The following is a 72089-nucleotide window of genomic DNA, read 5'->3' as shown; positions in this document are numbered from 1 at the left end:
CGCGCTCGGCTCCAACCAGCTAGCATGTACTTTGTCTTGGTCGCATTCACCACCAGTCCAACTTTTGCTGCTCGCGGGTGTACAAGTCTGCCACCTTTTCAAATGTTCGGCCGACAATGTTCATATCATCCGCGAAGCAAACAAGTTGACAGGATCTTGTAAAAATCGTAACCCCGGCTGTTGAGCCCGGCTCTCCGCATAACACCTTCCAGCGCAATATTGAACAACAGGCACGAAAAGTCCATCACCTTGTCGTAGTCCCCGGCGGGATCCAAACGAACTGGAGTGTTCGCCTGAAACCTTCACACAATTTTGCACACCTTCCATCGTCGCTCTTATAAGTCTCGTGAGCTTCCCGGGAAAGCTGTTCTCGTCCATGATTTTCCATAGCTATACGCGGTCAATACTATCGTATGCCGCCTTGAAATCGATGAAAAGGTGATGCGTAGGGACCTGGTATCCACGGTACTTTTGGAGGATTTGCCGCACAGTAAAAATCTGGTCCATTGCCGATCGGCGTCAATGAAGCCGGCTTGATAACTTCCCCACGAACTCGCTTACTACAGGTGACAGACGACGGAAGATGATCGGGGGATAATACTTTGTAGGCCGCATTTAGAATGGTGAACGCTCGAAAGTTCTCACGATCTTGCTTAGGCGGCATCCACAAATTACGTAACGCTCGAAGGGGGGGAGGGGGTAGGCTCAAGCGTTACGACTCATACAAATTTTAAAAATTTCCATACAAAAAGCGTTACGGAGGGGGGGGAGGGGGGTCGAAAATTTTAAATTTTAGCGTTACGTAATAAATGGATGCCGCCTTATCGCCTTTTTTGTAGATGGAACATATTACCCCTTCTTTCCACTCCTCCGAGCTGTTCTGTTTCCCAGATTGTGCCTATCAGCCGGTGCAGACAAATGGCCAGCCTTCCCGGGCCCATCCTTAACCAGCAGCTTTATTGTTCTTGAGCTTGTGAATGGCATCCTTAACCTCCCTCAAAGTGGGGGGTTTCCATCCTCCGCAGCACCGACGATGGCATTTCCTCCGTTGCCCCGTCCTTCATTGTCTGTGCTCTCAGTGCCATTCAGGTGCTCGTCGAAGTGCTGCTTTCACCTTTCGATCACCTCACGCTCGTCCGTCAAAATGCTCCCATCCTTATCCTGGCACATCTCGGCTCGCGGCACTAAGCCGTTGCGGGATGCGTTGAGCTTCTGATAGAACTTACGCGTTTCTTGAGACCGGCACAGCTGTTCCATTCTCCTCCACGCGGCATTTTTTCTCCCGAAAGAGGCGAGACTGCTGTTGCCGTTTCCCGTCCATAGCGTTCCACGTTCTGCCGGGTCTCTTGCTGCAGCATTCTCCTCCAAAACCTCCTGGCACTCCTATCTCCTCCTGACAGTAACGTTAAGCCTTGATTACACTACGCGCGTAATGCACGAACGTTCGCTCAAAAATGTTCGTTTAATATTCGCGCGAACTGTTCGTGGTTCTGTAAGTACGAACTGTTCGCTTATATATTACACAGTTCGAACAAACATTATTATTAACAAATGTGTTCCCTCAATTAATCCTTCTTTATTTTTAGGTATGAATTCAAATTCTCCGATGAATGCCTTCAAATGCACTTCCAAAAAGAAATGCAAGAATTTTCAGAATTGCCTTAATGAATGACGCAATAATAATGTCGAGGAAGTCCTTTGGAAATTTCGTTCAGAACTCGGAAATTGCATGGTTTTTATAAATTCCTCCAGGATATCGTCTATTGAACTTGCAGCGATTCCTTCCAAAACCCAGATACAGACTTCGTGCTAAATTTCTCCTGCGTTTTCGTCAAGATTGTTTCCAAAAGGTTTTGCTGTGATTTTACATATTTTATATAAATCAATCCAACAAATCCTCTAGAAATTCGCTCTGTAAATCTTCAAGACATAAACAAAAGTATTTTCCGGTGTTTCAACATTCTTTGTCAGTAACGTCTAGAAGATACCTCACGAATCCATCCTTATATTTTAAGGCCATCGTCTTAAATTGAACGATTGTAGAGATGTATACGGGAATATTTATGTAAATTTCGGAAGTATCCTGTGCATTTCTCAGATACATAAAAGTTTGTAATCTGAAGAAAAGTTACACAAATATATGTTCTAGGTATGCTACATCGCATTCCTTCAGAATTATCTTGGTAGATCTACAAATATTTCAAGAGCTTCCTCCAGTGCTCTTATATTTCTCAAAATATCCTAGAGCACACTACCCGGCTTTTAACCAAAAATATCCACTTTTTTAGAATATGACTTTTTTGAGGACTCGGTTTGGAATGGAATTGAATTTCCAAAATTGAATTCAATATGAGTTAATTTCTTCTTTAATGTATTTAAAAACTAATGGAGCATTGCTGATCCAGATTATTTGAGGAATTAAAAAAAATTCAGACAGGATCAGACAGGATCCGGCATTAATTTTAAGATTTACAAAAGCAGATATTTTTTTCTCATTTGAAATCGATTACATTTTCATTAAAAAGTGTTCACTATATATTATTCTCTTCAATTGGGAGCAGAAAAACTTCTTCTGAACAATCTGAAGTTTCGATCATTACGGTGACGGATTCTTCAACGTTAAAATATTACGAAGTTAATCAAGAAAACTTTCTTAGAGAACTTTCGCGAAAATTTGGCAACAAATATTTCCACGGAAAAATCTTCAAGTGTTTCCTGAAAGCCAATATAAGTTCTTCATTTCATAAATATTTACTGCAATTCCTTAATCATTGTTTCTTTTCATTCCTTAAAGGTTTTTAATATCTTCCCGAGATTCCTCAAATATTTCCTTGGACCCATAAGCGATGAATTTTCATGAGATTCCATCAAGAATTTCTTCATGAATTATTTAAATTTATAGTTTTAGTGAATTTATAATTAATTGCTCTATAAAATTTCCACCTTGTGTTTTTTTTTCAAAAATGTTATGACATGTATTTCAGAGAATTTTACAGGCCAGGTGTTCTCACACCAGGATTAGCTCTAGAATAAAGGTTTGCTGATAAATTTTATTAATTTAAGCTATGAAGCAGGATTTTTCTCACCTCGTACGTAGCTTCCAAACGAAATCGAGGTTGGAGGGGTTATGCTCTGGAAGAATTCTAGAAAGGACCCATAACGAGTTTCTACAGTTATACTTGTAGCCATTTATTGAAAAAACAGGGAAAAATTCTGGTAGAACTCCTGAAATCACTCTTGGATGAATAACTAAAATAATTGATGAAAAATCCCTGGTGTGATTCATTCTGAGATTCCTGAAGCATTGAGAACCTTCAAATTATCTACCATATTATGTTTTTTTTTTTTATTATTTTGAGTTAATTACTGGTAGAAACCAAGAGAGAATTTCTAAATGGTTTTCTGAAGGAATGCTTGAACTAATCCTAGAGGAATTCTTGAAAGAAAATTGGGAAAGATTCCTTTCAAATCTTCGAACTGATTTAAGAAGGAAAGTATTTTTAAAACATCCTGCGATAAGTTCTTTGGAAAATTCATGTTTTAATTTTCATAATGAAGTCATCCTATATTCACAAAGATACTTTCTAAAACTTTACTGTTTTATGGATTCTTCAGATGCTCATCAAATTTTACATCGCCCTTTAATTCCTGCAGGGATTTTTTTTTTTCAAAAACTCTCTTAGATCCCTTCAAATGTTTTTCGAGAAATTTATTAGGGACATTCGCAAAACAAAAATTCCCGAGATTTCATTTCCAAGTAGATACCCGGCTAACGTTATACTGCCACCCAGTAGGTCGTTTCATTATTCAAAATTTTCTTCAAATCTTTAAAATATCTATTATTCCTGGGATTCCTCTAAATAATTTTTCAATGAATTTTTCCAAACAATAATGTAGGAATTTCTTTAGGAAGAACATTCAATCACAACCGTTTATTCTAAACCAATAGAGCTCCATTCCATTACTCCAAGAATTTCTCTAAATAGTTCTTCCAGAGACTTCTCCGGTGATTCCTCCAGCTGTTGTTGTTGTTTGATGAGGGGGACTTTAACCCGAATGTCATTCGTCCCTTGGTTCCTCCAATAATATTTCCAGAGATGTTTCCTGGTATTTCTCCATAAATTTGGCAATTCGTCCATCGAATGTGATTTCCCCGAATTTAAAATTAGCTTGTCATGACTATATTGATGACATTTCCCCATATATTGGAATTCGGAGTAATGTCATTCTCGGGATTTTCGAGTTCGGGGTAATGGCGTTCGGGTCAATGACATTCGGGGTAATGGGATTCGGAATAATGGGGGTAGAATCGACTGAGCATACTCCAGGGATTTCTCTAAAGATGATTCCGAGGATTAAATTTCTCGAAAAACATTTGAAGGGATCTAGGAGAGTTTTTGAAAAAAAAAAATCCCTGCAGGAATTAAAGGGCGATGTTAAATTTGATGAGCATCTGAAGAATCCATAAAACAGTAAAGTTTTAGAAAGTATCTTTGTGAATATAGGATGACTTTATTATTATTTCCACGTGAAAATTAAAACATGAATTTTTCAAAGAACTTTTCGCAGGATGTTTTAAAAATACTTTCCTTCTTAAATCAGTTCGAAGATTTTAAAGGAATCTTTCCCAATTTTCTTTTAAGAATTCCTCTAGGATTAGTTCAGGCATTCCTTCAGGAAACCATTTAGAAATTCTCTCTTGGATTCTACCAGTAATTAACTCAAAATTAAAAAAAAAAAACAAAATATGGTAGATAACTTGAAGGTTCTCAATGCTTCAGGAATCTCAATTTACTCGGGTAATCCTTCTTAGCAATTTCTTAGGGAATTCCCCCAGAGAAAGGGATTCCTCCATAAAGTCCTACAGATAAACTTCTAGGGAATGTGTAAAAATCCTTTGAGTAATTCCTGTAGCGATTTTGCTGTGACTATCTTAAGAAGGATTGCTGGTGAAAATTCTCAATAATTTTTAAATTTTTATGGGTCGGAATCATTGGTCAGACCTCCCCCCCCCCTCAAATGTCAACGTGGTTAATGGACGACCCCTATAGAGATTTATACAAGTAAATCTTCAAGGAGACCTTCAGTAATTTTACAAGAAATTTTTCGGAGATTTTACTAGAAATTTCCTCATGGATTCTTTTGCCAAATCATACATTAATTCCTCCTACAATATAAAAAAAAAACAAATTTATTATTACACCATTTATTTAAAAGTATTCCATTGAACAGTACGCTGATTTATTATCCTACTAGAATTGTTTTCTTATTACCCAAAAATATCTCCGAAATGATTCCTAGAGGAACTTCAAGAGTACTACCTGGGGAAAACCCTGCAAATAACCTTGGGGAGATTTCTGGAGTAATGTCTATAGTAATACTAGAAGAAGTTGCTCTGGCGTAATCCTTGTAGGATTTCCTGAAGAAACCCAGAAAGATTTTTCTGGAGGAATATTTGGAGCAATCTCCGCAAGATGCCTGGAGAAATCTCTGAGGGATCATCATGAGAAAGCGCTTGAAAAATTCCCGGAAGAATCCATGGAGGAATCCTTGTACTGGAGAAATTCTTGGAAAAAAAACTTATGGAAGAATCTCATTAAAAATATTATAATCTATGGAGGCATTTCTGCAGGAACTCCTTAAGAATCTCCTTGTGTAATCTCTAGCGGAATCCCTGAAAATATATTTCTGGAGGGATCTTTTGAATAATCCCTGGTGAAATCCGTGATAAAGCTTCTGGTATAATTCAAAGAGGAATTGCTAAAGGTACTCCTGGAGCTCTATCTGAGCAGGTCTGAAAAAAATGAAGGTTATTAAATGTTCTTTCTAGAAGAATCTCTGGCAAAATTCCTAGTAGAATCCCTGGGAAATCGCTGTAGGAATCACTGTAGATATGATCTTGGGGGAATTTCTGTAACATCCCTGGAGAAATCTTCGAAAGAAATCCAGTAGAAATCTCTCGAAGAAACTCTGCAGAACTTTTTTTCATTATCAATTTGAGTAAAGGCTCCCCTACGGCGACAGCGTCAAACAATCGTCGCGATTTCGCTGATGTTTCGCTGCATTCACTGTTTGATGAGCGCGTCTAAGCCACAGCGACTCGATTTCACAGCGATACGCGTCGTGTCAGTTAAGATGGTTCCATAGAAGAGTGCTTGCAGCGACACAACAACGAAATCGCGACGATTTTTTGTCGCTGTCGCCGTAAAAAGTCGCGTAGGTTTGGGGGAGCCTTAATTTGTTTTCCTTTTGTATCAAACAATATTCTATGGTTGCTATGTAACCAGGGGACTGACACAGCTGTCATCTTGCATACATTTCGGCTCTTCCTCACATCGTTTTGGTACTTCGCGTTTTGGTACCGTAAACTGGGGGGAAGTTGATCATTTTTGAGTGATTCTGTGCTATAATTCCTAGCGGGATGCATGTATTATCAGTTAAATATTTTTAAAACCTGTACTGGTTGAATGTTTAACGAATTATACAAAAGAAATTTTGACGAATTATTATCATAATAACGAAAACATTTTTTAGATATCAAAAAGTGGTGTTTTTGATTCCGGGGTGAAGTTGATCAATTACTGCGATAGGTTTCCTAAAATACTGAATCTGAATCAAGACTCAAAAATCTTACAATTTATTGATAAATCGGTTAATTTTTTAATTGAAAGTTGTGGATGACAGATTACACCACATTAAACGCCTAAAGGTAGGCAATTTTCTTTGAAATCAGCAACCCTCTTGCAAAAAGATCATTTTTTCTCTAAAAAAAGAATTTGTATCCTCAATACAAATTCGAAACTGGGTACACAAAACATATCTGGAATGTATGAAACAGTTTATTAAAACTGTAGCTTTGTATAGCCGTGGAAATAGTCGATTGTTTGGAGAAGAACCCTTCAACAGTTCATCGAACATTTCTTAAAAAATCTGTTTTTCCATGAAATAATTACCCTGAATGCCAAACCGAATTTATGAAAATCAAGAGTAGCTATCAGGTAATGCCACAACTCAAAAATTTTGATAATTGAAATCGGGTCATGGCTCTTATAACAGTCTATACATGTGGGTACAGGAATGATCAACTTCTCCCCGCTGATCAACTACACCCCGAATTACGGTACCCACTTTCTGGTCGGTTTGCCCTAACCTTGCTCCTTATTTTCGAGTATACGGCTCATACGCTGCTAGTGCTAGATTATGGCAATTAAACATTTCGCATTGAATCGTCGTGTTTTATGACGCTTTTTATTTGTTCATCATTTTGTTTAATGTTTTACGCATCAGCGAGGTATCATTGATGTATCCTACCCATAAAAACATATGTTTCGTCCCTCCCAAAATAATCAAAACAAGGGCACTGGACGCCATGTTGAATTGATGTTGGGTTGGTGTATATTGGCTCATGCCACCCCCTTGTATGTAACGCAAGTTCGACGAACCAACATGTTAAGCTTTGATTACACAGTGCGTGCAGTGCACGAACATTTGTGCAAGTTGCACGAATGTTTGCTCGAACTGTGTAATATGTGCACAAACTACCAGCAAACATTTTATAGGATCATATTCGTGCATTCAAATATGTAGGTAGCAACCGTTGAATGTTGTGTAGAACAACAGTTCTACAGTTCAACAGTTCTGTGGTCAGATTGATAATGTAAACATTGGTGTCGGAAAATAATCTCCAGAGTCTCGTCGAGAGATCTCCAGGGTTTTTTTTTTCGAAGTTCTCCCCAGGAATGTTACAGAAATTACTCCAAGATTATTTCTATAGTGATCCATTCGATTTTACAGGGAGTCCACTAGGAATTTCGCCACAGATTCCTCTAAGAAGAACTTAGAAAACTTAGAAAACTTAACTTAAACTTAGAAATCACAACCAGATGTTTCCAGACCGGCTCAGATAGGGCTCCAGGAGTACCTTTAGCCATTCCTGCCAGAAGTTCCTTTACGGATTTCGCTAAAGATTATTCCAAAGATTCCTCCAGAGAAATCTCTACATGATTACACAAGGAGTAATTTAAGCAGTTCCTGCATAAATGCCTCCAGTGATTCCTTCAAGGATTAATCCGGTAATATTTCTAATGAGATTCATCCAGAAGTTTTTTCAAGAATTCCTCCAGCAGCTGGTAAAGGGATTCCTTCATGCTTCCAAGGATTTTTCAAGCGATATCACATGATGTTTCCTCGGAGATTTCCTCAGGAATTCTTCCGTAGACTGCTCCAATGATTCTTCTGAAAAATCTCTACAGGGATTATTGCAGAATTGATTTTTTTCAGAAATTCCTTGTAGGACTAGGACTAGAACAACTGTTCTAGAATTATTAAAGAGATTACTCCAGAAATCTCTCCACAAATTCCTCCAAGGATATTTGCAGGGTTTTCCCCAGGTAGTACTCTTGAAATTCCTCCAGAAATCATTCCTGAGTTATTTTTTCATATGGATTCCTCCAGAGATTATACAAGTAGTTACTTCACGAATTCCTCAAGAGTTTATTCTATGAATTTTCCCAAAGGAATCTCAACTAAATCGCTACATCAATTGTTTTTTTTTTTTCGGGGGTTCCTCCAAGAATTCCTTTAGACAAATCTTCCCATAAATTCATCCAGTAATTACTCCAGAAACATCTCAAGAATTCTACCAAGGATTCCTCCAAGATTTTTTCTAGACACTCCTTTCCTAAAGATTATATTGGAGAGATATCTTGATGAATTCCTGGAGGAATACCTGAATGGACTCCTAGGGTAATCCCTAGAGTAACCTTTATAAAAAAAAATGTAAAATTCCTGTAGGATTTCTTGGAGCAGTCCCTACAAAAATCCCTAGAGGACAATTCCTGGAGAAATATCTGGTTAAATATCTGAAAGAAGCACTGTATAAATTCTTACCGGAGTCTTAGAAGAATATCCGGAGAAATCTCTAGAAGAATTCCTGAAAAAAACTTTGGAACTATTTATGGAAGAACCCGTGAAAAGAGTATTTTGTAATCTACTAAGAATTTTCTGAAGAAAATGCTGGATAAATATCAGAAGGAATCCTTGTAGAGATTTTCTCAGAGGAGCCTCTAAAAAAATTCTGTAGGAATTTCGGAAGGATTACATAGATAACATGTTGAGGGAATCCATATTCCGAGAAAACCCTGGGAAATGTCTTCATTAAAGTGACTGTACTAGAGGATTCCCTAGAGAAATTGATGGAATAATCTTTGAAGAAATGGACAAATTTCTAGAGAAACACCTGTAAAGATCGCTTAAAGAAGCCTTGTCTCAGGAAGAATTTGGAGAGAAATCGTTAATGAAATTGCTGTAGGTGTATCTACTGAAATTTCTGGAGTAGTGGAATGGAGTTCTATCGGAACTGATTTTAAAAATTAAAAAAAAAAATACGGTTATGATCGATAGTGCTAGGGGTCCATTTTGTGATTTAGCTGACTTCAGTCGAGTCATTTCAATCGACGCGACCAATTAATTTATATATTCATGTGTGCTGTATGCATTCGTATATTGCCGCTGTAGACAAAAATTCCTACAGATATAACTTGAGAAATCCCTGAGAAATTTAAAAATAAATCCTTAGTAAAATTCTTGAGAGAATCCCTGGAGTAATTTATGAAACTTGGATTTTTTTTAAGTTTTCCTACTATTTTGTACAATAATATGCGGGGCATTATTAGTTATTACTTGAGGAAGAAAAAATAACTCGCAATAACTTATGCATACCATATTTTGGCATTTTGGTAATTGGTAAAAATGCTTAAAACAATTAAAAATACTCCTTTTGGTATTCGATAGCTATTGAGGACTGCTGGAGTTATTGAACTACTATTGAAAAATTTCAATTTTATATGAAAATCCATCACGTATTATTTAGGTATTACAATACCTGATCTAATTATCAGCTTGGTATTTGTAGAACATGCAGAAGGTAATATTTGAGGTATTTTACTTCTTATGCAGGGCTCATTCATACCTCATTCAGGTTGCAAGTATTGGAAATTATCTGGTATGGAATACCTGAGTTGAATACCAAACTCAGGTAGTTATTTTCTTCTGCTCGGGTAGTTATAGAAACATCATGTAGAGTATTACTCTTGAAAATTAACACCATTTCATGTTTCTAGGCCACGATTACCTTTATATTTTTGATCTGTAAAAATTACTTGAATTGTAAGACCGATTTATGGCAAATTTTCTTTTGATAATTGTGTTTTATTGTGAATTATGATAATAAATTAGAATGTGTTGCAAGCCACTCCACCGTTGCAAGTCATTCCGTTCCGTCATTCTTATTCAGGATTTTTTTTAGTAATTCATCCAAGTTTTTTTTCGGAAGTTCAACCAGAATATCTTCGGTTTTTCTCAACGAATTTGTATTAGAATAACTCAAATAAGTCATTATGATTCCTTCAGTGAATGTTTCCACCCCAATTACGTTTGCAAATTGTTTAAGGAATTTACAAAAGTATGTTTTTTATTGATTCATACTAGTTTTTATCAGCACACTCCCAGCAAGAGTAGAGCCCGTTTCTCTGCTTAATCTCGTGTAACAAATCATCAAACATTTCTCCTAGAACAATTTGCCTCGCCTGTAAAATTCTGTTAAAAAATAAATGTAAGGTAAAATTCTTGAAATTTTTTCTTATAATAATTATTCATATGAGCCAGAAAATCTTTGAGAATTTTGAGATAAAAAATTGTTGAGGAATGTATAGAACAATTGATAGGTGTTCAGATGACTGGACTAGATGATATTTTGGCGTCTTAAAAATACGTTAAGGACTCCATGAATTCTAATTTTTCTGATCCTATTTCTATATAGATGTATCATCAAAGAGATAAGCCCAATAAGTGAATATTTTGATATTTTGAATACCTGGTGATCATTTTCCTGAAACCATCAAAATCATTTGGACCAGTCTGTCTGAATAACGACCAAATGGTTAGGGAATTGCTGGAAACATTTATTCAATGAGGAATTCCTATAGGCTTCCAGGAAACAATAGTGGATTTATCTGTGGAAATACATGTTGAGAATTTAATGTAGTATTTTTGGAATCAGAAGAAATACTTTTAGGGATACATGAAGAAGTATTTTGAAGATGTTGTCTTCGTTCTTTATCGTAATTTCAAGCTTCAAAAGCAGTTGCCTTGCTCAAAACTGATTTATTTTTGGCTGAAAATGTGTTCAATGTGTTTCAGTTAAAGGGAACAGAAAACAGTGAACACACTTTCAAGTAAATGCTGTCGATTTCACACGAAAAAAAACTGCTTTTGAAACTTCTGAAATTAACTACGTATCCTGCCTCTTGCCTCATACCTGAGTTGTAAAGTTTAATTCTGAGGCATTCCTTAGCCGAGTGGTTAGAGCGCGGCTACTGAGCAAAACCATGCTGTAGGTTTCTGGGTTCGATTCCCGATCGGTCCAAGACCTTTTCATAATGGAAATTTCCTTGACTTCCCAGGGCGTAGAGTATCAACGTACTTGTCACACGATATACGAATAACAACTTTAGCAAAAAAAGCTTTCAGTTAATAACTTTGGAAGTGCTCTTTGACTAAGCTGAGGAGTAGGCTCTGTCCCAGTGAGGACGTAGTGCCAAGAAAAAGAAGACGAATGTTTAATTCTCTATTCCGAATACTTTAAAAAAAAATATAACTCAAAACATTTTGAATTGACTTTTGGAAGTGAGTAATTAGTTCCTGAAAGAATTCTTAGGGAAGTCACATTCTAAGAAAAATATTTCTAGATGTTTTTGATTAATAGCCTGGTAGTGGTAATCGTAGAATTAAATCCTAAAGTAGGTTTTCTGTTGAAAACTGTATGATAATTATGAGAAATGTTCTGACAAATTCATGAAAAAAGAAATAAAAGAAATTTCAAAAGGAACGATCTAAGCAATAACGGAAAGCATTGGAGAATACTCTTGAAAACTTTGCAATTCCCTCAAAATAATTTTATAGGAATGTGATGTAGCAATACCTTAAAGATTTACTAGTGAAACTTTTCCATGGATTATTATATTTCTGAAGATGAAAAACGAAACAAGGTCCTGTCGTAAATTTGCAGAAATATTTTATTTCAATCCTCAAATGAAATGTTATATGCTTTTCAAGGTTATTGTCTTATCAACATCAGGATGAATCCGTGAGGTCACTTCTGCAAGTGACGGCCATAGATTGTAGAACCCGTTGAAGATATTTTTGGATTGAGTCTTAAGGATTTATCTATGAAATTTCTGACGGCATTGTTGGGTAGATTCATGTAAAATTATATAAAATCTCAGCTATACTTTTTGAAAGCAAACTTGAAGGAAACGCTGAAGATATTTCGAATGGAGTCAGTAGATGGGTATCGGGAGGTTTCGCTGCAACATTGGTTGGAAGATATCCTAAAGGTATTTCTAAAATATATCTTGATTTTTCAACGAATTTTCTGAAGGATTTCTTCGACATTTTTATTATGTCATTATTGAAGACAATTCTGAACATGCTTGCAAAGATGGGGCTCCAAGAATGTCTCCTAGAATGCCTAAAGGTAAAGAAAAATTAGTTGAAAGAAATAGTTTGTAAATAAAATACTCTCTATACAGCAACAGCATTCAATTGAAGTGACATTTTGATTAACAATAAATACACCACACATTGGTTGCTACGACCAGTAGAAGCATTAGCCGTAGAAGGCCAATGTCGCGACAATAGAAATATTAGTAGTAGAACGCTAATGGCGGTGTTCTCACAAAACTGAATTAGTTTATTATCACTTTAAAATGTATCTTTTCATTGTTTGGTCGATGCCATGTTGTAGTGGATGATTATAAAATTTTTTTGACACTTTGAGGACCGGTACTCAAGCTGTCAGCGCGTGGCAAACTAGATGTTGGTAACACGAACAGCAGCGACATTAGCATTCTTAGGTTAATGCTTCTACTGTCGCGACTGTTCGTGTGACCAACATCTAGTTTGCCACGCTCTGGCAGTCTGAGTACCGGGTCTATAAGTGTCAAATCAAATTTTTCAACCATAATAAAACATTCTCTACAACATGCCACTAAACAAACGATCAAAAACTTCAATAGTAAGTATTAATACAAATAATTCTATTTTGTGATAACAGCGCCACTAGCGTTTTACTACTTATATTTCTATTCTACGACCATAAGAACCAAGTACGTCTTTGCTCGAACCGTGTAATATATGGACCACACTGTTGTTTACACGTGGGAGTAGCCTACCTTGTTGTGTCTACTGTGATATGGACGAACATTTCGTTCTTATAGAACCTCGAACAGTTCGCGCGAATATTGAACGAATGTTTATGAGCGAACGTTCGTGCATTGCACGCACTGTGTAGTTTTAGTCGTGAAATACGGAGGCGCATCATCAGTGGAAATCGCGCCTACTATGGGCTCCAGAAGAAGATGCGGTCGAGAAAGATTCACCTCCGCACCAAATGTATCATGTACAAAACGCTTATAAGGCAGGTTGTCCTCTACGGGCATGAAACGTGGACGTCTGGACGATGCTCGAGGAGGACTTGATGCAATTTGTATTGTATGCTATTTCTATTGAAATCTTATATGTTCTGTAAGAAAACTTTGCATTTTCTGTATTTACGGTATTATACAATTTTCACAAAATGTACTGCCCATATGCGCATAACACTCCCATGTATATAGGAAATTCCATAGAACATGAGACTGTTATGCGAATATGGGCAGTGTAGTGTTGACACAAAAAATAGTTTACAAATCGGAATTTCAACATAGCTAGGGTTGGTGTCACTGTTACGGCTAACCAACTGATTGGTTGTTAGAAAAACTTTATGTTAATATATAGTCACGACATGAACCAGCCACCACAGGTGCAACGTCACATGCACCGTCATCACCTTTGGATCGGACCACTGCCACGTGCTATGCAACGTCAACACCTTTATGCCCAACAGCCGGAATTGCTAGGTCAGCAGTTCAATTCTACAAAACCACCGGACTGACCGTGACCGGTGTTCAGTTTATTTTTATCCGTGTTTCATTGCGTTTCGGCTTAAGTAATAAAGTGATTTAGTGAGGAAAATCAGTTAAGTGTTTTTTAAAAAGCCCGAACCGCCAGCAAACCCAGGATTGGCGCAGCCGTGCAGTGCTCGAAAAACAATTTCGCGAAAAACAGTGTAGTGACTCTGGTCTACCAGCCAGAATCGAAGTGAACCCGCGAAAGCATTCGCTAACATCGAGGGTGCAGCGGAGTTGAGGTTCCACCGCGTGAAGTTGGACGTCGAGAGAACCCACGCACAACGATTGCAAGGTGAGTGTTTTTTTTCTTTATCCTCTATTCCACACCGAAATACGAGTGAAAGTGAAAACATCGCCTAGGTTGGCGTTTTATTTTTCCGTGAGTTTGAAGCCCGTTCTAAGAGAAAGGCTCGAACTCATTAAGAAATTAAAATTTGCTAAACCCCTGGAGTGAGAAGAGTTCTAAGAGAGCTTCCCCTCCAACCGAAATTGTGAAGTTCTAAGAGAATTACATTTCGGGAGTCATACGAGTTCCGAGAGATCGTACGGCTCAAAACAAATAAAACTATAGCTTGCTTTTCTCTTCTAAGTGCATGTCATGCCAAAGGAGCATAAAGTAAGAAACAGTCTGAAGCAAACTCACCACTTGTTATCTAAAATTAGAAACAGCGCGTGCGTGTCTTCAGATTCAGACAGCTCAGAGTCTACCGATTCGGGAGACTTAGCGCATATTCCAATAAAGAACATCCCTTCACTAGAAATCCTTTCTCTAAACGACAACAACAATATGGAAGAAGTCAATGCCAAACTGCAAACGATGATGCAGATGATGGAGGCACTGGCAAAACAACAAACAGAACATGCCACGTATTTCAGTCAAATTCAAACGCAAACAAATCAAACTCAAGAAAACGTTATCGCACATCAACCTATAAGTAACATCGACCAGCTATTCAAAATTCCAGACCCGATCAAAATGATCCCCATATTTGACGGCAATAGAAAACAATTAAGTTCGTGGCTGGAAACAGCAGAAGAAACCCTTAATGTATTAAAACCACATGTATCAGCTCAGCAGTTTAGAATGTACTTTACTGCGGTATCTAATAAAGTCCAAGGCAAAGCAAAAGACATTCTTTGCTTAGCCGGAAATCCGGACAAATTTGAAGATTTAAAGGAAATATTGACGAATGCGTTGGGAGATAGACACGAATTGTCAACATACAAGAGCCAATTATGGCATTGTAAAATGACCGAAGATATGTCTATCCATATTTACTACAAAAAATCCAAAGAAATAATTCAAAATATTAAGACTTTAGCAAAACAAAAAGATACATACAAAAATCATTGGGACGCCATTAACGAGTTCATTGAAGAGGATGCGCTAGCAGCCTTTATATCTGGACTCTCAGAACCGTACTTTGGTTATGCACAAGCTGCACGACCAAAGGATATTGAGGATGCATACGCATTCTTATGCAAATTCAAATCTAAACAAGTTGTAGCTCGAAACCTGAATCAAGACCAAAAATTCAACAAAAACAAAATATTTGAAAATAAATCCCAAGGATCATCAAATTTCAATCAAAATAAGAAACCTTTTATAAAAACCGAACATAAAGATACAACTGAACCAATGGACACAAAAACTACTCGGAGTCGGTTAACCATAAATAATCATGTAACGGAAGAAGAGGAAACTCAATCACATTTAAATTCAGAAACTGAATCTGATGAAGAAGTAGATCTAGATCTAAATTTTCACTTGGTCAACCCTACACAAAAAACAACCTAAATTACCTCCCAAATTTAAAACTGAATCATCCTAAAACAAAAAAGCAGTTAAAAATATTAATCGATACTGGGGCAAACAAAAATATTATTTCACCAAACATAATAGAATCCGTTAAAACCGTACCGAATACACAAATCAGTAATGTTTGCGGAGTCAACAACGTCACTTCGAAAGGAGAACTCGATCTTTTCGGAAATACGTTTAAACCTTTGCAATTTTACGTAATGAAATTTCATTATTTTTTTGATGGAATTTTGGGGTCAGAATCCCTTGCAAAACTTAAAGCACAAATCAACTATGAGAATGAAACCATTACGTTAAGGGATAAACAATTTTCATACTCAAAATTCTACCCTGCAAAAAAACTTTACAATCATTTCATAACTATTGATACAATGAACAACGGAGACTGGTTGGTACCCACATACCAAAAACTTCATAAAAAAGTTTTCATTCAACCAGGACTATATAAAGCACATAATAATAAATCGACCATCCATGTTATTTCTGCAACCAAAAACATAGAAAATCTTCCAAAACTTCAACTGACAGTAAACAATTTTGAAACAATTCTCCCAGAAAAGATTGACTCTCAACATATTTCCAAAAATGATATAGAGTCTATAATTAGAACAAATCATCTTTCGAAACTAGAGAAACAAGAACTGCTTTGCACTCTCTTCAAACACCAAGAAGTGATCCAAAAGAAAGGAGAAAAACTTTCATGTACGTCAGCTACAAAACATAAAATTATAACAACAAACGATTCTCCCATTTATACAAAAAACTATCGCTACCCACACCACTTTAAAGGCGATATCCAACAGCAAATTGAAGAAATGCTAGACAATGGCATCATTAGGCCTTCGAAAAGCCCATACTCTTCACCGATATGGGTAGTACCGAAAAAACTTGACGCGTCAGGCAAAAGAAAGGTACGCGTCGTAATAGATTATAGGAAGCTGAACGAGCTCACTATTGACGACAGATACCCTATGCCTCAAATAGAGGATATTCTGGATAGCCTCGGAAAGTCATCGTACTTCACAACGATCGACTTAAAGTCTGGTTTCCATCAAATCCCGATGGATCCTGCCCACATAGAAAAAACAGCTTTTTCAACGGACAAAGGACATTTTGAATTCACGAGAATGCCCTTTGGCCTAAAGAATGCTCCTGCTACATTCCAGAGAGCAATGAACAATATCCTAGGAGATTATATCGGCACCAAATGTTATGTCTATCTTGATGACATAATTATTATCGGATATAATCTAAAAGACCATTTAGAAAATCTTAGCCTTATCCTGAAACGCTTATCGGATTTCAACTTAAAAATCCAACTCGATAAGTGTGAATTTCTCAAGCGAGAGACCGAATTTCTAGGGCATATAATTTCAAATGAAGGTGTCAAACCTAACCCCGAAAAAATAGATAAAATTCTGAAGTGGCCTCTACCAAAAACGCAGAAAGAGATTAAACAGTTTCTGGGTTTAGTAGGTTATTACAGAAGATTTATTAAGGATTTTTCAAAAATAACTAGACCTATGACCAAATATCTCAAGAAAGATTCATCAATCAATATAAATGATTCATCGTATCACACAGCATTTGATACGCTCAAAGGGATAATTGCCACAGATCAAGTTTTAGTCTATCCCCAGTTTGATAAGCCTTTCATCGTAACAACAGATGCTTCAGGATATGCATTAGGTGCAGTTCTATCTCAGATACAAGACAATATAGAACGCCCAATCGCCTTTGCATCCAGAACACTAAACGATGCAGAAACCAGATACGCTACCAACGAAAAGGAAGCGCTGGCAATCATATGGGCCGTGAATAAATTCAGACCATATCTTTACGGGACTAAATTTACTTTAGTAACTGACCATAAACCTCTGACTTTTATTAAAAGTTCAGAGAAAAATCAAAAAATTTTGCGATGGCGCCTAGATCTGGAAGATTATGACTACGAAGTCAAGTACAGAGAAGGCAAATCAAATGTAGTAGCAGATGCACTAAGCAGAATGCCTGTTGAAGTAAATATTAATGAAACCAATAATGATGAAATTCCTTATTTTTCAGGTTCCGAAGATCTTGAAGATGATGCAGATTCCATTGCCAATAACTCCCCTGAATCCCATGATTCCCTTGATTCCCAAACTGTTCACTCAGCTGATGATTCAGCTAATAACTATATTCATTTCACGGAACGCCCTTTAAATTATTTCAAAAATCAGATAATATTCCGTATTTCCCGTATAGATACTATTATCCAAGAAACCCTTTTCCAGAACTACCATAGAACAATAGTATCTCAGAAAACCTACACAAAAAAAAATATCACACATCTTTTGAAAACCTTCCACAATGGTAGACAAACAGCCCTTATGGCACCAGAAAATCTTATCCAGACGGTACAGGAGTCCTTTAAAGAAAACTTCAATCAAAAAGGTCATTTCGTTTTTACTAACAATATGGTCGAAGACGTGCAAAATGAAGAAAGACAGAATCAAATAATAATAAATGAACACAATAGAGCTCACCGAGGTATAACTGAAGTCGAAGCCAAAATTAAAAGATCATATTTTTTCCCAAATATTTACTCAAAATCAGAACCTTTATAAACTCATGTGAAATATGCAATACTCACAAATATGAACGCAGACCATTTAACATAAAAATTTCACCCAGGCCAATAACAGAAAAACCATTAGATAGAGTCCACATGGACATATTCATCATGGATAAATGCAACTTCTTATCTCTAATAGATTCATTCTCTAAACATTTACAGTTAATAGTTTTGAAATCGAAAAATCTTGTACATGTGCAGAAAGCACTAGGAAAATATTTCAGCTCCTTTGGAGTACCCAGAGAAATTGTCACCGACCATGAAACCACTTTTCAATCAATTCAACTAAGAAATTTCCTTAGCCAGCTAGGGGCACAAATTCATTACGCCGCTTCGTCAGAATCGAATGGACAAATAGAGCGTACACATTCTACTATAATAGAAATTTTTAATACCAACAAGCACAAATTCAGAGGAATGGGTACAAAATCAATTGTAAAATTATCCGTTGCATTATATAACAACTCTGTACACTCTTCAACTAAATATACTCCAAATGAAATATTGTTCAACCAGAATAATATTGTTAACCCGGAAGAAATTATAAGAGACGCCCAAGAGCTATTCCTTAAAGCAAAATTGAACATGGGTAAAGCACAAAAACAAATGATTTCTCAAAATTCTAATAAGGAAGACCCTCCAATTATAAATGATGGGCAAGAAGTTTATGTTATTCCAAATATTCGCACAAAGACTCAACCCAGAGCCAATAAAACAAATGCAAATGAAGTCACAGACAGAACATTCAAAAACAACCGTCACATTAAAAGACATAAAAACAAAATCAAAAGACCGAAAAAAATGTAACACCATTTACTTTTATAACTTTTTGCTTCCAGATGCTTCACTACTTTATCACATTCACCCTCATTCTCACAAACATCTCATGTCAAGACCTAACTATCAGGAATCTTCATAATGATTTGATAATGATGCAAAAAAACAGCCTATGTAGAATTCAGACAGGAAATATCCGAGTTGTACACCCGATCAACCTAACAGACATAGAAATTACTATCAATCAACTCACAAATTTGGTGTATCGTAAACAAAATAATAACGCTTTATTTGAAATTAGTAAATACAAGATACGAGAATTGTACTCTAATTTTATGCAAATCAAACCAATATCGCACAAACGGTCCAAAAGATGGGACATCATCGGCACAGCGTGGAAGTGGATAGCGGGCAGCCCAGATGCTCAAGACCTACGGATAATCGACAGAAGCCTCAATGAACTTGTCAACGAAAATAATCATCAAGTAAAAATTAATCACCAAATCGGCAAAAGAATTTCGGAACTTACAACCACCATCAACGAACTAATCGAAAAACAACAAATCAATCAAATCATTCTCGATGAACTTGACGTCATCACCACCATACTGAACATAGATACACTCAACAAAATTCTAACAAGCGTTCAAGAAGCGATACTCTTTTCTAAAATGCACGTCACAAACAGCAGAATGTTATCTGGCAAAGAAATTCATCTGATCAAGGATATACTCAGAAATCAAGGAGTCCAGCTAGACATCCCGGAAGAAGCACTCAATTTTGTTACACCAAAAATGGCAACTAGCGAAAATACTTTACTCTACATATTACATGTTCCAGAATTGGAGACAGAAGAATCGACAATCATGCGAATCCACCCATTGAGTCAAAATGATTCGATTATTAAGACTTACCCTCAATTCCTTATCAAACAAGCAAAACAACTCTTCACCACTGCAAAACCAGACGACTACGTCCATAGACACAGTTTTATCAAAGAATTCAAGGATCTGTGTATTTATCCACTCATCATGGGAACAGAGCCACAATGTCTCATGGAAATCAACGCAGAAACTACAACCAAACTAATAACCAATAACAAAATTCTTATCTCAAATGCAAAAAACCAAGAATTACGCTCAAATTGCGGTCCTAGCGACAGATACTTATCTGGAAATTTTATAGTATCGTTCTCAAATTGTACAATCGAATTTATGGACCAAAATTTCACATCTACCGAAAAAATAAGTGAAAGCGAGTCTATTCAAGGAGCATTACACAATCTGCAGATAAACAGCGTGATTTTGCAAAATCATGACGTTGCAAAAATAGAAAAAGCCACCCTTCTGAACAGACGCAAACTGGAAAAAGTATCTCTTCAACACGAAACCGACCAGATTTGGAAATGGAGTCTATTAGGAGGAACCACTCTGATGTCGACTCTACTATTCTTCACCCTTTACCTTATCTTCATTCATTTAAGGTTTACCCACAAAAGGACATCGAGGAAAACCCACCAAAGGAAGCCTGAAACCAAATCACCAGGACATGGTAACCAGGAGCTGAGTATCGAGGACGACACTTCTTCACCCCCCGGAGGAGTCACGACATGAACCAGCCACCACAGGTGCAACGTCACATGCACCGTCATCACCTTTGGATCGGACCACTGCCACGTGCTATGCAACGTCAACACCTTTATGCCCAACAGCCGGAATTGCTAGGTCAGCAGTTCAATTCTACAAAACCACCGGACTGACCGTGACCGGTGTTCAGTTTATTTTTATCCGTGTTTCATTGCGTTTCGGCTTAAGTAATAAAGTGATTTAGTGAGGAAAATCAGTTAAGTGTTTTTTAAAAAGCCCGAACCGCCAGCAAACCCAGGATTATATACAAATATCAATTTGGACAAAACTTTAGATGCAAAATTATAAAAAATAATGGAATTGATCTGGTGGGCTTCGATCCCACGACTCCTCAGGGCGCATTAACGAACTACGCTACGGAACGGGTAACGATTCTGCAGCGCTGTGAGCGAAATCAAAGTCTTTCACGACCCCACATTCTCTTTCATAACTTTGCATCTCTTTCGGCATGCTTAGATGCCCTATTCAACACTCCTATTGTTTGAGAGATTGTTATTTTTAGCGTCGATACTGTACTATACGGCACTCTACGATTTTGTGACGAGCCATGTATTAGGTATGGGAAAATAGCTTACGATGAGGAACAGGGGTGTCCAAAACTGGACAAAACATGCTGCTTCATTTATGGACACTACCTAAGCTGTACTTGAGATGCTGTAGCGATTCTAAACCGTAATCGCCAAATCGTAAGAGTCTTATACAAAATCTCATCTGAAATGCAATGCAATGCCTTTCCCATAAACTTTAGCTTCTTAAATTCTTCCAACATACACTTTATTAGATAAAAGAACTTTTCGGCACACTGCTTTCGCACCTTGTTCCGACCGCATTTTTCCACTGCTTCCAAATTGCTTCACCGGAAAACCAAACGGCGCAAACAAAGGAAACCCATTAGTGGCGTGTAAAAAGTGTTTCACCAAGAAAGCAAAAAAACAAAATGGAAAACGAGTGAACCTGCGGGATAATTTTGCACCAGGAATGTGGTCCACCGCTTGTAAAGGGGGCGCTGAGGTGGCGGCAAAACTAGAGGAGATAAATCTTCATAGTTTCGCAAAACTTTGCGCCCTTTTATGTTGGCTTCACTCCACACCCAAAAAGTGACCACCGCACACAGTGGTCCAGATTTGGAAAATCGTGGCAAAAAGTACATATTCTTACTATTTTTCAAGTTTCAATCATGTCAAGTGTTGAGGAGCATGTTTTAGAGTTGCAGACCCTATGATGAGTATAGTCACAATTTTCGTTCTTTGTTGTCTCGTCGCTGAAAACGTTTCCGTTTTTCGTATATCAAGTGTAGGGAGATAGGTCGCAATGCTGAATACATCAACAGAAGTGCATAATTGAGATGCTAAAATTACGAAATTTCCCACTGTGCATCGCCGCCGTCAAACTACACACTAACTTGGCCAAGGAAAAAACCAGAGCAGGACCAGTTTGGAAAACGGTGCAAAATACCGTATAACGTTTCAACTTGAGAAAACAATTTACGGCTTCTAGTTTTGTTATTCGAACTGAGGTTTGTTCTTTCTTTCAGTTTTCCTCTCTCTCTGCAAAAGCCATCGTCAGCGGAAGATAAAGTGTCGAAACGTGAGCAAACAAAGTCGAAGGAAAACAGCTGAATAACGTCGCATTTGTCATGATGATAATACCATAAACGGCGACGCGCCGTAACACACACCATAATGGCCATTTCCCGGAGTGGATTTATGACCCGCGCCCCCCTTTCCATTGCCCATTTGACGACGCTCCTGACAAATTTCCCATCCATTTGTGGGTTCGATTTGCGGTTGAAAAATGTCAACCGTTAACCCGATTAATCGATTCGTCAACGCGTTTGCCGACTGATTGACAGGGGAGGGAAATATCACAACCTGGATCAATTGGATGAATTAGGGTGAGGCAGCAGCCCAAACGAATCGAAACCTGTATTTACTGGCGAGGAATGGCTTAAAGCGATTTTCTGGCAATTGGTCACGTTTTCTACTTAAGTGTTGCTCGAAACGGTTTCTCAGACGGTTGGCTAGACGGGAGATTGGACTTCGGCAAAGAAAAAAAAACACCAACAAACTTCATCAATAAACTAGTTTTGCTTCTAGCTCTAATTTCATAAGAATCGCTCACTCACCAATAGGAATAACGGATTGCTGAGGTCAGGCTGAAGATTTTTCCTATTAATTCAGGACTCCCATTCCTTTAAGGTGAAGATGAATCGAAGCCAAACCTCAAATTTTCAAGAGCACAAATCTGGAGAACCGAACACCCGTTTGAGCTGAAAACTTAATCGATTGGTCACCACCAGCGAGTGACCAATCGATTACGATTTCAGCTCAAACGGATGCTTGGTTCTCCAGATCCGTGCTCTTGAAAATTTGAGGTTTGGCTTCGATTTATCTTCACCTTAAGACAATTCGAATTCATAAGCTATGAATCAACTGAATCTTCATATAAACCAATCTGAAATGTGAGAACAAATACTGCCACCTGATCCAACAATTCCTATCGCATCACATTTTCGCCATATCTACCAGGCAATCAGTCCCCACCATCAAAGGAATCATCATCGTAAATTTCCCACAATTCATGCCATTTTCCACTCACCAAAGCCCTCCCTAGGTGGCCATTAGAGAGCACCGTATCTTCGCTGTGGCAACATCATCAATCCGTGGGAATCATGACCTGCCGGGGAAGATGAGGTTCTGTGGAAACTCGGCCCCTCGCTCAATCAAGCCAATCGACACAGGTGAGATGAAACACGAGAATAAGTCATAATCATGGTGAACAGAATGGTTCGGTGCTTGAGTCTACTACATCTCCCCTCTGGCGTTGCGTCCCAACTGGGACAGAGTCTGCTTCTCAGCTTATTGTTCTTATGAGCACTTCTACAGTTATAAGCTGTAAGCTTTCTATCGAACTGACAATTTTTGTATTCGTGTATCGTGTGACAGGTACGAAGATAAGGCGAGATTCGGCGGGATTCGAATCCACGACCCTCAGCTTGGTCTTGCTGAATAACTGCGCGTTTATCACTATGGCCAACTAGATGAAACGATATCATCATATCATCTCGGAAGGTGTCATCGCCATCAGCCAGAAGTAAAATCAATAACCGAACGACAGTTTCGTTGGCGGAAGAAGGGAGGCTGATGGTCCACCTGTAGGCAGCTCTCCAGTCAAGAACCCTTATCTTGTGGCTCAATAAACTGCCTCACTTCATCGGAGAGCTTGGTTTGTTATCCACTTTTGGTGATACGTTTTATCGACTTACCACCGATGCTGATTTATCACCGCTGATAGAGAAATGGATGAAGGTGTGAAAAAGCGCTGACAACGTAAAGCCCGATTGATTAACAGCCGTGCCGAAGCCAATACGTTTTCGTCGTTCGGTTTCATTTGCTGATTTTTATTCCAATCGGAGAATAACTTATTTATTTACAACAACATCTTCGACATTATGCCGCACATGCTGAACTTAGGTTTACTTAATTCTATTCTTAAACACAAGTTTACTAATATTAAAATCAATAACATCACAAACATCATTAAACAATCTACAACATGGATCGAGCGGATTATTATACCCATAGAGCGAGCGATGGGAAGGTATCCAGAGTAATTGTCGATTCCGGAGCTGACGAGCTGGCGCGTGAAACTGCACATTTGCCAGCAGACTGCCGCAATCAATGTTGCCGGTGATAACGTCGAAGAAAAATAATCTCTGCAGCAGAGTTCGACGGTTAGCCAAAGACTGCACACTAGAGTGATGCAAATTTTGAAATGTTTGCTCCCCTATGCTCAAACGATTTTTATTATAGTAAATAGCATCCTCCCAAAGTTTGAGGTGATTCGGAAGAAATTTGGCTGTGCACACGCCATTTGAAGTTTGTATGGAGATTACTATGGAAAACGCCAATCTTTTGTTATCAGCTCTCTATCTCTTCGTCATTATATTTTATGGAAAAGTGAACAAATTCTTCTGATGTGAAATCCTCCTAGCTACAACTTTGCCGAAGACCACTTTTTGATTGGACGTCAGGATAAATTGTTATTCATCATCATAAAGTTGGTTTGCATGTACCATGCTTCACCAACTGTTCGGCAGGCAACAGTGGTGCTCCTGGCGGGAAGAATAGATCAAAGTAATCCAGGCTACTATGTTCTTCAGCAAAAAAGCAGTGTTGCTCTGAATGTTATTGAATGATCATCTCAGCATGATTTAGACTTTGTTATCAATAATAACAAATTATCCTTACGTCCCATCGAAATGTGGTCTTCAGCAAAGTTGTAGCTGGGAAGTTTCCACATAAGATGAGTGTGTTCACTTTTCCATAGATTATTATGACGAGCAGTTAGAGGACTGAACTAAAAAGGTTTGCCTTTCTCATAGTAATTTCCATATAAACTTCAAATAGCGTGTGCACAACCAAATTTCTTTTGAATCACTTCAAATTTTGGGAGGATCATTTTTACCATAATAAACATCGTTTAAGCATAGGGGAGCAAAAACTTCAAATTTTGCATCAGTCTACTGCACACCTATCAGCGCGCAGCGAGCAGGTGAGCAGGATCATTCCATGGCAGACCTCGAAGAGCGACATGAACAGCATGATACGGAGCCCAAATCTGCAATCCGTATTCAAGACATCAGCTTGTAGCGCGCAACAGTCCAGCAATGTTTTGATCGTACGAAATAGCTTCAAATCATCTGCAAACAGTAATTCGCCACAGTTCAGCTGATCACACAAATCGTTTATGAAGAGCACGAAAATAAGTGGACCTAGGTGACTTCCTTGTGGAACTCCGGAGGATATACCAAATATATCAGATCTCGCGCCTTGTACTTTCACAAAAGCTTTACGGGAGGATAAATAAGATTTCAGCCACTGGATGGTCCAACAAGGCAGTCCAAGGCGCTTCAGTTTTGCGAGGGCTAAATTGTGAGGTACCTTGTCGGAAGCTTTTGAGAAATCCACATATATGGCATCAACTTGGCTACGTTTCTCGAGTTTGTCGAACACAGCATGAGTAAACGTCATCAGATTCGACGTCGTTGATCGCTTTTTGACGAAACCGTGCTGAGACTCAGATATAGCGGGCTGCACAACTGGATACAAAGCATCGTGTAGCAAAGTTTCGAAGACCTTCGCCAAACAGCAGAGAATAGATATTGGTCGGTAGTTTTCCACGTCATGTACACTCCCCGATTTATGTATAGGAGTGATAGACGCGAGCTTGCACGCTTCGGGAAAGACTCCCTCGATCAACGAACGGTTGAAAATCGATGCAATCGGCGCCGCAAGCGATTGAGCGCATTGTTTGATGAAGTTTGGCGGAATAAGGTCGGGTCCGGAACCTTTTGAAGCACTTTGCTGAGTGCTGCACGAATACTATCGCCGTCAAACGAGACTCGATGGAGCTGTATGTTGTACGATGGAAGGCTGTTTACGTAGTCCTGAGATATTGGTGGAGGTGGATTTTCAACATATACTGAACGAAAGAACTCTGCAAAGAGATTTGCGTTTTCTTCGGGTGAGCCGGCACTACGCGTGCGATAAGAAACGTCGGCAGGGATTATGGCTGAACTTTTTCGCTTATTTATGTACGTCCAAAAGGATGATGGATCTTGCTTAAAATTCGATTGGAGGCTGTTGACATATTCCCGGAAACGATTATGTTGTAGGCGCAAATAATCATCCTCCGCTGCCTTAAGATTACTGATCGTTGTGGGATTTTTGTTACGATCAGTGCCGTAGCGTGCCGTTGGCCAGGTTGGCACCCGCCAAGGGCGCCAGCTCTCAGGGGGCGCCAAAATGCGTGACGCACTTGGCAAACTTTTGGAACAGACATACTCTATAAATTTCATTTTCAAGGTGGAAAATTTAAGACAGTTTTTATAATTGTTGAAAGTATCTCAGTAGATTTCAATATTCATTACTTGAAGATTCCTGACAAGAGTTTTTAAAATTATTAAGTGCATAAATTTATTTTGAAATTTGCTAGTTGTTATTTGAAATTTATTTCTAACTAGTGGTCCCGGCAAACTTCGTTTTGCCATCAAGTAGGCTGTTGGAAAACGTCAAAAAATCCCCCATACAAATTACACCTTAGTCTTCTCCCGTTTTCCCGATAAATCCGGCGGCTTTCCTGAACTTTTTCTTCACACGAACACGTCGCATCCCTTGAGGAGTGCAACAGTGACAATCTTGCGGCAATCCGTTGGACCGTCCTCAAGCCATTTCGTGACATACAAACACCACTCCATTTTTATTTATATAAGATAGATTTTCTATTTTTTAAAACTAGTATACGAGTATGTTTAGCAGCCAGATTCAAAGTACTTTATAAATTAGGAAAAATATAAGCATCACAAGATGCGCTTTATCTCCCATGCTTTTTAAGTTGTTTGAAAGCAAAACTGTATTTCTAATAAACCTGTAGAAAAACTGTTGCTCTTCAGCGAAGTTCATCAAACACAACTAATAAAATCCAGGAAGAACACTCTGAGAAAATATTTCTTTGTGAATAGGGTACCGTTGTTATACAATCTTAAATAGCGGATTCCACAGAACAGGACACAGACAGGATTCACACATAATTGGGGTCTTAGAAGAACCAGTGTATTTTCTGAAGTTTTTACTATTTGTAATGAAATGTTTTTGGTTGAACACTAGCCAGTATATATTTGATTGCATTCTGAGTATAATTCTATGAAATTCATCACTGCAATGATCATATTGTCTTGGGTACAATTTTTAAAGAATTACCTGACAGTATCGTAGATAAAACCTTTATAGGGACCTGACAAGTTTATCTTCAGAATCCTTGTTTACACCAATTTTCATTTAAAAAAATATGGAATAAAAATGACTTATTCGGACGAACTTATCAAACACTATTCAAAAAATTAAACTTCATGGTATTGTCTGTTTTCTATCATGTTGACAAACTAAATGCAGGAAAAAAAAAGTATGGCGGTGAGTTTTCTGAAAAATTCAATTTCAGTGTTAAAAATCTTCTCTAAAATAAAAAATCGAAGGACCCCTTTTTCGGGTGAAATTGATCACTTGTCAAAGCGATTATTGTTAGTTTTTTGAAACAACTTTGCAGAATAAATATGAGTTCTCTGAATCCAAATCTGCTTTCACAATAGGGCCCTAAAGCCCTGTCCCAATTTTAGTGCCAAACGCTTAAGTTTAGGCCAAAAACAAATGTTTACTCAATTTTTTAATGTTTTTCATTTGTTTTAGTACAAAAAAAAAAAAAAATTTTGTGTTTTTATAGATTTTGTCACACCCCTTGGTATAAACTCAAATTTTGGGTGTATTTTGTTTTCTGTGTCCCTTCCGAAATGTCAGATAGGAACAACCCCAGTGTTAAAACTAAAAGCCCTGTAGTATTTTTGTCGACTAAGCGAACGTCAAACATGATCTCAAGTGTCAAGGTTCATTTATGGATCCAATTTTTAAATTAATGTTTTAATATGATATATCCGTTATTTGAGCGGGAAAAATTGCTAAAGTAGTTGCAGTAACATGCTCTTTTGTGTTATGAAATGAAAATAAGATTTCATTAAACATTTTAGGACCCTATTCTTAACAATACAATATTTATGGAAATATAGAATAGTTAACTTTCAACAACTACGCGGAAAACTCCTAAATGTAGGCATTCACCAAAGGAATTCACTTATGTCTACAAGAAGTTCAATTATTTCAATTTGTACAATTTTGGATGACAAAATATGGTTTGAGGATATATTTTGAGTCTCACAAACTTTCAGGTTGATACCATGTTCAAATCCTTGTATATAACTCAGGCTATTGACATGATGGAGACACCATCTTCTATGATGACAGAGGGCTCGATTGGCTTGTCAGATGGATCGAGCCCGGGACATCCTGTCTACTGCGAATCGCTGCAGTTGATATAGGGCATGTCCATAGCCTGATATAACTAGAAGTTTATGGATGTTCGTCAAAACTACACCGTATATGATTCTGAAATTTTACATTATTTTCATAGAAATTACCATTTTTTAACGCAAAAATCTTCAAAACACACAATTGGACAATAAGTACGACAAACAAAGTTCATTCAATGCAGGTTACAATGATATTAGTGCTCCATTAGGAAGAAATTAAATCGTATACGGTTATCAATTTCACCGTACTGATCAATTTCACCCGAATTTACGGTATGCTTAAATATTAAAAGCTTATTATTTTTCTGCCGATTTCTTACATGCCAATTGTAACGTTTTACGTTTTTTCTTAAAAAAATATAGTGAAAAGTTTGTGAACTTTTGACGGTTTTATCTTTTTAAGCAAAATCACTTGAATTTGAATTTGATTGAGCTCAGTGTTACGTAAAGTATCGATAAGGTTTGTGTCTTGGCTAAATGTACTAAATTGACGTCACCCAGTATGGGATACGTGTAGTGATGTGAAAACCTTTGTAATGTTTTTATTCGTTTAGCTTGTTCGTTTACCGAAGGCGCGAACTCTCGCCATTTCAAATTTAATTTGGGCACAAAAAGATTAAAGAATAGGCTCTTTATGTAAGTAGGTTTCTTGTATGTTGTATAACTGAGACTCGGTCATTTCGCTTCCAAATCGGCTGGTATTCAGAAGTTTCGCGAGTTCAGGTCAAAGTTTCAATTTTATAATTTCTATTAGCAGTGACCTTTGTTAAAAACGTTTTTCTGAAGAGGTAAAAAGTGATTGGAGTGATGTCTTTTAAAATGTACTAAACGGTTTTTATGTGATTTGTTTGTTCTTTAGAGATTCGTTTGTAGTCGGTGAGTGCGATATTCGCGACTTTTGATTTTATTAGTGCAAGTTTACACTCAAAAAGGTAATTTCCATTATAATGTCAATATTTTTCATTTTAAATAATTAAGAAAATTTCGTGTTGGACTTTCCAGCGCTTAGCGCTTTTTGGGTAGGGCTGGAGTTCGTGAGTCGACCGGAGTCGACGAAGAGTATTTTGTGGAGTTTACTGAGTCCGGGCAACCGTCAAGGCCCGCCCTTAGGGGTAGCTAAACGGAGTGTGGTGTTTCGCCAGAAAGAGGAGCGAAGAACGACCGTCGATCGCCAATCAATCGACGGAGGTCCCCTTTACGTCAGTTCTAGGACCACCATATTGGAGAGCGCGGATCGTGCGTTGCGTCGCCAATTGCGCACCACGATTCTGGACCTGAACCGACGGTGAGGGTACATTTCATCGCGGGCGGTCAGAGCGCCATACGCGAGGCCGCACGAAGGTACGTTGGCCCTTGTCCGGAGGAAGACGGTCAATTCCCGGGCCGCACGACATCAGTCGTAGCGAATCGCTCTCCGGAAGAAATCGGAGGCCATCCGTCCAGCCGCCACCCACTTCGCAACTTTAATTTCGGCCATACCAGCACGGACTCACTTCGCTGCAAGCTAATCAGGCAGCGACGGCGAATTGCTCCCCTTCGCCGCCATTTCAACGGAGGTTCTCGTCGCCATCGCTACGAAGGTTTCTGCCGCCATCGCCGAGGTTCCTGGCAACGAGCAACAAGTCGACGAAGAAAAATCCTGCGCAGGTATGTGTTAGAGTTAGACATGGCCATGATCTAGTAAATTGATATCCCTTCCAAACCCAAACTTAAGTCCAACCCGAAGTCAATAAATTAATGAATTAATTGTGATGTTTTATGAAAATCGAGTAGTTTCCGTTTTTATTCATTCCGTTTCCGTTTAGGTGCAATAGAGGAAGTCATTCCAATTGCTCTACGTTCCGTTCCGTTAATACTCCGATTTTCATCCTCATTTTTAGTTTTTTCTGTTGAGACCAGAGGGTTGAACGAGTTTCAGTGGGTTTGTAGTCCGGAGGGGGAAAAGCCAGTCTTTCTTAGTTTTGCGCTTTGAATTTGAGTTTGAGCCAGCGACCGTTCGAGGACCCCTGAGGTTAAAGGTCATCAGTAGTCGGGCAAATAAAAATCGGCCGGTGGTCTCTCGGATTCGAGAGTGGCGCTAAAGCCACCGGTTGTCACAACACCTCGAGCATTTCCGCCGAACGGTTACATTACAATATTAAGGAATTTCATCAACAAATGTATTAAAATACAATTCTCAGACAGTTTATCTTGAAACAAATTTTAGAGTTTCATTTAAGATCAATCAACATTTCATGTATTTTAAATATAAGTGAACACTTAAGCTTTAACATGACATTTCTTCTGTGTTTTTGAAGATTAGTTCATACAGAAGTTGCTAAAAAATTAAAAAATAAAACTTTCGAAATTTGTATGGTAAGTGCAACGTAAACTTGTTTCATAAGAAAAAAAAAAGTTGAATTTTCACTTTGACTAGGGGCGCACAAATAGAGGTTCGCCAAGGGCGCCATGAGGCAACGTTACGACTCTGGTTACGATAGAATCTTTTTCTGGCTTTTCGTAAACGGTTGCGGAGGTTACGAAGCTGCGGTGTCCACCAAGGTTGCCTGAACGATTTCGTAGACCGCTTAGCTTTTTCGGGAACAGTTTCGCTGATGATTCGGTTAATAACGTGGTAGAAAGTAGCCACTGAGTTATCAACAGAGTCTTGGTCAAGAAGCTGATTACAATCCTGAGAAGCTATCAAGTTGTTAATAGCATGGTAGTCACAACGGGAGAAGTCATAGTCAGCACTAAGCTCAGGAGATGATTGCAGTCTTGCGTGACGAGAACGGGTGTCCAACGATAAAATGATTGGCTTATGTTGAGCGTCAATTTTAAGAAGCGATGATGGTGCCTCGAAGAGATCTATTATGCATGGATCACTTACGAAAACCAAGTCAAGTAACCTATCGTTCACGTTCAGAACGTCATTGATTTGATAAAAACCAGTCGACAACATAGGTTCAACTAAGGCAATCTCCTGTTCGGTTGATACGTTGGTTGGTAAAAACCCTGGAAGATCCTCATCAAAACGCCAGGTCAAATTAGGTAGATTGTAATCACCAAGGCATAAAATAATATCGTGGGCGTTGACTTCCTTCAGTATTTGATCAACAGATTCGACGTGTTTCGTGTAAATATCAGGATGGCTGTTCGGTCGAATATAAACACAACAAATATACACGGAAAGATGTGGTAAAACAATCTGCACGATAGTTTGTTCCAAATCGACAGGAGATGTCAGATTAGCGGCTTTGCAATTCAGCTCAGATTTCACTGCAATTAGAACTCCGCCACCTCTTCGAAGATTGCTGGTGGAAGAATGACGATCAAATCTATAGATTACGTAGTTGCAAGCTAGTTCACTGGATGCAATTTCGGAGTGGAGCCAGGTTTCAGTTAACACCACTATGTCGAAGTCACAAGTAAGCAGAGAGAGAAGCAAGTTGTTTGTTTTTGTTCTCAACTCACGGACGTTCTGATAGTAAACTGTCAGTGAGGTAGGGAAGCTTTGACTACCGGACGTAGAACAAGTCGGAGACGTATTATGCGGAATTAGGTACGGTGTGGATGACATAAGAGGATTGTTGGAACTGTCTATTCGGTGAGTTGTTGATGAGGCTGATACGAGGTTGACGCTGGAGCAGGACGCAATTCTGGGTTGTTCGAAACCCCAGGATCCGCAGCTTGTCCTGGTTTCCAAAAATGTCGAACGCTAGAACTGGTTTCGACGAACTCTCGGAATTGAATTTCACGGGGCCAGTTAGAGGGATCCAATGCTCTTGATTTTAAATCGTAACTGACACCTACCAGGGCCCAGATAGCCGTACCGGTAAACGCGCAGCTATTCAACATTACCATGCTGAGGGTCGTGGGTTCGAATCCCGCTGGTCGAGGATCTTTTCGTGAAGGAAATTTTCTCGATTCCCAGGGCATAGAGTATCTTCGTACCTGCCACACGATATACACATGCAAAAATGGTCAATCGACAAAGAAAGCTCTCAGTTAATAACTGTGGAAGTGCTCATAAGAACACTAATCTGAGAAGCAGGCTTTGTCCCAGTTGGGACGTAATGCCAGAAAGAAGAAGAAAAACCTACCTTAAACGATATAAATGAAAACGACGATAGCGGCCGCCCTTTAGGCACCAAAACCTTCGCTTACAAGTTTTCGGTCTGCAAGCAGTTTTTTGCAAGGTTGAAAACGTCGTCTTCCGTGACTTCGGGTGAAATTTTCGTCAGATATATCCAAAACCTGTTATCCGACCTATCAGCGGAGTCTTCAGACGCATTGATGGCTTGATTTGTTCCACGGAAAACTTTCGAAGGCTGGTCAGGCAGTTGAAAGGTGACCTCGTCTCTATCACGTAATCTCTTCGAAGCAGAACGGTTGTTGAACTGAAACCGAACGGGCGCTGGTGACAAGATAGCTGGAGAAAGCATGTTGAAGCCGCCTTGAATCTACTGTTTCAACTCGACAATCAAGCTGTCCTTAATCTCATCTCGGTTTTCAGATCGTCGACTAATTTTTTATACATATCATTTACTTCTTTAGTAGCAGCGTTCATTGAATTCAAAGTATTCTTGAAACGTGCGTTACCCATAATCTCGCGACATCCCTGGCACATCCAGAAGGTAGCGGAGTTAGTTACGATTTGACTGTAGAGCGTATCCGATATTTTAGCGCACTTGAAGAGGAAAGTTGCTTTGCAGAAACCCCCACAGACAACTTCGGGAGCAGTCGTGTTGACGGCACAACTGTTGCAGATTTCCATATCGGTGAAAATTGAAACAGCGGGTGGAGATGCTCTTACCGCAAAAAAACTTCGTAAAATCGCAACAAATGGCAGCGCTGGCGAGGTGACGGATAAGCACAATCTGATGGGGTAATGTATGAGTGTGCATACACAGCCGCAAACTACGCACGGGATGAGCGGGACGGAATGATGTTTGTTTACCTTCTATGCAGTTGAGAATGCAGGCGTTGCGGCGAACAGGCAGGAGGGCAGGTTTATGCTGGGTCGTTTTCGGATATCGGAGTGAGAACAGCAGTGGAAAATCGGCAAATTTGATCAGAAGCTTATCAGCAGAAGCGTGGGAAGCTACTTAGCAAAAGCTGAGAAGTTTTTGACCAGAGGTTTGGAAGCTTTTCGGCAGAAACTTGGAAGCTTCTCAAAGGAACTATGGAAGCTTCTCAATAGAACTTTGGAAGCTTCTCAGCAGAAGCTTGGAAGCTTCTCAGCAGAAGCTTGGAAGCTTCTCAGCAGAAGCTTGGAAGTTTCTCAGCTGAAGCTGGGAAGTTTTTGACCAGAATCTTGGAAGCTTTTTGGTAGAAGCTTAGAAGCTTCTCAACGGAAGCTTGGAACCGTCTTAGCAGAATCATAGAACCGTCTCCGCAGAAGCTTGGAAGCTCCTCAGCAGAAGCTTCGAAGCTTGGAAGCTTCTCAGCAGAAGCTTGGAAGCCTCTCAGCAGAAGCTTGGAAGCTTCTCAGCAGAAGCTTGGAAGCTTCTCAGTAGAAATTTGAAAGGTTTTCAGCAGAAGCTTGGAAGGTTTTCAGCAGAAGCTTGGAAGCTTTTCAGCAGAAACTTGGAAGCTTCTCAGTAGAAGCTTGGAAGCTTCTCAGTAGAAGCTTGGAAGCTTCTCAGTAGAAGCTTGGAAGCTTCTCAGTAGAAGCTTGGAAGCTTCTCAGTAGAAGCTTGGAAGCTTCTCAGTAGAAGCTTGGAAGCTTCTCAGTAGAAGCTTGAAAGCTTCTCAGTAGAAGCTTGGAAGCTTCTCAGTAGAAGCTTGGAAGCTTCTCAGTAGAAGCTTGGAAGCTTCTCAGCAGAAGCTTGGAAGCTTTTCAGCAGAAGCTTGGAAGCTTCTCAGCAGAAGCTTGGAAGCCTCTCAGCAGAAGCTTGGAAGCTTCTCAGCAGAAGCTTGGAAGCTTCTCAGCAGAAGCTTGGGAGCTTCTCAGCAGAATCTTGGGAGCGTCACAGCACAAGCTTTGAAGCTTCTCAGCAGAAGCTTGGAAACTTTTCAGCAGAAGCTTGGAAGCTTCTCAGCCGAAGCTTGGAAGCTTCTCAGCAGAAGCTTGGAAGCTTCTCAGTAGAAATTTGAAAGGTTTTCAGCAGAAGCTTGGAAGGTTTTCAGCAGAAGCTTGGAAGCTTTTCAGCAGAAACTTGGAAGCTTCTCAGTAGAAGCTTGGAAGCTTCTCAGTAGAAGCTTGGAAGCTTCTCAGTAGAAGCTTGGAAGCTTCTCAGTAGAAGCTTGGAAGCTTCTCAGTAGAAGCTTGGAAGCTTCTCAGTAGAAGCTTGGAAGCTTCTCAGTAGAAGCTTGGAAGCTTCTCAGTAGAAGCTTGGAAGCTTCTCAGTAGAGCTTGGAAGCTTCTCAGTAAAGCTTGGAAGCTTCTCAGTAGAAGCTTGGAAGCTTCTCAGCAGAAGCTTGGAAGCTTCTCAGCAGAAGCTTGGAAGCTTCTCAGCAGAAGCTTGGAAGCTTCTCAGCAGAAGCTTGGAAGCTTCTCAGCAGAAGCTTGAAGCTTCTCAGCAGAAGCTTGGAAGCTTCTCAGTAGAAGCTAGGAAGCTTCTCAGTAGAAGCTTGGAAGCTTCTCAGTAGAAGCTTGGAAGCTTCTCAGTAGAAGCTTGGAAGCTTCTCAGTAGAAGCTTGGAAGGTTTTCAGCAGAAGCTTGGAAGCTTTTCAGCAGAAACTTGGAAGCTTCTCAGTAGAAGCTTGGAAGCTTCTCAGTAGAAGCTTGGAAGCTTCTCAGTAGAAGCTTGGAAGCTTCTCAGTAGAAGCTTGGAAGCTTCTCAGTAGAAGCTTGGAAGCTTCTCAGTAGAAGCTTGGAAGCTTCTCAGCAGAAGCTTGGAAACTTTTCAGCAGAAGCTTGGAAGCTTCTCAGCCGAAGCTTGGAAGCTTCTCAGCAGAAGCTTGGAAGCTTCTCAGTAGAAATTTGAAAGGTTTTCAGCAGAAGCTTGGAAGGTTTTCAGCAGAAGCTTGGAAGCTTTTCAGCAGAAACTTGGAAGCTTCTCAGTAGAAGCTTGGAAGCTTCTCAGTAGAAGCTTGGAAGCTTCTCAGTAGAAGCTTGGAAGCTTCTCAGTAGAAGCTTGGAAGCTTCTCAGTAGAAGCTTGGAAGCTTCTCAGTAGAAGCTTGGAAGCTTCTCAGTAGAAGCTTGGAAGCTTCTCAGTAGAAGCTTGGAAGCTTCTCAGTAGAAGCTTGGAAGCTTCTCAGCAGAAGCTTGGAAGCTTTTCAGCAGAAGCTTGGAAGCTTCTCAGCAGAAGCTTGGAAGCTTCTCAGCAGAAGCTTGGAAGCTTCTCAGCAGAAGCTTGGAAGCTTCTCAGCAGAAGCTTGGAAGCTTCTCAGTAGAAGCTTGGAAGCTTCTCAGTAGAAGCTTGGAAGCTTCTCAGTAGAAGCTTGGAAGCTTCTCAGTAGAAGCTTGGAAGCTTCTCAGTAGAAGCTTGGAAGCTTCTCAGCAGAAGCTTGGAAGCTTTTCAGCAGAAGCTTGGAAGCTTCTCAGCAGAAGCTTGGAAGCCTCTCAGCAGAAGCTTGGAAGCTTCTCAGCAGAAGCTTGGAAGCTTCTCAGCAGAAGCTTGGGAGCTTCTCAGCAGAATCTTGGGAGCGTCACAGCACAAGCTTTGAAGCTTCTCAGCAGAAGCTTGGAAACTTTTCAGCAGAAGCTTGGAAGCTTCTCAGCCGAAGCTTGGAAGCTTCTCAGCAGAAGCTTGGAAGCTTCTCAGTAGAAATTGAAAGGTTTTCAGCAGAACTTGGAAGGTTTTCAGCAGAAGCTTGGAAGCTTTTCAGCAGATACTTGGAAGCTTCTCAGTAGAAGCTTGGAAGCTTCTCAGTAGAAGCTTGGAAGCTTCTCAGTAGAAGCTTGGAAGCTTCTCAGTAGAAGCTTGGAAGCTTCTCAGTAGAAGCTTGGAAGCTTCTCAGTAGAAGCTTGGAAGCTTCTCAGTAGAAGCTTGGAAGCTTCTCAGTAGAAGCTTGGAAGCTTCTCAGTAGAAGCTTGGAAGCTTCTCAGCAGAAGCTTGGAAGCTTTTCAGCAGAAGCTTGGAAGCTTCTCAGCAGAAGCTTGGAAGCTTCTCAGCAGAAGCTTGGAAGCTTCTCAGCAGAAGCTTGGAAGCTTCTCAGCAGAAGCTTGGAAGCTTCTCAGTAGAAGCTTGGAAGCTTCTCAGTAGAAGCTTGGAAGCTTCTCAGTAGAAGCTTGGAAGCTTCTCAGTAGAAGCTTGGAAGCTTCTCAGCAGAAGCTTGGAAGCTTTTCAGCAGAAAGCTTGGAAGCTTCTCAGCAGAAGCTTGGAAGCCTCTCAGCAGAAGCTTGGAAGCTTCTCAGCAGAAGCTTGGAAGCTTCTCAGCAGAAGCTTGGGAGCTTCTCAGCAGAATCTTGGGAGCGTCACAGCACAAGCTTTGAAGCTTCTCAGCAGAAGCTTGGAAACTTTTCAGCAGAAGCTTGGAAGCTTCTCAGCCGAAGCTTGGAAGCTTCTCAGCAGAAGCTTGGAAGCTTCTCAGTAGAAATTTGAAAGGTTTTCAGCAGAAGCTTGGAAGGTTTTCAGCAGAAGCTTGGAAGCTTTCAGCAGAAACTTGGAAGCTTCTCAGTAGAAGCTTGGAAGCTTCTCAGTAGAAGCTTGGAAGCTTCTCAGTAGAAGCTTGGAAGCTTCTCAGTAGAAGCTTGGAAGCTTCTCAGTAGAAGCTTGGAAGCTTCTCAGTAGAAGCTTGGAAGCTTCTCAGCAGAAGCTTGGAAACTTTTCAGCAGAAGCTTGGAAGCTTCTCAGCCGAAGCTTGGAAGCTTCTCAGCAGAAGCTTGGGAAGCTTCTCAGTAGAAATTTGAAAGGTTTTCAGCAGAAGCTTGGAAGGTTTTCAGCAGAAGCTTGGAAGCTTTTCAGCAGAAACTTGGAAGCTTCTCAGTAGAAGCTTGGAAGCTTCTCAGTAGAAGCTTGGAAGCTTCTCAGTAGAAGCTTGGAAGCTTCTCAGTAGAAGCTTGGAAGCTTCTCAGTAGAAGCTTGGAAGCTTCTCAGTAGAAGCTTGGAAGCTTCTCAGTAGAAGCTTGGAAGCTTCTCAGTAGAAGCTTGGAAGCTTCTCAGCAGAAGCTTGGAAGCTTTCAGCAGAAGCTTGGAAGCTTCTCAGCAAACTGAAGCTTCTCAGCAGAAGCTTGGAGCTTGCAACAGAAGCTTGGAAGCTTTCAGCAACAGAAGCTTGGAAGCTTTTTCAGCAGAAGCTTGGAAGCTTCTCAGCAGAAGCTTGGAAGCTTCTCAGCAGACTTGAAGCTTCTCAGCAAAAGCTTGAAGCTTCTCAGCAGAAGCTTGGAAGCTTCTCAAGCAGAAGCTTGGAAGCTTCTCAGCAGAAGCTTGGAAGCTTCTCAGCAGAAGCTTGGAAGCTTCTCAGCAGAAAGCTTGGAAGCTTCTCAGCAGAAGCTTGGAAAGCTTCTCAGCAGAAGCTTGGAAGCTTCTCAGCAGAAGCTTGGAAGCTTCTCAGCAGAAGCTTGGAAGCTCTCAGCAGAAGCTTGGAAGCTTCTCAGCAGAAGCTTGGAAGCTTCTCAGCAGAAGCTTGGAAGCTTCTCAGCAGAAGCTTGGAAGCTTCTCAGCAGAAGCTTGGAAGCTTTCTCAGCAGAGCTTGGAAGCTTCTCAGCAGAAGCTTGAAGCTTCTCAGCAGAAGCTTGGAAGCTTCTCAGCAGAAGCTTGGAAGCTTCTCAGCAGAAGCTTGGAAGCTTCTCAGCAGAAGCTTGGAAGCTTCTCAGCAGAAGCTTGGAAGCTTCTCAGCAGAAGCTTGGAAGCTTCTCAGCAGAAGCTTGGAAGCTTCTCAGCAGAAGCTTGGAAGCTCTCAGCAGAAGCTTGGAAGCTTCTCAGCAGAAGCTTGGAGCTCTCAGCAGAAGCTTGGAAGCTTCTCAGCAGAAGCTTGGAAGCTCTCAGCAGAAGCTGGAAGCTTCTCAGCAGAAGCTTGGAGTTCTCAGCAGAAGCTTGAAGCTTCTCAGCAGAAGCTTGAAGCTTCTCAGCAGAAAGCTTTGGAAAGCTTTTCAGCAGAAGCTTGGAAGCTTCTCAGCAGAAGCTTGAAGCTTCTCAGTAGAAGCTTGAGAAGGCTTCTCAGAAGAAGCTTTGGAAGCTTTTCAGCAGAAGCTTGGAAGCTTCTCAGTAGAAGCTTGGAAGCTTCTCAGTAGAAGCTTGGAAGCTTCTCAGCAGAAGCTTGAAGCTTCTCAGCAGAAGCTTGAAGCTTCTCAGCAAGCAAGCTTGGAAGCTTCTCAGCAGAAGCTTGGAAGCTTCCTCAGCAGAAGCTTGGAAGCTTCTCAGCAGAAGCTTTGGAAGCTTCTCAGCAGAACTAGCTTGGAAGCTCTCAGCAGAAGCTTGGAAGCTTCTCAGCAGAGCTTGGGAGCGTCACAGCACAAGCTTTGAAGCTTCTCAGCAGAAGCTTGGAAACTTTTCCAGCAGAAGCTTGGAAGCTTCTCAGCAGCAGCTTGGAAGCTTCTCCAGCAGAAGCTTGGAAGCTTCTCAGCAGAACGCTTGGAAGCTTCTCAGTAGAAATTTGAAAGGTTTTCAGCAGAAGCTTGGAAGCTTTTCAGCAGAAACTTGGAAGCTTCTCAGGAGCTTAGAAGCTTGGAAAGCTTCTCAGTAGAAGCTTTGGAAGCTTCTCAGTAGAAGCTTGGAAGCTTTCTCAGTAGAAGCTTGGAAGCTTCTCAGTAGCGTCTTTCCATACTCCAAAAAGCAACGTTTTAAATAATCTAAAAAAGGGTATATTATAAGAGTTTTGAAAATTACAGATTTCTCACTCGTATGGTTCCTGATATCTAAAAGTCCATCAGGAATTCCTCAACAAATTTTCAAAGTAGTGCAAAAGTTTCACCTATGATTTTATTTCTTGAAATCTCACAATTTTACCACAACATATCTTTGGTAATGTGCTTAAAACTTGCGGTAAATTTCTGTAGAAATAGACCTGGCTACGCTCAGTGGAAAAGGGGATCTCCAGGGTCGGAATCAGGGAAATCGGTACAAGACACTCACTTATGTTCACAGGTCTATTTCCAGCAGGAACTCTCTCTTAGAGCATCCTCAGAAGTGTGCTCAGGATGGGTGGCATTCACAAACAACGTCTTAAGGGAAATGTGCTCAAAGGCCACACTGCCAATTCAATTAAGATCTAACGCAAAGTGAGGGAGGTTTGAAGACTCCTTTCGAGTTCGGAAACGAAGCAAATCTAAATAGTAGTGAATTATTTAACTTTCTGAAAATCCTTTAAAACACTTTGAATTTACGTGTACTAACACAATGATTAAGTGTTTTTTTGTTTAAGTGTTTTTACATAAAGATTCGTGTAAAATGGCCATTTCTTATGATCTAGCTATAACGTGACGTCACATAGTTCTACTTGCGGTTTTTACTCTTGCGTTGTGGACTTTCTGCGGACTAACGGCACCTTGAGGTGGTCGGGGTGGATTCTGCAACGGCTAATGGCGTATCGGGGCGTCCTTGGTTGGTATTCCCATTGATAGGGCACCAGGCCAGCAGGGGATCGGGTATTCCTACGTCACTCGTGGTTGGCTATCGAGGACCTGGAACTTCGGAACTTCGGATGAAGCTTCCTATTCGACGGCGGTTTTGCTCCGCGACTTCAATACCATTCACCGAATCCCAAGATGGCTTCTCTGGTCAGGCATCCAAGGACCCAAGACTTGCCTTTGTTCTGAGGGAATAAAGATGGCGTTCCTCCTCCGAACAAAGCTGCTAATTACAAAGAAAAAGGCCCCTTTGTGGACCTACCACACTAATTAGTCACACTTCACGCATTACCGCATTTTCTCCAAAACCGCATTTTTAATTAGTATTTAGGAATTAGTTTTAGATCATTTTAGACTAAATAATCTATAAATGTGCATATCGTTACCTTTTTCTTGCTTCTAACTTCAACTTATTTTGTAGTGTTTCAGATGCGCTGGACCAAGCTAGGTCACTCTACCCTAGATTAACACAATAGAATTTTAGACATTTGACCACGCTTTTCTACTAACATTACTAACCGCTTTTTAATAACTTCTTCACAATTAACATTACTAACTTTAGCTTTAAGACTTTTAATGACACTAGATCTAAAGAACAAACAAATTATTAAAAAAACTCACTACTAATATCACTTTTGCATGCGAATTATAAATTTACAACCGCCGCGCACTTACTGCTCGCTTGCACGTTGAGAGCTGAATTGAACTGGCGAGAGTTAGCTAACCGAGATCGACCCTCTAATTCCCCTAAGAAAACGAGCGAACCCGAGTATGCCGTATTTAAATATTTATGTTTCTGTGAGTATCACCGCCCCTTGATCATGCCTCTGAGTTGCTGTTTCCGCTGAGTGTCTTTTGCCGGCGTTCAAACCGCTGCCAACAGACTGCTAGTTTTGGTGAGTGATACCGCTGGAAGGATAGGAGTGTATAAGTGAGAGACAGTTGGTCTCTCACGCTGAGCATATTCCAGAGTCACATTAAGGAGTAATATTATTGTATTTGTGATGGAGTCACAAACCAAAATCATGAAACCATCGGTTGCAGACCCTTTAAAAAAATTTGTTTGGAATTTCTAAAGGTAATAAAAAATGGGTTCATTCTACTTCAATATATTCACCATCATGAAACTTTGGAGTGCATGTAATATATTATTTAAAATTTAAGTTACAAACCTTTTCAGTAAAAATTCGATCCGTTTCTACACCAATCATTTTCTATTATCAAAGAAGAAAATAAAGAACAAGATTTTTTGTAGTAGATCCTACAAAACCACTTAAACTTTTCAGTGAGGTACATTGTCAACAAGTTTCAGAAATTTTACGGTTTCAATCTTGAATTAAATTACAGGGATTCAGATTTTTTTTAAATTATGTTTAAGTTGCAATTATTTAAGAAATTACCACCAAATTTCTTTTGAACCTTTTTTTATCTGCTTCTTTAGAAATCTGATATGAAGTGAAGTAAAGCAATCCATGAAAATATTGAGATATTCCTGGAGTAGTGTTTGAACCAGAAAAATGAAGAGTAGATAAATTTGTAAATGTTATTTATGGAAGAATCCTGAGATTACTATTCGGAAAAAAATGAGTTAATTCTAGAACCTGAAAGGATACTTGATGGAACTTCTGGAGGAATTTTTCGAGAAGTTCAATCTTAGTATATCTGATGGAAATTTCTTAGGAATCTTAGGGAAACAATGATATAATTCTCTAAGAAATCCCTGAAGTAATCACGAATCTTTGAGTATTTTCGCGGAAGAGCTTTTGAAACAACAGTTGAACTATCTCTCTAAGACTTAATAGGAATGATAGAACGTGAGTGAGAACGACACGTTGCTAGCCTTCCCACATCTTTACTCTTCCACAATACAGTTATTGTGGAAGCGATGTAGGTACGATAGGCAAACAGTTTCAACACTAAATAAATCGCACTCGCTCTTCTCGCGTGTGTATTTAACATGAGATGGATGGATATGGGTTATGAAAGGGGTCCGCGTGGTCTGTAGGGATTTGAATTCTAAACTTGTAACCAACTCAGTTATTGGGTCACCAAGTGGCTCGGTAGCTTAGTTGGTAAAGCGCTCGTCTAGCATACAAGAGTCCTGGGTTCAAATCCCAGCCGAGCACGTGGATTTTTTTCATAATTTCACCCATAATTTGTCCATCTTTACCACGCGTAATGAGTTAATTAATTTAAAAGGAATGAATTTTTCCGTAGCGAAAGTTGATATTAAAATATCACTGATGTGCCGTGAAATAAGACAAAATAACGAATAATTAAAATCAGTAGAGCGGCGACACTGATGTTTGTATTCCTCTCACTGTTCGCGCTACCACAGATAACAGATGTTTATGCAAGAACAAAAATTTGTTGAAAACCTGTGTAAATATTCAAACAGAAACTCCTTGCAATCACTAGCGCCGCCACACAATGAATTGCGTCAATCAGTGGTGAATATAGGTATCTTGAAATGTTTCATATTCACCACTCACATCGCCATGGGATCTTAGCGATAACAGCGCCACCACAGTGTTGCTACTTGTGTTACCAAATAAAATGACCGTTAATTGTCTTACACAGTTTTGTAATCGGACTTGAACATCTGTTATCTGTGGCGCTACGCTGGATTCTCAAATTTTTCAAACTTTCAACACAAGCGCATGGAAGAATGGTAGTCAGAGAGCTGTCAAAACGTATGGAAAATAATGAAAATCGTGAATTGCTTACGTTAGGAAACTGAATCAAAAAAGTAGTGATTAGAAATCAAGTGTAAAGTGAATACATAACTTTTTGTGTTTAGTTCATCTTCCGTGGTGCTTTCTTCGCTTCAGGATTTCGTTTTTACTACCATTGAAAAAGAGCCATCTATTGCCTTTTCAGTTTTGAATATCGCCCTATTGTTCATGGTTCCTCCAAGGAATGAGCTAGTAATTCGATTGTGACTTACCTTGGTGAGTCCGCAATTCTGCTAAGGTAACGATATAGCTTGGTTTTCGATTCATTCTGCAGGATGCTGGATAACTTCAATAAACAAAATAATGCGTAAAAAACAATCTTCTGGAATATCGTGAATACTTGCTAAATAATGCATTGCATTGCAATATTGCAATAATGCAATCAAAAAATAATAATGATAGACAATAAGAGCAACAAGAGTACCGAATGTTGAAGTTGTGTTGTGAACAGGAGAATGAGAGATTATTTTTTCATCCAAATATGGGTAAATTTATTTACTCATAAATAGGTAAACTCACTTTACTTATAATATGAGTAAATAATACCAACTTTTCTCAGTATAATTTACCCATAAAATCCAAAACCCAAATATGGGTAAAGCAACTACCTATAAATGAGTAAACTGATCTTTGCGTGTAGTTGATTTACCCAAATATGGGTAGTGTCGGTTACTCATATTTGGATGAAAAATTGAGAAATTGTTGACAATAATGGTGCGGCAATCACAAGATGGAATTCCTATTGAGTCTTCGAGAAGGTAAGTAAGGTAAGTCATTTATTCATTGTTTTTATTGATTTTAACTTTTTCCGTTAGCGTTAGCGTAGTTACGGTATACTTCATAGATTGGATACAAGCAACAATCACGTTTCCTTTGATAACCCCATTCAGACTACCTTCAGGAACAAGGCTGGGGAGTAAACCTTGGCCCAGTCTTGAACAAGATTACCAAAATCAATATATAATAGCAATATCCTGGCCACGCCCATCTTTACCGTAACTTGGGATTGGGGAAGGAAATGTTGATGTATCACTTACTTAACGAAAGGCCACCGGCTCAGCGATACCCTCATATATGTGCTACGGAGTTGAAGTGGGAGCGGTACGGTCAAGGATTCGCTGAAAGCCAGCGATGGACCAAGAGCATTTGTCGTTTAAATGTTATTTTTTAATCTTTTGAACCGGCAATCAAAAGAGAATTAATTTGCTTATTACTTATATTGGTAATTATGTTTCGTTTTCTACTGGCAGATGTACCTCTTCTTGATTGTGATGATTTAGATTTGAGTGTCCGCTCACAAAAAATAAGCAGAACCGATCCCTACAAGGTCATTGGATTACTAATAAAATGTATAAGATTATGCTGCGCTCAAAATACGTAAAAAAACGAGATAAAAAAAAACAAAAAGCAACCACGACGCACTGCTCGCTGTGTAGCAACCGACCGTCCGGAACGCGCAAACCGTACAAAAATGTCGATCTTTGTAATTAATCGTAATTAACGTTCAAAAAACGAGAGCTCATTAGTCGCGAAAGAAAAAATCGGTTCTAGGAGCCGCAACGTATAGCGAAATTCTTCACTTCTTTATGCTAACGTAAAGATCAAGCTAATCAAACTTCTTTATGCTAACGTAAAATTATTGAAGTAAAAGTAATCTGGTTCCATTTGTAATGGAACGAACTACCGGATCAAATCTTAGGTATTATGTGCTTATTCTTCCCGATCTCGTACGCCTCGTTTGCTGGAACCACAGATAACAGATGTTTATGCAAGAAAAAAATTTGTTGAAAACCTGTGTAAATATTCAAACAGAAACTCCTTGCAATCACTAGCGCCGCCACACAATGAATTGCATCAATCAGTGGTGAATATAGGTATCTTGAAATGTTTCATATTCACCACTCACATCGCCATGGGATCTTAGCGACAACAGCGCCACCACAGTGTTGCTACTTGTGTTACCAAAAAAATGACCTTTTATTGTCTTACACAGTTTTGTAATCGGACTTGAACATCTGTTATCTGTGCTGGAACAATCACATCACCGGAAATACATTCGTATGTCAATTCACTAAATCTTCCACTATCACTTTCAATACTTGTAACAAAAACCAATAGAAGAAGCTTTAAGTTCAAGCAGAAAATGAGAAGCTGTCCGGGTGGCGTTGTGCCAGCTGAACCACCAGCGGAATCGCGAAAAATCGAAAAACGTGACAAGCAGATTAAAACGCATCCGCTCCGCGTAAGGCCTACTCCGCTCCTCCTTTAATTGATTTTAACATTGATCAAAAGATGCTGGCCGAAGACGTCTTCGTACGTACGTCTCAACGGATAATTGGAATTCTGGAAGCTCTTAAGCGAGGAGCAATTCCATTTGAAAAATGGTACAGAGTGGGGCAGTGGTCTTTTAAAATGTTATTACTCGATCTCATCAAGTTTATTTATTATTAAAATTTGAATTGTTATGTCAATCTCAATTTTCCAATTCAATGGATCATTGAAGGTAGATTTTGTCAGTGCTCACCCGCATCAAAAACAAAGGCGCCATTAGGGGGACATGGGCAAGAAGACACCCGGGCAACAAGTGCCACCTCTAATTTCACGTAGTTCAAATCAATTTTTTGATGTTTAACGCAGGATAAGTGTAAATGAGTACTAATTGAGGTTGTGTGAATATACAGTTAAAACATGTTTAGTACAAAAAATTAGAAAAATGTCTTTAACTCACCAACGCAAAATATGCGAAAATATTATAAGAATGTTAGACTGGAAAACACAGTTTGACTCCCAATAAATACAAAACATATTGATTTTTTCCGCTCAGTATTGATGATTTTCAATTGTTTAATATAGCTGTGAGGATTTTTTTTTCGAAAAAAGTCCTTTGACATAAATTTTACATATATTAATAACAGTATGTCTTATGGGGCAAGAGGGACACCGCAATTTTCTCATATAAAATCAAATGAACTTTTTATTTTTCTTGTTTAATATTGCATTAAATCAATGTTTCCTCTAAATAAAATCAAAATAACCATCTTGGAACATTCAAAATGGGTTTTCTGAAATTTTTACTACAGTCAATAAGATGAAAACTAAATTAATTTCGTTAAATTACTTTGTAACTATCAGTCAACTTTTATCCCCCTCAGGTTTTTATCTTTACTTACTCTACAATGTATCGTTTAGGCGGGGGAAATAAATAATATACAAAATTTGTGCATTTGCTCTGGTGGTTTTCTTGCCCCATATCGAGTGGCACTCTTGCGCGTGCGGGCTCGTTTCAAAAACGCGCATAAGAAGGGACATTTTCAAAAAATCTCAAATCATCATGTGTTTTTGAAATCGATTGATTACATAATTAGAAAAGAGGTGAGCTTGCCCCTACACTGGGAATAATCTCCAAAAATTGTGCTAATCAACCATGATTTGACCTATATATCTTAAGGTGTCCTTCTTGCCCCCAGCCCCCTATATGGGATTTAACATTGTGACCACGGGAATTTGACGCTTTTGGGGAATCTGACAGTTTTGGATTGTTCACGTTAACTTATAACTACTCATTAATGTGGGCTTAAGCTGGGTAAGGCGCATAATGACGAAATTGATTTTAGTGTGCTGTTGCTCAAAAGTTACACGATTCCCTGAAATATGCAAGTAAATGAGTAAACAATTGTGTAAGCCATTCAATAAAAGGAGAAACTATCTTCAACGTGTTTTTATTGTAAGCTACGGTGAAATCGTCTTTTGTTGGCCCCCTGATTTTGTGACAGCATGCAGTTCTGTTCAAACACACAAAGGCTACGGTGGGCGCTATCTATGCTTTCATAGCAGCTCGTTTTAAGCTATTTTAATGAGCCCCATTTTCTAAATGATAATAAATCTGTCATAAATAAATAAAATTAAATTACTCATATTTGCGTATTGTTTCAATAATTTTTCCTGCGCTCGAAATTTCCGTATTTGGGTAATGACAGTTTACCTATGTATGGGATAACCCCCACTTTACCCATAAAACGGGTGTGTGGTACTTTTCGGCGATTATGAGTAAACTTTACCTATATTTGGGGTAGAGAACTGATCTTAGGTGTAGGTCGGGGTAGGTCGTACGTTGGGCAGCCCTACTCTGAATGCAAAGTTGCTAGAATAAGGACGTTAGCAACATGATCGATTTCGCTGCATCGATAAGCCATTTAAACGAGACGTCGAATGCGTTTTCTGGCGGGCCGCTCATTGTTGTGTTTGAAAAACTAGCCTGATATCTGAATTGCGCTGGGCCCTTTTTTGTTGGCGATGACGGTCCATCTCTTTCAGCGCATGTTTCTTCCCGGTTTACATGTATTACAGGTAACGTAGATGAAAAATATCTTCCCTGCCTACTGGATTTAAATTTTAATGCGAAAATTAAAAACTTTGATGCAGTTGCCACCAGCGCCATTGTTTGAATATGCTCCTTCTAAATGTAGCGCTAGAAGAAACTTAAATAAATCGGCCCGCCAGAAACTTTCAAAGCGGATAAACAAATGGAAACCATATGATTCGAAACGTCTCATAAAATGGCTTATTCTGTCTTCCGTGCATAAAGGTGACAAGATGTAAGGAATGATACACAAATTATGTCACGCAAAATTTCAACTATTTAGACCAGTGATTCCCAAACTTTTTAAACTTTCGCCCCCTTGAGGCCAATATTTATCTGAAATCGCCCCCCTGATATGTGATTCAAATATTTGTCTTCGCCAAAAAATGTCTTCGATTCGCATAGAATCATTGGTTGGTTTGACTTATTATGTAACGGAGATTTTGGTTTTAGACCCTTGGTGGTTGCTCCGTAGGTGTTTCATACTGAGAAATTGAACTATTTAAATATATTCTTGAATACTCGATAAAACCCACACATTTTGGAAGGTCCGTATTCTTTCATTGTGATTGCATACTGATTTATCTGCTAAATATTTCTAAGATTATTTCAATAATTTTCCAGAAATTGTGCATAATAAATGCTTAACGTTTCTTTGCTACGCTTTTTTATCCAATCTAAAACCCTAATATTTGGAAAATCCAGAATGGTTGTCAACTAATTTTTTCAACGCAATATACCAAAATAGTTTGTTTTTAGATTTTTTTCGGGACGTTCTGAAGGTTTCAATATGACGGATCTCTGATATTTCTTCAAATATATCTTTAAAATAGAGTGTTGTTTCGTCTTTCAAAATTGAGTGGTTTTGTCGTTGGAATCCGATTTGTGTCTGCCATTTTTTTTAATTTGGTTTTATACCATAAGAAATATAAGAACGAGTGCAACAGTAACTTAAAAATGGATACTGTGAGCTTCCTAACCTCCAAGCTTCCCATAGAAAAAAAAAATCCTTTTATAAAATATTTTATATAATCATTTGCAAAAATTTTCTAAAAATTCTCAGATGCAGATCTTGTACATCCAAAATATGTTGGGCGTTTTAATTGTTATCTATGACAAATAAGTTCAACCTTCTGAAAACCTAAATATCGATAATTCTTTAAATTGCACATGATTTAAAAAAAAAAACCTGCATGCATAACACTGACATTTTGTGTTTGACAATCATCAAGTAATGTCTTTTGATAACTTAAAATGACCATGATTAGAGATATAACGATCTATGGTAAAATAGTCCTGGAATTAGTCAAGTTTGGATTTGATTATCCTTCAGATGTGTGTCCTCTAAAGGTTATTTGTAATTATTATCAAATGCTCCCGTGTTAGCTTTTTCGCCCCCTTCCTGGATTTTTTCGCCCCCAAATTCTGTTTTACAAATTTTCGCCCCCTTGAGCTTGAAAATCGCCCCCGGGGGGCGAATTCGCCCACTTTGGGAATCACTGATTTAGACCCTGTAGTGAAACAACGTCTTCAGCTTTCAGTGGTTTATTACAAAATGAACATCCCTAACTGCCAATCTTATCTTTTACCCTAAGTCTGCCTACTATGATCTTACTACAGACCCCCTTCCCCCTTTGTCACGTTTTTTGTATGAGTCCTCCGATATTTTTGTAAGGCTAGTCACGCTTGGCTTGACCCCCCCCCCCCCCTCGGAGCCGTGACGTAATTTGTGTATGACACCTAAGTTTGAATGAACTATTTCATTATAGAACGCTAAACAGCGATGCAATCCTGAGTCCCGGTGTTAAAAAAAATGACAGAAAACATGCGGCTTGTCGCCTTTATTCACGGAAGAGTAGGTCGATGAGGAGAAATCGATCATGCTAATTACGACGCGCTTATTCTAGCACACGCTTGAATTGTGGTTTGCTTCGATATTGACTTTTGAACTCGAATACTCTTATGAAATGCAATATTTCAATAATTCGAATTGGAATTGCTTGCTGGGAAATGCTTTTCCTAGAACTTTACCAATGATCGGCATATATTTATGTGTAGTTCCCATCTATGAGAAAAGAACAACCGAAGCAAATCGAGCCTTCTTTTGATCGATTCTTCGTCGAACCCTAATTTACGATTTCTTTCCTTCATACAGCCACATCATGCTGCATCATGCATGGTTAACCAAAACTGAAATGTGGCCTTCCTTCCGTCCCGAAAATAAACGGTTAATTTTTACTCGCAAACTAATTACCACCGAAAGATACATTGAGACGTAGGGAGAGAGAGAGAGCGATGCATGCTAGCTAACCAAAGTAGCCACTGATGCACGAAGACCATGCAGCAACCGCCCGGCAAAAGCGTCGAAGGTGGCAACGGCAGGGCCTACTATGTGTGCAAAATTTTTGAAAGTGACCAGCATGGTTGAACAGCATAATCTGTATAAAACTGCTTCCTCAGCACCCGGAAAGGCACAGTCCGCGAACAGTCCTCGTCCGACTTAGATCAACCAGGAGGTTCGCGCTTAGAGAAGCACTCAATAGTTCTATCAAGTGTTGTCCGTTGCTTTGCAAAGTTCATCGAGTTCAACAATGAAGGCCTTTGTAAGTAGTTTGGAGGGAAAGTGTGATTAAAAGAAGCATACGTATGGACTATTTAAAGTGAGTTTAAGTGAAGTCGAAGAATACTCATAGATTGTTGTGGTTACTTCTTGCTCCTTCCAGGTGTTGGGATCAGTGCTGCTGGTGGCTTCGGTATGCTCCGGATCATACATTCCTCACGATACTCCTGAAGTGGCCGCTGCCAAGGCTGCTCACTTTGCGGCTCATGCTGCTGCCGGAGTCGGTTCAGGTGGCCATCACTGGGATCACCACGAAGCCCCTATTCAGAAGTGGCACGGACCGATCCACATTCCAAAGATCCACAAGGGCGTCCCAGTCGAAACCCCCGAAGTTCAGCATGCCAAGGCATTCCATGCTGCCGCTTATGCCAAGGTCGCCGGATACGCTCACCACGATGACCATTTATGAATGAACACCATGACGCCCACCACGTCCCAGTTCATCATGAAGGCGGAGCCTGGCACGGACCCATCCATATCCCAAAGATCCACAATGGAGTCCCAGTCGAAACCCCTGAAGTTCAGCATGCCAAGGCTTTCCACCTGAACGCTCTGGCCAACGCTGGTGCTCACTCCTACGGACCTTCCTCTTGGGCCGAACAAGGTCAAGGACACGAAGATGATGGCTCCTACAAACCCCATTTGTACGAGTCGGAACAGTACTAAATAAGTCCCCATTCCACCAATGCCAAACCTCATAGGAATTAGCCACTTGTAAAATACTCATCACTCTGTCCATGCCTGATGCCTTGGAGCGATTACTGTAAAAAAACGACAGCATTTCACAAACGCATGTGCACGCGCCGTATTCTTCACCACAACTATTGAGTGCCTCGTATAATTGTCAAACCGGAAGAATTCTCCCACAAATATCATGCAGCCGACCATCGAAGTCAACATCCATCGAAGTAGCCTGCGCCTGAAGTCCCGATTTGTGGGAGTAGCTTCAAACGAACGCTTAGAAACGCCAGATCGATCGAAGACTGCTTAGATCCAAGTCTGTACAAGGTTCAAGAGCAACATCTAAAAATCTCGACGAGATTCCAAAGAAAAAGAAGAACATAGAGAAGAAGGCCATGTGAGACGACGACACCTTTTCGCACAGCCGTGTACCTGCCTTGTAATTGAAACTGTTAAATGAACTGAACGATAAATACTACCAAATGCAAAGCAAAGATTTAAAGAATCCTACCTTTTGTGCTCTTCTCACTGCAAACCGATCTGTGATGACATTTCGTTTCTTTCCAATTTGGCATCAAACTTACAGAGTTTCACGCAAGAGAGATTGCTGACAGCTCTGGTGTCTACATTTTCAAAGCTGTGTGTTAATCATAGAAAAAAAAAACACTTGCTACACGCCTTTGCAGGTTCAGGCACTAAATGAGTAAACAAGTTGATAAGCCAAGGGAAAAGGATGTACAGTAGAGTGATACAAATTTTAAAATTTAGGCTCCCCTATGCTTAAACGATTTTTATTATGGTAAATAGCATCCTCCCAAGTTTGAAGTGATTCGTAACAAATTTGACTGTGCACACGCCATTTGAAGTTTATATGGAGATTACTATGAAAAACGCCAACTTTTTGTGTGCAGGCCTCTATCTCTTCGATATAATATTCTATGGAAAAGTGAAAAACCTCTGCTCATGCACAATCCTTTCAGCTACAACTTTGCTGAAGACCACATTTTGATAGGACTTAAGGGTGAATTGCTATTCCTTAATCAGAAACTGGGTTTGCATTTTGCATGCTTAACCAACTGCTCGGCAGGCAACATCGGTGCTCCTGGCGGGTAGAATAGATCAAAGTAATCCAGGCTACTATGTTCTACAGCTAAACAGCAGTGTTGCTCAAAAAGTAATTGAATGATCATCTCAGCATGATTTAGACTTTGTTATCACTAATAACAAATTATCCTTACATCCCACCAAAATGTGGTCTTCGGCAAAGTTGTAGCTGGGAAGTTTTCACATGAGATGAATGTGTTCACTTTTCCATAGATTATTATGACGAGCAGTTAGAGGACTGAACACAAAAGGTTTGCCTTTTCCATAGTAATTTCCATATAAACTTCAAATAGCGTGTGTACAAAAGAATTTCTTCCGAATCACTTCAAATTTGGGTCACTTTTTCAATAATTGACATCGTTTAAGCATAGGGGAGCAAAAACTTCAAAATTTGCATCAGTCTAATGTACAGTCGACTCTCCACATCTCGATGTTCTACATCTCGATATCTCTCCTTATGTCAATGATTGCTTCGGTCCCTTCATTCTGCATACGATTTCTCTCTCCATATTTCGATATCCTCCTTATCTCGATATCTCCATATCTCGATGTGTTCCTGTTGATTTTTGTTCCCAATTTTCTCTCCATATGTCGATATGAACATTATCTAAGGTTACTAGACCAGATTTAAGCGATTCAGAACAATTTGGAAACTCGAAATGAAGTTTGTTTGTTTATTGTTTCCCTAGTAACGGAGTGATTTTCAATCTAGTGTTCATTAAATCAATATTCTTTGTCTCGATCACTCCCTATCTCGATGGTCCTTTCGATATCGAGATGTGGAGAGGCGACTGTATTATTTATTTTTAAGAAAGGGTTTATAGGCCTCTGCACTGTTTTGATTTTGTATGGGATTTTGACATGTACTGGCCTTGTTGTTTACAAATTTCATGGGAGAATGAAAGAGATGGATGGATTTTTGTGCAGAGCCCCATTCGCTCATAAAAAATAAAGTAGTCCATTTTACGAGACGTTTTTGACCAGCTGATCGCTTATTTTATGAATAAAAATTTGACAGGATGCGGTTTCGTAACGTGTGAAAGTACCGTAAAGTGCCGTAATTCAGCGCAGTTAACGAATAAAACATTTCAAATGCTTATTTAAAAATTAGTTTTGCATCAACAAAAAAGCTTTATGGGTGGATCGCTAGCAAATCTGTTTTAGATTATGGCAAAAATATAAACTAGACTGTATTCACACGTTACAATTGTGATTTTTTTTAAATAGTTCACTCGTTGAAATTGCTTAATTCCGCGCATTTTTTCAACGCTTTTCCATATTCCGCGCAGAAGAATGCCTAATTCCGCGCACTTGCAAAACAATTAAATTAACATTAATTTTGTATAAGGCAGCATTCATTCATTACGTAACGCTGAAATTGAACATTTTCAACCCCCTACCCCCCTCCACAACACTTTTTGTATGAAAAAAAGTAATGTTTTGTATGAGCCGTAACGTAGACTTTTTTATAATTTTTTGACTATCACATGAAATAAGGATAAACATTTGTTATAGTCTTTTCCTGAGACGAGACTCGAGAAGACGGTCTTCTTATTCTGTCATTGCTGAGTTTTTTACTTATTCCTCTGTGTTTGTATCAATCATGCGCAAACCCTCACATGAACATCCCAGCAAATATGCAATTGCGATTGCATCACACCGAAACATAAAAAGCCTTTGAAGTGAAATTTTATGCCAGAAAAAGTTGCAGACATTTGAAACAACCTTAGTCTTGTGTTTAGATTTATCAGCAGCTTTGGAAAAACTGCTCCGAACACTGAGGTTTTTATAACAGTTTATTTTGAATACAATACTTTTCAATTTTTCAGCATTTGGACGTTTCGCGACTGCGGAGACGTTGATATTTTTTCCTTTTCCATGTCAGCTTTGGGGTTGCATGTTATTCCAGAAGAAATTTCAAAAAAAATATGCAGTTTGGCGAAATCGCCCCGACTACCTCTACACACTTAAATTATTTTACCGTAATCTCAACAGCTGATCAGTTCGGTAAAATAAAACACCGTAATTCCGTCGAAATTCAACGGATTGCGGTAAAATTTTACCGAAAACTGTAAAAAATTACCGTACTCCGTTAATTTATTTCACTGACATTTTCAGCTGTTGGGATTACGTTGAATTTCAAGGATTCCTGTTAAATAATTTAAGTCTGTATATTCGTATTGTGCACTGTTCATACAATAACAAATGTTTATGGACCTTGGTTTTGGACAAACTTTTCCTCCCACCATGAATGACCACGTGGTTTCTGAACGGCCGCTAGTTTCCCTGTAAGTGGGCTTTCCCGATATTCCGGTTGTTTGCGAAACGTATTTATGCATGAAAATACTTTCTCAGATAAATATTCAGCTGTGAAGACCAATATAACATGTTTTACTTGTTTGTTGTTCTGTAAATAGCAGTGCGCGGAATTAGGGACTTATGAAAAATGACGTGCCCTAATGCCGCGCAATACTTTTTGGGATAAATCTCAAAAATTATGCTAATATTTAATAAGATTTCATAGAAGCATCATGAAACACATCGGTAGCAAGTAGTTTCATAGAATATTGCATAAATAACAAAACATTTTCAATATAAAATTCACGTTTGTTTGTGTTCTACAGTCTTAGCACGGACGCTAAGGAAATTGAAAAAATGGCGTCTGCTCAGACGGGCCTCCACTGATTATTTTTTTACGCCGCGAAAAATTGCTCTATTTACTTTTATTTGTGATTCAAACTTATTCTAAATCAAAGTAGCATCAAAAGGCGTTAAAAGTTGCTGCAGTATTGATGTGTATTTCCATATGTAAATAATTTTGTATGAAATGCGCGGAATTAGGCAATGCGCTGAATTAGGGCACTTTACGGTAACAGCAATATGATCAGTGTTGTCGTTTCGTAAAATGGACTATTTACACCGTCTTCAACCGAAGGCTGCACAAACTGAACAATAATTTGGTAATGGACAACACAAAACACCCAGTGATGAATTTTTCGTTTGACGAAAAGATTCCTGCGACTGGAGCGGGAATCGAATCCACGCCTCGTGGCATTCACAGTTCATCTAAACGTTTGACGCCGTTAACCCTCAAAGTTTACTCTTCTCAATGACCAGTTCATCCTCATTCATTCTAGGAGAAATGTATTAAATTTGTTCGATAAGAAGTATATGAATGCGGATGAACTGGTCGTGCAAAATTTAATAGTTTTCCTAACAAAATGGTCTATTCCACCGGTGAACTGAATTCACTCGATCCATGAATTTTGACGCTTGAGCGGGCTCGGAACATGTGGAGAGCATTTGGAAGCATGCACCGCTCAAGTGTCAACATTCTTGGACCGAGCTCCCCGTATAACCCATTTCCCCGAAAATGTTTTGGCACTAATAACTGTCTTAACCTTACATTATGTAGCCCACAGACACTCAGACGGTTTGACCAACATTGACTCCGCCCCCAGGTTGATGCTCATGTTGGTGCTATGTTTGAACGTGTGTGATGCTGCTTGACGAACCAATTTGACAGTTTGTGAAATACGTTTGATGGTTGACGAATCGGTCGGCCAAAATCAAACGAGTTTTGATTTCACTCAAACCGCTAGCGGGCGGAGCAAAGTGTTTGAAGAACTGATCGTACCGTCTGTAGGGATGTTGCACGAACATCGTCGTCGGCATGTCAAATTGTAGCTTCGACATCCCATGAACTGCCGATGCCAGATGGGTGGCAAGTCAAAATGCGTGAATTTAAACAGCGTCCAGTAATGTTGATCTAGCAAATGTGCGCTCTTGTGATGTTTCTATTTACTCCACTGCCGTTTACCCACAATCTTTAAACTATTCCTTTAGCAAATACACCAGCAGCTCTACCGGATTCCACCTAAAGTTCAGTACGGAACTCCTCCAAGGATTGTACCAGGAATTCCTACAAGGAATCCATCATGAATTTTTCCAGGAATGGGATTTCTTTTAAATTTCTTTCAAGGATTCTATCAGAGGTACTTCTACAGATTCAATCATGAGTTCTACGAAAGATCACATCAGCAGTTCTATAAGGGTTTCCATTAGGAATTTCTCTAGGGATTCCATCGGAGGTATCTCTAGGAATTCCATCAGAAGTTCCTTCAGGGATTACATCTGGAATTCTTCCAGGGATTCCATTAGGAGTTTCTTCAGGAATTCTACCTGGAACTTCTCTAGGAATTCCATCAGGAGTTCCTCAAACAATTCTATCAGAAATTTCTCCAAGGATTTCACCAGGAGTTCCTTCAGTGATTCCACCTTGGAATTCCTCCAGGGATTCTGTTTGGAATTCCTCTAGGGATTCCAACAGGAGTTCTTCTAGGGATCCTATCAGGAATTCCTCCAGGGATTCCATCAAGAGTTCTTATCAGGAGTATTTTTAGGGCTTCCATCAGAGTCCTCCTGGGGATTTAATCAGCAGTTCCTCCAGGGATTGCATCCAAAGTGTCTTCTGAGATTTTACCAGGAATCCTTCAAGAGATTATATTAGGAGTTCCTCGACGAATTTAATCAGGATTTCTCCTAGGGATATCATAAGGAATCCCTTAATTTCTCCAGGGATTTCAACAGGAGTTCCTATAGGAATTCCATCAGGAAAGATTCTGGGAATATATCAGAAGTTCCTCAAATTATTCCATCAGGAATTCCTTCAAGAATATCTTTGGGAATTCCTCCAGGGATTCCATCAGAAGGTCCTATAGGGATTGTATCAGGAGTCCCCCGAGGAATTCTATCAGGATTTTTTCAAGACATATCATAAGGAATTCCTCTATTTTTATTTAGGATTTTATCAGCAGTTCCATCAGGAATCTTATCAGGAATTTCTCCAAGAATTTCATCACGAGTTTCTAGGTATTCCATCAGGAGCTCGTAGGGATTCCATCAGGAGCTCTTCAAGGGATTTTATTAGAAGTTCCTCCAATGATTCCATCTGGAATTCCTTCAATGATATCTCTAGGAATTCTTCAGGAGTTGCTCCAGGGATTTCATTAATAGTTCCTTCTGAGATTCCATTTGGAATTCTTCCAGAAATTCTATCAAGAGTTCCTCCAGAGATTATAACAGGAGTTCCTCGAGAAATTTCATCAGGATTTCTTCTAGGGATATCATAAAGAGTTCCTCTAGGGATTCTATCAGGAGTCCCATCAGGAATCTTATAAGGAATTCCTCCAGGGATTCACCAGGAGTTCCTCTAGAGATTACATCAGAAATTTCTTCAGAGATTCGACCTGGAACTCCTATAGGGATCACATCATAAGTTCTTCTAGGGATTACATTATGAGTTCTTCTGGGGAATGCATCTGGCGTTCTTCTACGGATTTCACCAGGAGTTCCATCAAGGATTTCATTAGAAGTTCCTTCAGATATTCCATCTAGAATTCTTCCAGGGATTATATTCAAAAGTTTCTGGAATTATATCACGAGCTCCTTTAGAGATTCTGCCTGGAATTCCTACAGGGGTTCTTCCAGAAGTTTCTTTCCGTCAGGAGTTCTTTTGAAGGTTGCACCTGGAATTTCTCTAGAGATAATATAAAGGATTGCTTAAAGAATTCCACCAGGATTTCTTCTTGGGATTTTATAAAGAGTTTTGCCAGGCATGTTACCAGCAATCTCTCCAGGAATTCTTCCTAAGATTTTACCGGAAATTTCTCATAAGGATTTTATCAACAAAATTACTCTAGAGATTCTATCGGGAATTTCTCAAAGAATTATCACGGAATATCTCCAGAGATTCTTGAGGATTTCCTGGAATCAATTCTGCAATTTTACCAAAAATTTCTTATAAAGATTTCACAAGTAATTTGGGAATCCATCAGTATATCCCCAAGTGACTCTATGAGGAGATCCTCCTAGGATTCAAAAAAAAAGAATTCCTTCAGGGATTCCTCTGAGAATTCCTTCAGTGAATCCACCAGAAATTGGTTCGAAAATTTTGCTAGGATTTCCTCAAGGGATTCCAACTAAAAATTCTCCTGATTCCACCAGAGGTTCATAAATGGATTGGATCAGGAATTCGCTCAGGCAATTCTCCATGATTTCCATCAGGAAAATCTTCAAGGATTTCAGCTGAAATTATCATGGGGGTTCCACTAAAAATTCTTTAATGAACTTCACCAATTTTTTTTCCGGTGGTTTCACTGGGATTTCAAAAAAATCTTCTAGAAGTTCTTCCAAAACATTATGGAAAAAATCCTTAAGTTCCTTCAGAGACTTCATCAGTATTTTCTCTAACTATTTTTTTTTCGGAATTCCAGAAAATACTTCAATGCTTTGACTAGGATTTCCCTTCTTAGAATTTTTCAGGATTATCAGATATTCCTCCAGGGTATTATTAAAAAATATCCACAATTTCAAATGATTTTTTTTTTCTGGAAACCACGAGAGAATCGACCAGGGATTTCACGAAATTCTGAACTAAAAATGCTTTCTTTATCTACTCTAAATATTCCATTAAAAAGACATCTTCAAAATTGCATAACATTATTCCTCCATGGATTCCACTTATATTTACTCAGAAGGTTATACAAAGCATTTCTCTGAATGCCGTCAGGTTGAATCCTTTGAAGTATTTTTTTGGAAAATTTCTGGAAAAAATCATAGAATAATTTATTGTGAAATCCTTGTAAAAATCACCAAAGAAAACACTGGAGACAGCCTTTGTGGAAATTCCTTAATACATCTCTGGAAGAACTTTTAATGCAATCCCTGAAGAAGTTCCTACATGATTCTCTAAGGCAATTCCTGGTGGATTCCTTTGAAAAAATCCTCTAAGAAATGCTGAAAGAAAATGATGGATAAATTCCTTTAGGAATCCTGGTAGATTCTTGAAGAAATTCCTTCAAAAATTCAAGGTAGAATGCCTCGTAGGTTCCCTTAAGGGATACAAGGAAGAATCTTTGAAGGAAAAACTGGAAGAATTCATAAAACAATCTATTGAAGATTCCCTAGAAGAATCCCCTGAAAGTAATCTGGGGGAACTTCTCGAAAAATTGCAAGCGGAATTTCTGAAGGAATTCCTGGTGAAATCCCGTGTATGAAGTTTTTTTTTTAATTCTTTTGCAGTATTTCTTACTGAATTCCCAGAGGCTTCCTGGTGGAATTCCTGAAGGAATTCCTTAATAAATCTTTGTCGAAATTTTGAGTACAATCACTGTAAAAATTCCTGTAAAAGTATTTCTGTAGGATTTTTTGAAGGAATTTCTAGCAAAAATCGTGTAGGAAGAATGTTTAGATTAATCACTGAAGGACTTTTAGAAGTATTCCTAGGGAAAGATTTTTGATGCATAGGAGAAATTCCTGGCGGAATTTTTGATGGAATTCCTGTCATAATTCCTTGAAGAGAGGGGGGTTGGTTATTCATTGAGCAATCTCTCTGAAAATTTCTAGATGAATTCTTGGGGGAAGCGCAGGAAAAAAAAAAACCTTTAAAGAATCTATATAGAATTTCTTGAAGTTTCGCTGAAAAAAAATCCTAAATTAATCTTTGGAGGATATTTTCGTGGAATTCTTGAAGGAAGCATTGAATGAATAAATCCGTTGGGAAGTTTTTGGATAAATCTCTGGAGGACTCTGTAGAAACAAAATTACAAGAAAGAATCGCTGAAGATATAACTTTGGTGGAATTTAAGGAGGATTCCTAGAAGAACCCCTAAAAAAAGCTCTGGTGAAATCCTTATGGGAATTTCTGGTGATATATTTATTGAGAAGTATCTGAAAGAATTTGAATGATTGATGAAATCCTAGGATATAATTTTAAGAGGAATTCCTAAAGAAATCTTTGAAAAATTGTTATAGCAATCTCAGGAAGAATTCTTGGAGTCAGCTTTGAAGTAAACTCTGAAAAATTACTGAAAAAATCACTTGAGGATTTTTTTGATCTTTGAGTAGAGGAACCTTTGAAGGAATCTGCCTGAAGAGTTTTCCCCGGAGGAATTTCTAGGTAAATCTGTGGATAAATTTCTAGAGGAATTGTTGATAAAATTCCTGGTAGAATCCCAGGAAGAATTTCTGGTGGAATCCCTAGTATAACCAAGACTTCAAAGTAGAATAACTAGAGGAAACCACTAAAGACTCTGGATATAATCTTTGAAGAAATTACCATAGCCATTCTCATATCGATGACTGTTCAGAATAATCCCCGACGAGATCCCTCATAATTTTAGAGTCCTGGCGGAATACTTCGTGCGAATTGAAATTGGAATTCCTCATCAATATCCATTTCTGTCGGTACCTAAATTCTGAAAGTTCTGCTCTTCCTCACTACGATTATTGCCGTAGAAATATTCACCCCCACAGCCACAGAAATCGAAAAAAAAAAATAACAATCACATATGCACTAGACTTGCCGAGAGCATTCAAAACATGCGAAGAAATATGGTGTTGCTGCAACGAACTTTGACAGTTGGTCAAACGGTTGCAGCAACATAAATCGGTTTGACTAACTTGGGGGCGGAGTCAATGTTGGTCAAACCGTCTGAGCGTCTGTGGGCTGAATTACAGAGTGATGAACGACATCTGATTTGCGCCCTACACGGAGCCACAAATCAACCCAACTTTGACTTCTTTTGACGCAATTTGGCTCTTCCGTGGGATAACCCAAATTAGGGTTAACTGACATACATCTATCATTATGTAGTTTACGTTTGACAACAGCGAAAAAACCAACAACCCTGTGCAAAAAATATAAGCCTATTCACAAGACGTTTGAAATCAGCTGATCGGGAAGCTCTTTGACAGTTCTTCCATGGAAATGACAGCCTTGTGTTAGCACTGGTCCTCCACCGATGTAAACAAATGCATAGACGGACCTGTCACATGAAAAGGCCTATTGGCAGTTTTTCGAGTTTCACTGTCTTCGGCATCTTTGGTAATATATCATATGGGGTTGTGCTACTTTTCCCCGAATGTCGTTTCCCCGAACGCCAGTTCCCCGAATATCCCGTTTCCCCGAATAACCCACTTCCCCGAAAAGTTTTTGGAACTCATAATTTTCATATCTTTATACATTTCAGGGTGGTGAACATACTGGTCATCTGATATAATGGTTATCACGTCCAATGGTATGGGTGCCCTAGTGTAGATGTAGTTGTGAACCTTAGAGGAAAACAATATGCACTCCGTCTCGAAAAACACCCAGAATCCGGGTGTAAATTTTTCAAATTGGGTAATATTTCCATATGCATTGTGATGAGTCTGGAATGCGTGTGCAAGTTTCTTTGAGGAAAACAAAAACAAATCGTGTATGACGAGCGTATGCTAATCTACGTGTGTTCAAATGTCACTAAGCTCTATGCACCCTTCTTTATTTGATTAGCAGTTCTTACGAGTTTTACCGTCCTCAGCATTTTTGGCTACATGTGTATAGCCAAGAACGTCCAAATACCTCCTTCGATTGATTGCTAATCGTTCTTTCTAATTCACCATCCTGCCACTGAAAACTATTTATGCGCCTATTTGATCTGCTCCTTTTTTCGGGAAAGCGGGTCATTCGGGGAAATGGCATTCTGGGAAACAGGTCATTTTGGGAACTGGCGTTCGGGGAACTGACATTCGGGGAAACAACATTCGGGGACAAGTAGCACAATCATCATATGGGCGTATCTGCAGCGATAGATTTCTCTTCGACGATTTTCTCTTTCCATTTATTGCCAATTGACACGTTTATGTCTAGGATTTGTCGCATCAAACTTAAAATGTTCCACTACGGTGGCTATAGGGTAATGACTGTTTATTTTGTTCTCAAACGCTAACAGTTTGCGCCAGCGGCAAAAATTACAGACAACAACCTTTGGAACATTCAGTTTCTCTTACCGGCCACCGAGCGGTGACACTGATGTTTGTATTCCTCTCACTGATCGCGCTACGCTGGATTCTCAAATTTTTCAAACTTTTAACACAAGCGCATGGAAGAATGGTAGTCGGAGAACTGTCAAAACGTATGGAAAATAATGAAAAACGTAAATTGCTTGCAATTAGGAAACTGGATCAAAACAGTAGTGATTAGATATCAAGTATAAAGTGAATACATAACTTTTTGTGTTTAGTTCATCTTCCGTGGTGCTTTCTTTGCTTCAGGATTTTGTTTTTACTACCATTGAAAAAGAGCCATCTATTGCTTTTTCAGTTTTGAATATCGCCCTATTGCAACTTACCTACATAATAGATTCATTTTCCAAGTGTATTTTTGTGAAAGCTTTTGTGATACGTCTATTTGTACACCAAAAATTCAATAGAACTACTGTCTTTTGAAGAATAACCTAAGTTCAATAATTCACCTTGCACTGCTTTCTCCGGATTCTCATGGACGGAGACGTGCCGAGTAAAATCTGATTAGCGATCGACTAATTACGACACATTACGATTCAAAATTCTTTCCGACCCTCTGAGTGATTCACTTTACCGGACACTTAGTTACACTAAGGAAAACCTTCGTACATCTTCACTGAAGGATTTCGTTCCAAGCACACGCCGTAAAACCTCTATTATTCACGATATTTCATGAAATTCCCTCAACGACCGCATCTAATTGAGAACGTACCGTCGTGCGGGGTGACATTGGGCCTAGGGGGTGACTTTGACCGCCCTTTTCGATGCATCTCATGGCTAAGGTGGGTTTCAAAAAACCAAACCATGACCATTCAGTGGCTATTTATAACGTATTCTTGCAACATGCTACATTGTTTTTATTATTCGGGTTTTAGTTTGCTGTAAAAATCTTGGCCCAAAGTCACCCTTATGGACCAATGTCACCCCGCACGACGGTAAGCAAAGTTTTTCATCGTCCGGACAGAGAAAAAGAAAACTTCCCGCATAGAAAAATACAGTTTGTTGTATGTTCAAAACAATAACTATCTTCTATCTGTTAATGTGAATGTACCACAATCAGTTGCTATTCTGTCGAACAATATGAAAACAAAAGTTTCAGACTATAAAGAATGGTTTGATCAAATTATATCAAACAGTAACATTCTTTGATATTGATCCGATATTGTTGAACAATATAAGGATGAAATTCGGGAGGAACTGTGGGCATGTAACGTAACCATTTCTGAAATGGGTTGCCTGTTTAAGTTTTCTGACACACTTACACTTGTACATGTAACAATAATTTACCGTTTTTTAACAGTTCGTCAAACAGTTCCACGCATTAGTGTCTGAGTTTGTTTGAGTCGATGCAACAATTTCATTATTTTGCTGGACACGCATATAAAAATTCACACAAGGATTTTCTGGGTTCCATCAATAAATATCAATACTAATTATTATTTAATTCTTCCTTCGGCTTTTAGTACCTATTCGACGCAGAAAAGTTAAAAGATTAAAATTTGCATGTGTTTTGTACGATATAAACGAGTTGATTTTTTTTCTGTCACTGTGTGAACGTACAATATTACTGCGATAATTTATTTAAGGGTGCAAGTAGTCAAGTTTGTTTTGTTGCTCGTAAGTCAGGCCCATGGCCCGGTCGACTTTGGGCTCATTCAAATATTACGTAACGCAAAATTTATCAATTTTAGACCCCCTCCCACCCCCACGTAACAGCTTTTGTATGGAAAATTTTAAATTTTTGTATGGACCGTAACACTATGTAAGACCCCCTCCCTCCCCCTGTTGTGTTACGTAATATTTGAACGGTCCCTTTTAGCGTAGTCAACATCTCCATGTGTTTACCCATTTTCGGGTAATTTGAATCGAGAGTGCAATCAGAATGCGAAGTTTTGTTTAATGTTTATGATCCATAATCGAGCAAGAGTCGCAATCAAATCACTGGTTGCTTGCTTGGAGGCTTGCAGGATGCCTTTTAATGTTTGCTCTCCTTCCAAAACCATCGAAATGTTGAATGTGCTTCGACTTTTTGGCACATTATTAGCTAATTTAACAATATCAAAAATTTATAATCAAACCATAGCAAACAATTAAACAAAACAATGGTCTTTATTTTCACAGTTCTTACAACTGACAGTGGGCGATATTCACTTATCGCCCGGGACATCCTGGCTACGAAGAACACTGTGTATCGATATATGGTGGTCATGGGCCTGTCGTAAGTGGAGTAATCCGGCCAAAACTTTTGCTTCCGTTCCGTCGCGTCGGCCAAAAACATTCGGGACAGAGTCTGGTCCATTGCGTCTGTAAGCTGTCGACAATTCTTCCGCGCTGAAGTCGCCCTGCTGAACGTCTACGGCTCTTCCGAAATCCCCAGTCAAACAGTAGGATTTTTTCCAGCTTTCGAGTAGTCAAGGAAGAAGTGATTGAGTTAAATGGAGTATCAGCAAATTACCTCCTTTGCTGGAAATGAACAACGAGGATACGAGCAGATTGGTTACCATTTGGAACGCAACCTGACCATGGGACCACCGAATGCAGGATGTAATTGCAGATGAATTTTGTTCATCAGAAAGGAAACCAGTGGAAGTTCTTCCGTATGATAGACTGCCAGCTGTTACTAATTATGAATGCAATTTGAGGTAAGTGTTTATTATGGACCGAAGCACGAGTTCATTATGTGACGTTTGAGCGGTGCCGTGTTATTTACGTGACCATGGCAACGAGTGAATTTGGCACCGCTACGTCAAATTAGTGAACTCGTGCATTGGTCCATTGAAGGCAAAGAAAATTTTCTTATATTTCTTATTCATATTCTTTTAGCAGCATCTGTTCCAACGCCTTCTGAAAATAGTACCTATACTGGCTACGGATGTTACGGTTATGGACTTGCGGTGCCATCGGAAAGCGCAGTATGATGTGAAGATTGACGGAATAAATGCAGTCATTTTCTTCGATCAGATAATGAAAATATGCATAGATACACAACTTAAGTACAAACTTGACCAAGTTCGATTGATTTACTAATCAAAGTAAGTATTCTTATGTGAAAAAAATAAATAAATCAATTGAAACATAGACTCAAACACTGCTTTTGTGGATTTATTCTGGAAGGAAAACAGTGAGACAAGAGGTTCGTTTATCTTTTCCAAAAGATGTTTTTTAATACGTACATTCTTGTCGCGCTGTTCCTTATTCAATTTCTTCTTAAATTATTGTTTTCATGAGTTATGGTATAAATACAACAGCACTGTACGGTATAGGGTTTTCAATACAATAATTAATTTTATTTTTGTTTATTGTTATACTGTACTTAAATTGTTTCCTTTACAGTTTATTGAACGAAACCATGGATAGTATAACAATCATTTGGCAGACTGCAAACGACAAATTTTGTTCGAGAAAATCGGCGATTTTTAATGGTTACATAACTTAACCGCCCATTCCCCACATTGTAATTTACCCAATTACTATTTGCAAAACGGTCAAACCCGTTTCAGGTAGGGTGAGCTTATTGTTAATTTCCATGTTATATGAAATTGTTACGGTATTGTCGCAAACGGTTGTGAATAATACGGGAAACAGTACAGATATGGTTCACGAGTATGCGGGTTGTGCGCATCAATGTGAGCGTGTTGTTTGGTGTAGAAAACGGTTCTTTTGATTGCGGTGTTTCCGTTGCACTTTGAGTAACTGTCATGATTGTTCGTTCAAAAGGGGGTGTGCTTATAAGTCGGGGCTGTATTTCGATGGCACCAATGAATTTCGTGGATCTAGATATTCGAGTAAAACATATTATTACAACGTTGAAGTGTTGTATTTTGACCACAGTGACCACAGTGAGCCGTTAATAGTGGGACAAATCAAAACTGATTGCGACCGAAGTGAAAATGGATACGACGAATGTAGGCAACAGTAAGTAATTATTTTTAATAAGCCAGCGCCAAGGGCAAGAATTGTAGCAACTGTTTAGCGAAGGAAAGCATCGACGAAGAGAACCGATCATCGCAGATAACTGTATCAATTTCAAATCAAGGCTATGTTCCGATTGTTAAATTTTTGGGTGAGAGAGAAGGTGATTTTTTCGTGACGGACCCGTTCACGCTTCTATCCATTTTCGAAACTGGAATCCAAAACTGTCATCAAAATTCCTATTAATCAAATGTCATCTCAGTTTTATGGATCAAAACGTCTGTGCCATCAAAATTAAGAGAGATTTTTTTTGTTTCGCATTTGCTAGTTTTATTCAGTTCGCACAAAAGGTATGATTTTCAGATCTAGTATTGATACGACTGCGCAAAATGCTTTCAGTTATACACTCAAACAAACGGACTATGGAAATAGATAGAAACATCCTTTGGAAGCTCGCCACAAGAATGTCATAAATTTGCCTTAATATTTTTGTGGCAACCTGGAATCGAATCAAGAACCTTGCCATCGATAGGCCCGTTCGTACGCCACGTGCATATCAACGCCTTGATGCAATATTCGTTCCAGTCTTTATTAGGCTAAATGTATGAATTTCGATAGCCCAGTTCGCTGCGTGTAGTTGTCATCTAGGTTGTGATTCTTTATGGCTTTGAGCCTTTCAGTCTTATTCAGCTTTTTCTAAATATTTTCGTAAATTGTTTCTCTCCAACTGTATCCAGATTTTGATCTAAGCAACCTGGCGTTTCTACTTAGGCGTTCATTAGAAGCTACTCCCACAAATGTTGAATTCAGGCGTAGGCTACTCCGATGGATGTTGGTTACGATGTCGAACGCGTGACATTTGTGGGAGAATTCTTCCTGCTTGACTATTCTATGAAGCACTCAATAGTTGCGGTGAAGTTTGCAATGCGCGTGCACATGTGTGTTTGTGAAATGCTGTCTTTTTTACAGTAATCGCTCAAAGGCGCTAGGCATGGACAGTAGTGATGAGTATTTTACAAGTGGCTAGTTACTATGAAATATAGGAGTGTCTGACATCGGACGTGACTTATTTAGTGATGTGCAGACTCGTACAAATGCGGTTTGTAAGAGCCATCATCTCCATGTCCATGCGCGTTAGAGCTAGCATCGGCCTTAGCCAAAGCGTTCAGATGAGCGGCCTTAGCGTGCTGCACTTCTGGGGTTTCCACTGGAACTCCGTTGTGGATGACTGGAACGTGTTGAGGTCCATGCCATGCTCCACCTCCATGGTGAGCTCCAGCGTAAGCAGCTGGGGCCGAATGGTAAGCTGGAGCGTGGACAACTGGGGCGTGATATGGAGCTGGGGCATAGTGAGGTTGTGCGGCGACCTTAGCATAAGCAGCAGCGTGAGCAGCCTTAGCGTGCTGAACTTCTGCGGTTTCGACTGGGACGCCCTTCTGGATCTGTGGAATGTGAATCGGTCCGTTCCACTTCTGAACAGGGGCTTCGTAGTGACCACCACCCCAGTGATGAGCAGTTGGCGCTGGAGCAGCATGAGCGGCAATATGAGCGTGGACAGCAAAGTGAGCAGCCTTGGCAGCGGCCACTTCAGGAGTATCCTGAACTCCGTAGCATGCCGAAGCCATCAGCAGCACTGATCCCAACAACTAGAAGGATCAAGAAGAAACCACATCAATCTATTAGTAAATCACTGGAGGTTATTTCACTTGAGTTCACTTAGAAGAGTCCATATTTATCCATCTTGTAATCACTCAATCCCTCCAAACTACTTACAAAGGTTTTCATTGTTGAACTGGGTAAAATTTGCAAAGCAATACACAACACGTGATAGAACTATTGAGTGCTCCTGTAAGTGCAAACCTCCTGGTTGATCTGAGTCAGACGAGGACTGTTCGCGGACTGTGCCTTTCCCGGTGTTCGGTAAGCAGTTTTATACAGAACAGCCCCCAACAATCCGGACAATCATCCAAGTTGGCCAATTTCGAATGCATTGCACACGATGATCTTGGCAGGCGACGCTTTCGGCCTTCCCAGGCGTTGCATCTTCACCTGATCGAACGGTTTTCGTGCAGCAGCGCGTCGCACGGTGGAGTAGCGGGAACAAACTCGTGGCCATAAGTTCGGATATGAAAATAGATGATATTTTTGATCGCGCTTCACTTTACGTGTGTATGACGCATGTTGTTAAATTGAAGTGACGTAACTTAATTGTTTTTAATGGTTTTATAGGCTTACTATTCTCGCTTAATTTATGATCTCGCCCTAAAAGTCATTGCTAATCAAGTCTGTAGCTTGTTATTACTGAGCAAACGAATGGATTTACACGTTATTTCACAATGCTCTATCTCCCAGTGGTGATAATTTTCATAAATTTTCATAAGAATAATGAGCTCGGTTACCAATGGCTTTTAGGGCGAGATTATAAGTTATACAAGAATGATGGCCAAATTTTAATTTTTGTTTCAAACAACTGTTGCTTTTTCTTCTGTGTAGCTAAACTGACAGAAGTAAACAAAACAAGTCCAGAAAACAATAAATATAGTTCATTTTACAATACGCTTTTGAACAGCTGGTCGCTTATTTTATGAATGAATTTTTGACAGAAGACAGTGTCGTAACGTGTAAAAGTAACATCAATATCATCAGTGTTGTCGTTTCGTAAAATGGACTATTGGGTGAAAATTATTTAAGAAGTAATAATAAGTGGTTTTGCAAAAATAAGTGACTTAAGCTGTGATTTTTCAAAGGACGAATGCAACAATGTTGAAGATCTTTACTTATAAAGGAAATGAAACTCTTCTGCCATTGTGGGCACGGAACTATAGTGGAATTGTATTGTTATTTAACAATATACTGTGTTGATGTTACAATACGGTCAATGTTACAATAATGTTCTATAAAGTCATATTTTTTCTTGCAATGAATGTTGGTGCATGATTCTAGAGGCTCCAAAGAAACCTTCAGAGATTATTAACAATTTCCTCTATGATTTCACGAGAAAAAGCTCCAGGAGTTCTTCTAAGATAGCACAAAAGCTTCCAAGGTTCTGAGAAGAAGTTTTCAAGCTTTTGAAGAGAAATTTCTAAGCTTCCGAAGAGAAGCTTCCAAGCTTCCGAAAAGACGCTACCAAGCTTCCGAAAAGACGCTACCAAGCTTCTAAGGAGAAGCTTCCAAGCTTCTGAGGAGAAGCTTCCAAGCTTCTGAGGAGAAGCTTCCAAGCTTCTGAGGAGAAGCTTCCAAGCTTCTGAGGAGAAGCTTCCAAGCTTTTGAGGAGAAGCTTCCAAGCTTCTGAGGAGAAGCTTCCAAGCTTCTGAGGAGAAGCTTCCAAGCCTCTGAGGAGAAGCTTCCATGCTTCTGAGGAGAACCTTCCACTTTTCTGAGGAGAAGCTTCCACTTTTTCTGAGGAGAAGCTTCCAAGCTTCTGAAGAGAAGCTTCCAAGCTTCTGAGGAGAAGCTTCGAGCTTCTGAGGAGAAGCTCACAAGCTTCTGAGAAGAAGCGTCCAAGCTTCTGAGGAGAAGCTCCCAAGCTTCTGAGGAGAAGCTCCCAAGCTTCTGAGGAAGAAGCTTCCAAGCTTCTGAAGAGAAGCTTCCAAGCTTCTGAAGAGAAGCTTCCAAGCTTCTGAGGAGAACCTGCCACTTTTCTGAGGAGAAGCTTCCACTTTTTTCTGAGGAGAAGCTTCCAAGCTTCTGAGGAGAAGATTCCAAGCTTCTGAGGAGAATCTTCCAAGCTTCTGAGGAGAAGCTTCCAAGCTTCTGAGGAGAAGCTTCCAAGCTTCTGAGGAGAAGCTTCCCAAGCTTCTGAGGAGAAGCTTCCAAGCTTCTGAGGAGAAGCTTCCAAAGCTTCTGAGGAGAAGCTTCCAAGCTTCTGAGGAGAAGCTTCCAAGCTTCTGAGGAAGAAGCTTCCAAGCTTCTGAGGAAGAAGCTTCCAAGCTTCTGAGAAGAAGCTTCCAAGCTTCTGAGGAGAAGCTTCCAAGCTTCTGAGAAGAAGAAGCTTCCAAGCTTCTGAGAAGAAGCTTCCAAGCTTCTGAGAAGAAGCTTCCAAGAAGCTTCCAAGCTTCTGAGAAGAAGCTTCCAAGCTCTGAGAAGAAGCTTCCAAGCTTCTGAGAAGAAGCTTCCAAGCTTCTGAGAAGAAGCTTCCAAGCTTCTGAGAAGAAGCTTCCAAGCTTCTGAGAAGAAAGCTTCCAAAGCTTCTGAGAAGAAGCTTCCAAGCTTCTGAGAAGAAGCTTCCAAGCTTCTGAGAGAAGCTTCCAAGCTTCTGAAGCTTCCCTTCTGAGAAGAAGCTTCCAAGCTTCTGAGGAGAAGCTTCCAAGCTTCTGAGGAGAAGCTTCCAAGCTTCTGAGGAGAAGCTTCCAAGCTTCTGAGGAGAAGCTTCCAAGCTTCTGAGGAGAAGCTTCCAAGCTTCTGAGGAGAAGCTTCCAAGCTTCTGAGGAGAAGCTTCCAAAGCTTCTGAGGAGAAGCTTCCAAGCTTTCTGAGGAGAAGCTTCCAAGCTTCTGAGGAGAAGCTTCCAAGCTTCTGAGAAGAAGCTTCCAAGCTTCTGAGAAGAAGCTTCCAAGCTTCTGAGAAGAAGCTTCCAAGCTTCTGAGAAGAAGCTTCCAAGCTTCTGAGAAGAAGCTTCCAAGCTTCTGAGAAGAAGCTTCCAAGCTTCTGAGAAGAAGCTTCCAAGCTTCTGAGAAGAAGCTTCCAAGCTTCTGAGAAGAAGCTTCCAAGCTTCTGAGAAGAAGCTTCCAAGCTTCTGAGAAGAAGCTTCCAAGCTTCTGAGAAGAAGCTTCCAAGCTTCTGAGAAGAAGCTTCCAAGCTTCTGAGGAAGAAGCTTCCAAGCTTCTGAGAGAAGCTTCCAAGCTTGTGAGGAGAAGCTTCCCAAGCTTCTGAGGAGAAGCTTCCAAGCTTGCTGAGGAGAAGCTTCCAAGCTTCTGAAGAAGAAGCTTCCAAGCTTCTGAGAAGAAGCTTCCAAGGTTCTGAGAAGAAGCTTCCAAGCTTCTGAGAAGAAGCTTCCAAGCTTCTGAGAAGAAGCTTCCAAGCTTCTGAGAAGAAGCTTCCAAGCTTCTGAGAAGAAGCTTCCAAGCTTCTGAGAAGAAGCTTCCAAGCTTTCTGAGAAGAAGCTTCCAAGCTTCTGAGGAGAAGCTTCCAAGCTTCTGAGAAGAAGCTTCCAAGCTTCTGAGGAAGAAGCTTCCAAGCTTCTGAGGAGAAGCTTCCAAGCTTCTAAGGAGAACTTCCAAGCTTCTGGAAGAAGCTTCCAAAGCTTGTGAGAGAAGCTTCCAAGCTTCTGAGGAGAAGCTTCCAAGCTTCTGAGGAAAGCTTCCAAGCTTCTGAGGAGAAGCTTCCAAGCTTCTGAGGAGAAGCTTCCAAGCTTCTGAGGAGAAGCTTCCAAGCTTCTGAGAGAAGCTTCCAAGCTTCAGGAGAAGCTTCCAAAGCTTCTTCTGAGAGAAGCTTCCAAGCTTCTGAGAGAAGCTTCCAAGCTTCTGAGGAGAAGCTTCCAAGCTTCTGAGGAGAAGCTTCAAGCTTCTGAGGAGAAGCTTCCAAGCTTCTGAGGAGAAGCTTCCAAGCTTCTGAGGAGAAGCTTCCAAGCTTCTGAGGAGAAGCTTCCAAGCTTCTGAGGAGAAGCTTCCAAGCTTCTGAAGGAGAAGCTTCCAACAGCTTCTCTGAGGAGAAGCTTCCAAGCTTTGAGGAGAAGCTTCCAAGCTTCTGGGAGAAAGCTTCAAGCTTCTGAGGAGAAGCTTCCAAGCTTCTGAGGAGAAGCTTCCAAGCTTCTGAGGAGAAGCTTCAAGCTTTGAGGAGAAGCTTCCAAGCTTTTGAGGAGAAGCTTCCCAAGCTTCTGAGGAGAAGCTTCCAAGCTTCTGGGAAAAGAAGCTTCTACAGGGTGTTCCCTGCTTTCGGGCATTTTCAGGTTGATGCCTTTACGAATTCATTCACGGTTTCTCTGGTCAATGAAGCGCTCTTGCAGTTCTTCCAAACATTTCATGAGTTATTAAAACAAAAAAATCCATAAATTCTTCCAAATTTATTTGAAAGTTACACACAAGCAAATACTGGCAGTGTTTATTCCGATCAATAATATACAAATTTATTGCGGGACTGCGTTCGACATTTTTCTAGAAAAATCTCTCACAAGCATCTAGAGGATGTCATCCAAAAATTCGACCGTTTATTTCTAAATAAACAAGATAGCAATTTATCTACCCAAATCTACCATGACTTTCTCAAGAGTTAAGGAGTTTTATCAAAGATCCTTTCAAGAGTCTTTCAGGAATTATTGTTGATGTTTTATCAAAGATTACTACAGGATGCATTTCAGAACTACCTTTCGGATTTTTAGAGAATTTTCCCTAACAGTTCCTACAAAAAATCCTTGACAATCCCTGAAGACATTCCTGAAAAATTCTTTGAGTGATTCCTTACTAATGAATAGAAAATTTCTCGGTGAATTTCTAAAAAAACTTCCTGAAGACATTTTGATAAGCATCTCTGGAGTAATTCTAAAAGCATCCTTAGAGAAATTTCTGGTTGAAATCTTAGAGAATCCTGAACGACGATTGGTGGAAATCTTCAGAACACAGTGATGGTATCACTGGAGAAATTGCTTAATTAACTTCAATTTTAAATATGGGC

The 72089-nt window shown here is 39.5% G+C and overlaps 2 protein-coding genes and 2 long non-coding RNA genes across 5 annotated transcripts; 2 read left to right on the top strand and 2 right to left on the bottom strand.

Moving 5' to 3' along the window:
- Window positions 1-40043: 40043 nt before the first annotated feature.
- On the bottom strand, window positions 40044-40829 carry LOC110680499. Its single transcript, XR_002502901.1, has 3 exons — window positions 40744-40829; window positions 40611-40683; window positions 40044-40482 (listed from the first exon to the last, which is right to left on the bottom strand). It is a non-coding gene; the product is annotated as an uncharacterized LOC110680499 (long non-coding RNA).
- Window positions 40830-49806: 8977 nt separating this feature from the next.
- LOC110680503 (cuticle protein 2-like) lies at window positions 49807-50348 on the top strand. The gene is made up of 2 exons (XM_021856300.1): window positions 49807-49922; window positions 50043-50348. The coding sequence occupies exons 1-2, from the start codon at window positions 49911-49913 to the stop codon at window positions 50346-50348; spliced, it is 318 nt and encodes a 105-aa protein (XP_021711992.1). The 5' UTR covers window positions 49807-49910.
- Window positions 50349-63756: 13408 nt separating this feature from the next.
- On the top strand, window positions 63757-64650 carry LOC110680501. 2 transcript variants are annotated; one of them, XR_002502903.1, is made up of 2 exons: window positions 63757-64212; window positions 64397-64650. It is a non-coding gene; the product is annotated as an uncharacterized LOC110680501 (long non-coding RNA). The 2 variants fall into 2 exon arrangements; XR_002502902.1 differs by having other exon boundaries at window positions 64394-64650.
- Window positions 64651-65792: 1142 nt separating this feature from the next.
- On the bottom strand, window positions 65793-67396 carry LOC110680502 (pupal cuticle protein-like). Its single transcript, XM_021856299.1, has 2 exons — window positions 67256-67396; window positions 65793-67128 (listed from the first exon to the last, which is right to left on the bottom strand). Exons 1-2 carry the CDS (start codon window positions 67265-67267, stop codon window positions 66553-66555), a joined length of 588 nt encoding a protein of 195 aa, XP_021711991.1. The 5' UTR covers window positions 67268-67396; the 3' UTR covers window positions 65793-66552.
- Window positions 67397-72089: the final 4693 nt, after the last annotated feature.

The sequence above is a fragment of the Aedes aegypti genome, unplaced genomic scaffold (assembly GCF_002204515.2).
Source record: "Aedes aegypti strain LVP_AGWG unplaced genomic scaffold, AaegL5.0 Primary Assembly AGWG_AaegL5_hic_scaff_14_PBJ_arrow, whole genome shotgun sequence".
NCBI classification, from domain to species: domain Eukaryota; kingdom Metazoa; phylum Arthropoda; class Insecta; order Diptera; family Culicidae; genus Aedes; species Aedes aegypti.
The sequence above is the reverse complement of the archived record's forward strand: the minus strand, read 5'-3'. Positions and strand labels throughout refer to the sequence as shown.